A 72,089-nucleotide genomic window follows, 5' to 3' on the forward strand; every position below is an offset into this window, starting at 1 on the left:
CGCATTCCCCATGTACTATACTCCAACATGCCAATGGATCTGTAAGTTCATTGGCTAGAATGGGTACCCTTTCATGATAGCATGTTGCAACACATCTATTCCTGCCCATCCAGGGCACCTCTTGTCCATGTCCTCCCTAATCTTTATTACAGGAAAGTCTAACTCAGTCAGGGTAGATGGAGAATAGCCAGCATTTGTGTGGTTCTGCAAAGTTTGCAAAGGATTTTACTTTCCATTTGATTCCCTACAATAACCTTGTGCAATATATATTTCAATTATCCTTATCCTCATTTTACAGATGAAGAAACAGCCACAGCGATTTTAAGTGACTTGCCCATAACCGCAAAGCTAATTAGTGGCACAGTTTGGAAAATGAATTGAGGCCTCTCATGACTACAAGTCACTCTACTTTTTCTACTACCCCACATTTAGCAATCACTGGCCCCCTCAGTGAATGCTAACAATGAAGATATTATACAAAAGAGATGCAACAAGACACATGCAGAAGCCAGGTGACAGCTGAACAGAGGCTGCTATTTGCCTCTTGTTTCAAAAGGAAAATGCCTTCTTACAGCTCATCCTCATGTGGCCCTGGAGTCCAATGCCACCTCTTTCTCAACACAGGTTGTATCCCATGCTGGCACAATCAGTTTTTTCATAAATCTCTGCTCAAAATAGAAGCTATTACCCAGGTGAAATAACAAAGACAGACTCTGTTTTTGTGATTATCATTATTATTATTTTTACAACCTGCTGAGGGTGTACTGAACGCCAAAGGACAGATGTAAATTGTCCTTTAAAAATATTGGCAAATGCTGACCTCAGAAGAAGAAAACCTGGCAGAGTTTGTACATTGCTCGTAAAACCAAACAGAACACCTAATTTATTGGTTTGAATATATTTAAATATGTTTAGTAGATTAAACAGAATTTATAAGTTTACGCACAGTCGGCACTTTGAATTAGATTGAACTGAACTGCCCTGTCATAGAATATAACAAGTCATTCATTCCGCTGTTTGTAGCTTTAATCATTTGACATTACAGACATATTCAAACACAGAATTAAGCTGCTGAAATCTATGAGCCCATTTGGCTCTTCGGAATTTCCCCTGCCGGTTCCCACAGGGTCAGGTTGCCTCCACCCAGCAGGCCAAATTCCCATGACACAAGGCCACTGGGCGGAGTTTCCAGGAACACAAATTCTAGAGGTGGGACTTGTAAAGGTTAGTGATGTCCCTGTGTGATATCACCCAAGGGTCAGGAAAACTCAGTTCCGCTATTCCCCATGGTCAAATAGTTGGCCACACTAACTGCCCTCTGGGGTAACTCGGCCTTGGCTCCCTCTCACTCTCTGATAAGCCAAGTGTAGGCTATTACAAACTCTACCAGGAACAGGTTCAAATGACTGAATTTCAAACCCTGGGCCTTCCAATGGCTTGCCATGTCATCATTCTTTCAGTTTTGGTTTTCTTAACTCTCCCTTACCACTGTCACAAGGATGAGGATATAGATCGTGGCCCAGGAAATGGTGGTAGAAATTCTACTCATCTGGCACTCCCATAGTGTGTGACCTCTGGGATGGGGCTTTTCCACAGGTAGTTTTGTAGGAATGTATTTTAATTTTATTCAAGCCCCTTTTGTATCTTGTTTGGTACTGATAGCCAGAGCAAAAGAAATTGAGAGACATTCTGAGTTAGAGCTGAAGAGATGGATCTCAAGGGCCATGGAAAGTAGACTTTTGAGTTTGGCAAGAGACATCATCCATCCTGCACTGATAAAGCTCTAAGGAATTAAAGTTACACTGAAGGACTTGGGTGGAATCTTTCTCCTTTTTCTCCTCCTCCTCCTCCTCCTTCTTCTCCAAACCTATGATTTCTCCAGTACGGGAAAATTCCCTCTATCAATGCAAGTCAGCAACTGTTCTGCATCTTATAATATTGAAGAATTGAGGAGATTGAAAGATTATGTGATTTACCCAAGGTCATAATGACTTAGAGTCAAGACTTGAGTTACAGAAGTCTTTCTAACTCCAAGATTAGGTATGCCATGTTGTCTACTTCACAAAATGTTTTATTTCCATTTTAAATTAAATGACACGATAGTGTACTGTATAGGGCATGCACTAGGCCTTAGTAGCTCTTTTGGTTGATCAGAAATGAGGCACCAGAGTTGCATCATTGTAAGGATGTGCTGGCGCAATACTGGGCCTAGAGTCAGGAAGTCCTGGATTCAAATTCAACCTCAGAAACTTACTGGTTGTATGATCTCAGGCAAGTTATTAACCTCTGTCTGCCTCAATTGTAAAATGGGGCTAGTTCCTAACCTACTACCTCCCAGGGTTGTTGTGAGAAATAAATAATATATTTGTAAAGCACATGGTGCCTTACATAGTGACTGGCATATAGTAGATGCTTAATACATGCCTCTTTCCTTCCTTTCTTCCTTTTCTCTAACAATTGATTGGTACATCTCTAAGACCTGCTGTCTGTGAATAAATTGATTCTGGAAGAAAATACAACAAAGTTCTATGGTTGTTAAAAGTAGGAATATAGATTTAGGATCTTGGATGAGAACTTCAAAGTCATAGGATCATATATTTAGACCTGGAAGGGACTTTAGAGATAATTAAATCCAGTCTGCTTATTTTTTTTTAGAAGAGGAAACTGAGACTTAGAAAATAAGATCACATATGTAATAAATGAATAGAATTGCTAGGACTTTGCCCTCTGTCTCTAAATCCAGTTTTTCACACTGCCTTGCCCTTCTCATTGATAAAAAAAAAATAAAATGATGGGCCAAATAAACAAAATGCCATTTTAAACAAATTTGTACTGTCCACTGTTGATGAATAATCTGTGTTCTGAGTGAGGGATTTCCATTAATAGCTACTTATAAGCACCTGCCATATGCCCAGCACTGTGCTAATCACTGCCTAAGATACTAGAATCATAGAATTTCTATCTGGCAACCTCCTTATTTTATAGGAAAAGAAACCAGGATGAAGAGAAGTGAGTTACCCAGGGTCACATAGAAGGGATACTCTTCTTAAAGGAAAAAAAAAACCCTTGCTTTTATCTGAGGGAAAGTGAGACAATGGCCTATTGAAATGCTGGAAAGAAGGAAAGAAGAAAGGAAGGAAGGAAGAAAAGAAGGAAGGAAAGAAAGAAGGAGGGAGAGAAAAAGAGGAGGGAAGAAAGAAAAGAAGAAAGGAGGGAAAGAAAAGAAGAAAGGAAGGAAGCAAGGAAGGAAGAAGCCCAGCATTGTCATCTAAGCACAGGGCCATTCATACTTCTGATAAAACCATGTGAATTATGAAGACTCCCAGTGTACTTCATGGGTATGGGAGACAGAGTACCACATCTGTGCAGCAACTCACTGAAGCCAATGTTCTTTGACTCTGAATATATTTGAGAGAAAATTATTTTTTACTCTTGACAAAGTTATAAAATTTACTTTTGCTCAAGACTGTAAAGCTCATCTTCTGGAAAAATGTATTCTATTTAATACCTTTTTTTTTTTCCCCTCCTGTCATTCTGTCAGCACCAAGACAACCAGGAAGGACTTTGGCCTGCACCTTACCTTTCTGCCTAGACAGCAGTGTTATTTGCTAAGTTTCCATTTGCAGGCTAATTTTATGAAAGAGCCCAGACTGGCCTGCAGATCCCTAACAGAGATTGGAACCCTGGAGTAACTGAGAAACTTTGACTTTCAAGTCACTTCATTATGACAGGAAAATCACTTTTATGGTAGGAAAGTTATATTTCTAAGCACAACTGCATACTAGCCTGGAATTCTAATTCTAGACATTAAGAGGGATGGGGGAGGAGCAAGGAATCTCTGCCAGAATGAGAATTTGCCAGGTTCTAGGGCCCTGGCTGACTACTGGCATCATTAATCATTTCTAAATTAGGTACTGCTCACATCAGCTATATTTGTGTGGAGCTGGGTTGGTATTCCAATAGTCCTTTAGCTATGATGAGTGATTTGTGAAAATTGGACCTGCAGACCTCAATTGCTATTTCTCTTTCCTCTTCTTGGCAGGACAAAAAACAACCACCCCAACAACACAAAGATCTACCACCAGCATCAACAATAGAAAGTCTAATGAATTTTGTGGTATAGTAGGTAAAGGGCTGGCCTTGGAAACAGAAAGACCTGAATTCGAATACTGGCTCCTACTCATATTGGCTTTGTGACCCAGAGTAACTTTACCTCTCAGGGTCCTAAGCAACTATCTAAAACCATAGACTGCATAACAGTTAATGATCTATACTGGTAAAGGGAGTTTCCTCACTGGAATCTTCTCATCTCAATGAGTATGCATACAATTGAATATGTATTACTTTTAGGAGTTAGGTGAAATTAACATCACGAATTAAGGCAACCTGGTAGTCTCTTGATAATCCAGGTCTAGTTCTGAGACGAAAATCAAATGAACACTGCTATTCCCACTAAAGATTTGTCAGACAACTTTCCCAAGACTCTAATCATCATTCACTCTGTTGGTCAGTCATTTTTCAGCTGTGACTGACTCTTCATTACCCCATTTGGGGTTTTCTTGGCAGAGATTCTGGAATGATTCGCCATTTCCTTCTCCAATTCATTTACAGATGAGAAAACTGTGGTAAACAGGGTTAAATGACTTGCCCAAGGTCCCCAGACTAATAAGTTTCTGAAGCCAGATTTGAACTCATGAAGATGAGTGCTGTTGATTCCAAGCTCAATGTTCTATATACACTGTGCCATCCAGCTGCCCCTGACCATTCACTTTGACTTCTCACTGAAAAACTGTCTTCCTGGTCACCAGTCCTCTATTTGTGTAGTCTTTCCCAGTCCCTCTTTGAGGGCAGAGATCCCCTTGTTTGCTTGTATTTTTGTTTCCAGCACCTAGCACCACACCTAGCACCTTATAAGCACTTAATTTTTCTTTTCATTTATATATTCATACATTCATTAGCTAACATGGAAGGCTAATCCTAAGAACTTTCATGTGCTAATCTAAGAATCCTTTCTTTCTCTAAGAGGAGTTCATTCGGTGCCTCATTTCAGCCATAGCTGAAAGTTATAGCAAAAGAACAAAACAAGGATTAATTAAGAAAAACCAAGATACCTCCAATAGAAAAGACCTCTCAGAGCAATCGCCTGAAAATCTGTTATTCTTTGTGATGCAAACATTACAAGTAACACCTTTGCCATTTTGTGAAGGATTGGAGATCTGCGTAAAATATGACAATTATATAATGGGGTGGCCCCAAAAGATGTGCACTAAAGTCTATTGTAATACCCATAGAAGTAAAGGGGCATCTAGGTGGCTTAGGAGATAGTGTGCCACGCCTTGTGTCAGGAAGACTCATCTTCATGGGTTCAAATCTGGCCTCAGACACATACTAGCTGTGTGACCCTGGGCAAGTCCCTTAACCCTGTTTATCTCAGTTTCTTCATCTGTAAAATGAGCTGGAGAGGGAAATGGCAGAGCATTCCAGTACCTCTGCCAAGAAAACCCCAAATGGAGTCATAAAGAGTGGGACATAACTGAAAATGACTGAAGAACCATGAGGGTGTAGAATCTCTCAAAAAGATCACCATCATATTTAGGTTCCAGCTCTCTTGTTTTCAAAGAAAGCTGTTCTCTCGCTCTGCTGTAATGAGTGGTTGAGGGGATCTGATTATCAGGGACTGGTAGCCCAAAGTGAGTAGGGGACCATATTTGTGTATAAAACTTAAATCACAGTGAGATTGTTAGGACCCATCTCCTAGGGGTATGATTTTTAAAAATAAGGTAACATAAGAGACAACATAACAGAATGGAGAAAAAAATGACATCAGAGTGGGGAAGATTTGGAGTAAAATACTGCCTCTAACATCTATCTACTGGCTCTGTGACCCTGGGTAAAGGACTTAACCTCTCAATGCCTGGGACACCTCTGTAAGACTACAAGTTAAAAAGCTTTGGTAGAAGGTGTTTTTCCATATGCACTATACCAGGTGGAGAACCTGTGGTCTCGAAGCCACAGAAATAGAATCCAATCCCTTGAATTCAGTCAGAAGGTCACACTTGAGGACCTAGAGCTCTAAACCAAGTCTCCTTGCTGGGGACAACAGCAGGATTGACTTCTTTGTATAAGAAGTCGACTGTATTAGACAGACACCACTTCAGGCACTGTCTTAGATCAATTAAATCAGAGATCTGGTTCCCCTCCTTGCTCTGAATTTATGAAACATAGCTTTATAGCAAGTCAAATTATAAAAGGAACACTATTTACTGGTCTTCCTTGATTTGAACCTTCTATCTCAGTTTCCCAACTTAAATGTAATTCAAATCTATCATGACAGGAGTTAACCTTTACCTATTGGTAAAAGAATGGGACAAAGCATAGCTCAAACTGTATATTTAGTATTTACCTATGGGTATAGTGGGCACTTAATAAATGCTTGCTGAATGAATAATTGAATGAGAAGTAAAATTCCTTCGCAGTGCAAAGTTTCTTATACTATCCTTGATTCAGCCATACTGAAGGTGGAATCATGTTCTCATTTGTTGTGGTTTAGTCATATCTAACTCTTCATGACCCTGTGGACCATAGCACACCAGTACCATCCATGTGGTTTTCTTGGAGTGATTTGCCATTTCCTTCTCCAGTGGATTAAGGACAAACAGAAGTTAGGTGACTTACCCAGGGTCACACAGTAAGTTGGTTGGATTTGAATTCAGCTCTGATTCCAGACCAAGTGCTCTATCCACTGAGCCACCTAGCTGCCTCATGTCCTCACCAGAAGCCATGGACCTTCAGTTGTATCTCAGCAACTTCTTATAATAGCATAAAAGCCACATGACAGGGGCGTTTTGCTTTTCCCACTCCTCCCAGCACCATTATAGCAAGGCTCTATTATACTAGGAGATCATTTCTCCAAAAGTGCTTTTAAAATCATGCAGCTATGGGGATCACAATATACATTTCCTGAGATATAGTCATTGGCCAATGGACCCATAGGAACCTTCACACATGTGTAAGATCCCTACATAATAAATCTGAAAGCAAGAAATTAAGAACAAACACGTCAAGTTACAGTTATCAACAGGTTGGTAAGTTAGAAATGAAGTACCTGGCTTGAGTCTAAGGTTACCAATGGAAACAATGCTTGTAAAGTAGGTCACGAAGCTATTGAGATTTTCTCTGTGCAAAAGTGTAAGGGAGCAAAGGTCAGCAGAACTGAGGAAAACAGCCTTTGAGCCTCTGTCCTTGTTCTAACTCATTTTCATACTCTTTCCTCACTAGCAGTTTGTGAAAGCAGATGGAAATTCCCAATGATCAGAAAGTTGGGAATAATTATAACAATAATAACTAATATTTAAGTAGCACTTACTATGTGTCACTCTGGAGGCAGCTAGTTCAATCAGTGGATTGAACCTAGGCCCTGACTTCAGGAGCAGCGCTCTAACCACTGCACCACCCAGCCACCCCCCCAGCAAGAATATTTACTATTACTAATCATATCTCTTTTCTAAGGGTTTAAGTAATTTTACCAATGCTACCTCCAAGCAAAGGCTTTTCTAAAGTGAAGAAAGAGATTGAAAACTGAATTCATCGGGGCCTAGTATCATGAATCAATTGCACAGTTAGAGATGCATATCTCTTGCAGCCCCGTCAGATGCTCAATACTCAAGTCATTGCTACTTCTCTTACCACAATACAAACCTCCCTGTGATAATGCAGCCTTTCATAGCTGGTGAACAAATCCAGCACTGTCAGACTCAGGACTGAGAATGTTTTTGCTTTCATTTTCCAGGCTGACTTTTATCTTCTTAAATGAAAGATATACTATCCACCCACTAGCTTTTCACAGTTCTTCTCTTGGGAAATTCAGCTACTTTTCTGAAGAGATGTCTGTCTAATACAGCCTGACTGCTTATACAGAGAAGCCAGCGCTGCTATTGTCCCCAGCAAGAAGGCCTTGGTTCAGAGCTTAACACCATGACTTTCTCTTCTGTTGGACAGCTTAGGAGTTGTTGGTGGTGTTATTTTTAAGGAAAGTTACTCTTTTACAGCATTAATAACAGTGGTGGTGGTGATAATGGAAAGGAGTTGAAATGATCTTCACAGCCAATTTACAATAGAGATGTCCAAGGTGACTCATGCTGCTGACCACAATCTAAGGGTCTGAACAACTCAGTGAATGCTGTCAGTCTTCCGCCTTCTAGGACACCTGCTATGTCCTATGTGAATGAGAAGTAAAGGAAGACAGGGGAGAAGAAACTCATTGAATCCTGAGAGTGCTGCCAAAACACCACCACCATCACACACACACACACATACACACACACACACACACACACACACACACACACCTCTCTGTTTGGGGAGGGACTACATTTTCTTGAGAAAGGTTATCTCTCTGCCATAGGTACAGTCCCTTCCCTTATTGATCTGTATCCTTTCCTCTCCTATTTCTGGAATCTTCTCTGCCTAAAACATTCTATGCTAAAACATCTCCCCTCACTGGACCTTCTCCCTGACTGTTCTCAGAGATAGCCAACTGCTCAAATGCACTTCACTAAGTACCCCTCTCCTATATACATACATGTGCAACACACACAGTTGCACACACTCACTTCTCCTCATAAGAACCCATGTCTTTGTCAGGGCTATTGAACTGCCCTGTTGTATGGGCATGATGTTTTGCCGTAATAGTGTCAAGACTCGATTGCAACCTGATTAGGAGGTGCTTTTTTGAAAAATCATATAAATAATCTTTTTGTTTCTGCCATAATCTGAACATCATCTCCCCTGAGGCTTAGGGATGCCTCTGGGCTGGTTGTATCATAAACATTATATGTTCCCAATAAGCTAGAAAGAACTGGGCCAAAGACAATGACAACTTTGATGAACTTCCTACCAGAAGGAAGCCTTCCTTCCTCAGTTCTTTGGCTCTTCTTCTCACTAAGTTTCTGCTCAATACAGCTCTGATAGAACAAAAACATTCATAAGATATCAATAGTAACAACCGGCATTCACATAGAGCCTTAAGGTTTGCAAAGTTCTTTACCTGCATTACTTCATTTGATTCTCACAACAACCTAGTAAATGAGGGGCTATATTATGCCCAGTTTAAAAAAGAGGAAACTAAAGTTGAGAAAGTTAAAGTAACTTGCTTAGAGTCAAAAAGTTGCTAGGTGTCTGTGGCAAGATTCAAAAATCAGTTTTCCTGGCACTTTTAGCCAATAGCTGCTTCTGGGTAACTTTGGCTTATGATTCTTTATTGTGATAGTAAGAGGTATGCAGTATCATTTCAGAATACATGATTTTGGAAGGAAGAGACAATTCAATTTAATTCAACAAGCTCTTATTAAGCACTTACTATGGGTAAGGAACTGAGAATACAAAGACAAAAACTTCAAGAAACTTCCTTTCTACAGAGGATATATGTACATGGCCAAGTAAATACAAGGTATATATGCAAAATATTACAAAATTATTTCAAAAGAGAAATTTCAAGAGAGAAAATTATTTCAAGAGGAAGTAGCAGAAAAGTCCTCTACATGTTATTGTCCAGCTGTTTCCGTTGTGTCTGACTCTTTGTGACTCCGTTGGGGTTTTCTTGGCAAAGATAGTGGAGTGGGTTTGCCATGGCCTTCTACAGCTTGTTTTACAGATGGGGAAACTGAAGCAGCCAGGGTTAAGTGATTTGCCCAGCATCGCACAGCTAGTAAATGCCTGAGACCAGATTTGAACTCAGGAAGATGAATTTTCCTGATTTCAGGGCTGCCATTCTATCCATTGCACCACCAAAAAATATGGAAAGTCTCATGAATTTGCACATCATCCTTATGTGGGAGACATGCTAATCTCTGTATCATTCCAATTTCAGTATATTTGTTGCCAAAGCACATATAATAGGCTGTGCCTAAGCAAGCAGTATTTTGAAGGAAATTAGGGATCTTACAAGGCAGAGGCACTTTGAAAGGAGTACATTCCAGATAGGAGGGACCACTTATGCAAAGAGACAGAGGGGAAAGACGGATTGTCATGTGTGGTGAAACACTAGGAAGCCAATTCAATCATAACAGAGGTTATGTCCAGGCTAGTAATATGAAATAAAATTAGAAAGCCTAGTGGGTCCACATTATGAAGGGGTTTAAATACCAGCCTGAAAATTTTATATTTTATCCTAAAGAGTACTGGGAGCAGGAGCCATTAATGGTTTTTAAAAAATATACAGTAGAACCTCAGTTTACAAGTAGCTTGGTCTATGTGTTTCACTAGATGAGGAAAAGTTTTTCTCAGAATTTGTCTTGCAGGACAAACAAAAATTCGCAGTATGAACATCAAAATTTTGTTAAAAAACATCATCCAAACAAGGCTGTAGCAATGAGAGCCATGAATATTTCTAACGATAATGCAATATCACATTTCCGTGACATTCTGAAAAAACATCAAAACAAATGTCATTGGACAGATTCCTAGTCAGAAGAGAACATAAAGAAAAAAAAGTCAGTGAGTCAAAACATGAAAGTGATTCTAAAAAATGAAAAATAAGTGAAGGCAGTAGTGCTCATCTTGCTTTTAGAGAAAGTAGCATAAGAGAGTACACTCCCAATGTTGAAATCCCTGTTCTCATAGAAGGAGATTCTCCTTCCAGGCAATAACTCTTCCTCCTTCTCCTCCTCCCTCTTATTTCCCTTATGCCAACCCCAACTCTTCTCAAAGGTAAAGTGCAGGTTAATTTATTTTATTTTCTGTTTATATTGTGTACTAATCATTGCTACTGTATTTCAGGCACATTTGGGACAAAAAAACTTAAAATTATAAACAATCAGTTTTATACTAATATATCTGGGGATGTGGTACTGATCATCCAACTTTACATTATTTCCTATAGGAAAATTCTCCTTGTAATATGAACAATCACATGACAAACAGAATCTTGGAATAAATTAAATTCATAAACCAAGGTTCTACTGTATGTGGGAAGACGTATGTCTTGGGCATATCACTTTGGCAATTCTGTGGAAGATGGCTTACAAAGGACAGAGAGAGAAAGAAATGGAACCATTTGGGAGGAAACTGCAAATGTTGTGGCATGATATGATGGGGCCGTAGACTAGGTTAGAGATTAGTGTTGTGTGCAGTTGTACATACTGATTCACGTTTTTTAAGACTGAATCTGTGATTTCATAGTTATAAGGTATTTTCAGCAAGGAGACTCTACAATAAAGATTCACACCTGCATTTCTACTTAGAGTCTTAGAGCACTGACAGGGACTCTAACAGGGTCCCATCACCAGTGGTATTAGGGATAGGACCTAAACCCATATCTTCCTGACTCTAAAGCTAGCTCTCTATCCACCATACTCAATATGTAATTATCGTCACTATTAACATTAATAAACATGAAACAGCCCCTCTCTTCTTTTGTGACTATTTTGTGAATTTCATTATGATACCTTTGCTATTGTTGTAGTCAGAAAAGCTTATGTGAAGACATGGAGATGCCCTCAAGGGAACTACTGAACAGAACTGTCAACCATTTTAGACTCATTTGCTGAACTCTGGAAGTTTAGGGTCAATGTCCAGATTAGCCCAGGCCATGTAAGATATGTCTTCACCTTTCCTCATCATCATCACCAACCATAAAAGTCTGATGTTGTGTTCCTCTCTCTTATACTTTAGAGAAATCAGTGAGCTTCAGTGGAGATTACATGGTGCCCATAACACTCAAACCTTTACCATGTTGTGTCTACGACACTCTCAGGAAAAGTTTGAGGCAAGGTAAGTCCCATCCAAAGGGGAGCACATGCCGGCCAAGTAATTAGGGCAAAAATCAAACATTGAACACTTTCGTGTTTCATGTAATCTCAACTCACACCATCCACACCTGGAACATGGCCAAAGTACAAAGGGCAATGAGTCACAATCTGTAAAATGGTTAGTGAATGTCTCCAGACATTTTATTTTTAATCCTACATAGATTTTATAAGGAATTTTCCTAACTAAGTGCCCCAGGGACAGCACACATAGTTTTACCTTAACCCATGAATGAAAGATTGACACTCATGTAAATAATTAACAGTAGTTGTGGGTGAAAATAGGATAGTTGTCCCCAGGGTAAAGGTGTTGCTTCAGCAGTGATATCACCTTATACTATTCCAAGTAACCCCTTTAGCCCTTATACCAACTGTTGGGGCAGAAACCAGCATGTCTGTGCCCAGTACCTGGGGGTGTCACACGGAGTCTCTGGCAAAGTGAACAACTTCCTCATGAGCTAACATCAGAATCATATAGTGCCCTGGCATGTCCTTCAATTGCCTCTCTTGGGAAATGGGTGAATTCAGGACTCATTTTTTTCTTTTCTTTTTTTTAAATTGTGGTTTAGACATAGATACTTCATGAGGGAGAGAAAAAAGTCTGCCACTCTTGGGAACGAACCTGAATCTAATCAGTTTCCTGGCATAGGTGCAGAGCCCTTGACCATGCTGAAAGTGGACAACTCAATGAAAGTTTCCCATCTGGCTGCTTGTTTTCGTTACAATACTGGTCATAATAATAGCTCATATTTCTAAAGCACATTACGATTCCAAAGTGTTTTCTAGCAACAGACAGTGGTGGATATATTTGTTCCCTCCCCTTCTCTTACCTGTACACTTTTTCCAGATAAGAAAACTGAGGATCAGATAAAAACTGAGTTACCGATGATCATCACAGCACTAATTAGTAATCAAACTGTGACTTCAACCCAGGACTCTCGACTCCAAGTCCAGAATTCTTCTCACTATATCATACAATAGCAACTAGCATTTAGCATTTTCTCAAGATAACTGTTTAAATTTAGACGTAAATTTAAATAAAGACATAAAAAGATACTGTTTAAATTTAAAGACATATATTTAAATAGTAATAGCAGATCTAAGTAACTAGATCTTTTGAGGTTTTAGCTATATGTCAGGAACCAATAAAATCTTTCATTTTTCTCTCCTCTGTCTCTACCTTGTTCTCTCTTTTTAGCTCTGTCTTTCTCTTTCTCTCCAGAGGCAAAAACTTCTACAGCAAATGAATACAGATACCTGTACTTAGGACAAGTGCTATAAATAATTCATACCTCTGGAGTTTTCTGTTTCTACCACATGTTTTCAGACATGCAGCACAGATGGAAGTCTATTACATCTGGGATCAAATATAAAAGCCTCAGTTTGACTTTAAAGCTCTTCATAAACTCTCCCCTTCCTTCCTTTCCAGTCTTTTACACTTACTGCTTTCCATGTTCTGTATGACCCAATAACACTGTCCTTCTTTTGTTTCTACAGACCCTACACTACCCTTTTCTGACCCTGTGCCTTTTTCATGGGCTATCCTCCATTTCTGCAACATCCTCCTTCCTCACCACCACAATCTATCTTCTCTGGTTTCCTTCAAGCCCCAGCTCAAATCCTACCTTCTGTAAAAAGTCTCTCTTCCTTCCTACTCCTAGTTCAGGGAGCCACAAATGATCCCTCCTGGTCAAATTTAGCATTCAGCCTATTTTTGCAGAATGTTGTTGCTAACATTCTTTTATGTATTGTCTATGGCTGCTTACGAGCAACAACTGCAGCCTTGAGAAGTTACTACAAAAGGGATGTGGTACAGGCACCCCCTGGCTTTGTGCTAGAAATCACAGTGACCCAGTTATAACTCAACAGCATTTCAAGGACCATATAGATCATTGAACTGGAGGAAACCTCCTGTCACTTCATCTAACACATACCTAAACAAGAATTCCCTCTACGGTATGTCCAATAAGGGACCATCTAGCCTTTGCTTGAAAGCTAGAAGTCTTCCCAGTGAAAGGGGTCAAAATGTTAGTGTCAAAGGTAGGATTTGATCTTCCTGAGTACAAAGCCCAGTTCTCTACTGACTAGATCAAGCTACCTCTTCCCCTATATGCCAAAACAAATGCATTTTGTTTGTCCTCAGAATATGGCAGATTTTACTCATTCTAAGCTTGTCTTCCCTAATTTTTTTTTTATTGAATTATGCCACACTTTGTATTCATTCTCCATTACCTATCTTTGCTTGTATCTTCTGTACATGTCTTCATTTCAACTTAAGTTGCCAGTGAGTTACCTCTACATACACATCAGCCTTTTAGATAACTTCTCATTGGAATGCTTTCTCTTTGTGTCTTCTGAGTATCGTTTCTTAAGAGCTTCCTATACCTCTTGGGAAGTAATCCTCCACAGAATGTTAGGCCTCCTAATCCTTTATCTGAATACTTTGAAATTTGTTCTTGCCCAAATATGGATTTCATATCTGTGGCTGCTCTTCCTTTTCTCCTGCAGTGAGTCTAAAATTCTAAAGCCATCAGAGTCTAAATTCTAAACTAGAATAACCATTTTCTTCAAGGCTCTTATATTTTCTATTCCACCATCCTTGTTGAAAGACTCACCTTCTGTCCTTCTAGACATTCAGAGTGCATTAACTAGAACTTTGAACAGTACTGCTAAAAATATACCACTTACCATTAAAATGACTAAGTCAGTTTACTGCTTAGAGTACAGTTCTGTCATAATTCAACCCATTGATACACTTGAAATGAGCCCTGTTGCATAAACTCTGGCTTCTTCTTTACGGTTTTTCCTGCTCTCACCCCATATACACTGAATATACAGAATACCTGAAAAATTAGAAGCTATTTATGAAGATTTATAACATACTTTAACAGAAATAATAATTATATACAAGTGGGAAACTGACCATTATTGAACCTAAAAGCCAATGTCAAATATCTGTAACTTGAAGTAGGTCAAGGCCTTCTACTATGTCCTAACCTAGCAGAAAAAACTCTGATCCAAGTTAGAACTAGCTAATTTCTAATGCCCAATCCAATAATAAAATTCTGTAAAGTATTTGTCCCTCCAGGCCAGTGCCTTGAGTTCTATGTAGGCCTTGTCGAGGTCCTGGATCGATCCACGGCAATGCTGAGATGACAGAGCAAACACTCGGGATGGCTAGCACCCTGTCACAATACAAGAGCATAATTTTGAGCCAGAAAATGGCTTACAACAAACTTTCATTTCCCTGACACTCACTGCTCCATTCCATGATATGTTATCTTGGATTCTAAGGTAACTTGCCCGCCTTTAAGCCTCTGCTTCAGATTCTCTTCCCATTTTCCTAGGTACTTTTTGAATTTACAAGGAACTTTGATATACTTGGTATATACTTTGATATACTTCTGATTTCCTTGATTGGGTCTTTAACCTTGCTCCCACTTTCCCCCGCAAAGATTCTACCCTTAGGTTCTACTGATTGTACTTAAGCACCACTGAGGTGAGCCCCATCTCTATCAAGTCAGAGACTGGATGAGTGAAATTGTCATGGCCTTAGGAGCACCAGTGGTACCCAGAAGTATGCACAAGCTTTCTTTAGTCCCACAGGTGAGGGTAAAGATGCCAATGTAGCTACTGTGATCAGGAGCCTACAGAGTTGACTCTAGGATCTTGGTTAGCATAGGGCCTGTGGTCATGGGTCATAGAATCAGGTTAAATGGCAGACATGAGGAATGATGAGTAGATGAATAAATGACAAGGCATTTATTAAGGGCTTAATTTGGGGAACATACTATGTTAAACACTGAGTATATAATTAGAAAAGTGAAACAATCATTAATCTCAAAGAGCTCATGTTTAAACCAGGGGAAGCAACATAGGAGAATTCATAGGCAGGAAAGACAGTAAAACCCAGTAGTACTTACAGAAGCATTAGAACTGTCTAATCAGACATAACTTGGTAGGTATTCTGAATAAGCTTATGCCATTTATCTATCCTTTCCATTTATCTGTCTACACATAAAAGCTTGAGTTTTGGTTAAAGAGACAGGGGGTAAATCCTTAGCAATGGGATCAGGGATAGGGCAGGTAGGTGTTGCAATGGCTAGAGCTCTGGGTCTGAAGTTGGAAAGACTTATCTTCCTGACTTCAAGTCTGGCTTCAGAATCTGATTAGCTGTGGGACTCTGGGTAAGTCACTTAACTCTCTTTGCCTCAGTTTCCTCACCTGTAAAATGGACTGGAGAAAGAAATGGCAAATCATCCAAATATTTTTGCCAAGAAAACCCAAAATGAGGTCATGAAGAGTTGGACACAACTGAAAACAACAAAAATATAGGAAATTAGGGTGAATCATGACAGAGTCCTTTACCCTGAATCATTCTCCATCTCCACACCAAGTCATTCTATTCCTTTATGATCCTAAATTTTCCTTTCCAAATGTCAATCTTCACAATTTCATAATCCTCCAGATCACCTTTAGAACCCATTCTTTCATCTAACCTTCTCCTGTCTAGTCCAAACAACAGTCATTATTGTACCAAAAACAATGCCTTGGCCTATGAGTGTGGCAACACCCATGTCCCTATAGCTTTTCCTCATCACAGTACAAAGATAAGAAGGCCATCTTGCATAGTCAAGTATATAATGACCCAGAAACAGAGTACAAGGTACACAGGGTTCACCAGAAAAGTTTTCTTGTTTTGTAGAAAGCCTTAAAAGATACTGACTCCTATGATGTAAAATAAGTTACTCAATAACCAAGGAAATTTAAAGATCAACATTACTATGAAATGGACCTGAAGAGACTCAAACAATTGGCAAGGAACAGATAAGATATCCTGCCTAGGATGTGGATTGATTGCTCAGTCCTTTAGCACCTCTGTGATCCCATTTGAGGTTTTCTTGGCAAAGCTACCGGAGAGGTTTATCCTTTCCTTCTCCAGTTCATTTTACAAATGAGGAAACTGAGGCAAACAGGGTTAAGTGACTTGCCCGAAGTCACACAGGTAGTAAGTGTCTGAGGCCAGATTTGAACTCAGATCTTCCGGACTCCAGGCTCTGGCACTTTATTCACTGTGCCACCAATGTGGTTTGTGTTGGTTACTAAAACACAGAGTGCTGCTCATCATAATATTGCAAGTAGAAAGGCAAAAAATCAGAGCCTTAATAGTCTCTTTCTTTTTACAGAATATTTTCTCTATTTTATATTTTAATACTCTTAACTCTCAGAAAAGTAGAGTAATCCTTACATGTGTATCATGCCACAGCATCTTACATGTGGATTTGTGAGTTCATCCATGGGGATATATCTTCCATTAGTATGAGCCACAACTTTGGGGCATCTTCACACCCTTATTCTTCCACAAATCATTCCCAGAAGATTCACCCAACCAACAATCTAGAAATCTTCCTCTGGTTCATCTAATATTTTAAGGATACCATTGCAGTGTTCAGGCTACAACAACAATAACTTACACAGAAACACATGTACATGACTTTAAAATTGGAAAATACAAATACTCTGTAAACTTTAAAGTGATGTATGTGAGCATTTCTGTATAAGTTATTATTGTTGTAGAAATACTTCATCTTAGGTGACCACATAGCTATGGAATCCTACCATTACTTTCCTAGGTTCAATATGTTTGCTATGGCTGGCATCCATATCCATACAAATTAAAGCCCCCATCAATGACTGTGTCAGCCCATGGCAGATGATTCATGGAATCAAAAGACATTTAATTAAAACAAAATGCAAGATAAATAACAAGAAACTGAACTGGGCAATAAACAATCCCCATTTAATTTCTCTATGTCCTCAGCACAGCTAGAGAAGGACAATCAGGACATTCTTAGTAGGGAGTTAGAGACTGGCATCTCAAGGTGTCTCAGTTGAATCCTTCTCTTTTAGTGTCAGCATAACACCTAGAATTAATCTATTAGAAATTGGAGTTTTAAAATGTCTGAGGTAGATTTATGCAATCTAACAGTGGCATGCTGATAAATGTTTAACAAGCAGCTCTTCAAGAAAAAAAATGTGTGCTCAGAATACTTTTAGGTTTAATCTGCATTATTAACATTTTTCCATCACTTTCTTAAGCCTAAATAATCAACAAAACAACAAATCAAGTTGTAAAATTTGTAACATTTGTCAAATAGGGAGGCATTTATACCACTGATACTGAAAATTTAATAATTAGCTCTCCCAAGTCTGAAAGAGTTTGGTACTATATCCTCTACCTGCATCTCTTCACACTTCTGCCATTACAGCCTATCCCAGCTAAGCCTAGTCAGCTTGATATAGACAGGGATGCCATTTATTTCCATCTCTTTTGTCCCCTTCCCTTCAACTGTGCTTCTTGACTATTATCACTGAAACCATGTTTCTGCAAACTCTCTTAGCTTCCTTGGAATTGTCCATTCTGGTAATATGCCTATATAATCAGAGTGCATACCAGGCAATGTCACCAGTTATAGGCTAACACATAGTTTTTTGAGAAGTACATCAGAGAATTAACCCTAGCAAAGCAAAGTGATGGCTTTGGCCCCAAACATTGTAAGGACATCGACATTTTTTTCACAAATATATCCCTTTCTTCTTCTTCTTCTTCTTCTTCTTCTTCTTCTTCTTCTACTACTACTACTACTACTACTACTACTACTACTACTACTACTACTACTACTACTACTACTACTACAACTACTGTTACTAAGCTAATCATGATACAAGTGAAAATGAGATAAATGTCCAAGGAAACTGCCATGAGAAAATTGAAAAGGGAGATATCCTTGGCACCTAGTAGTGGGAGGCATTCAGGGAAGATTCATGACACCTGAAGGGGACCTTCAAGAAAAGAAGTTACTTAAGCAAACTGAGTTGAAAGTGAGGGTTCATTTCAAGAGACAAGTCATCTAGTTCACTAGAATGCATATGTAAAAGAAAATCGTAAGAAAAAGTCTGGAAAAGCAGGTTGGTGTCAGATCAGAGACTAGTATCAAGGATTTTATACTTCAATAGGCACTTAAGGTTTTTGTTTATGGGAATCGCATGGTCAGAGTTGCATTATTACTTGGGCAGCTACTGAGTGAAAAAGAAATTGGAGAGATAATGATTTTGAGGCAGAAAGATCATTTATGTGGCTGTTATAATAATTTAGATGTGAAGAGATGTATATCTAAACTATGTGATGGTTGTAGGAGCAGAACAGGATTAGATTCAAGAGATATTGCTAGGGGTAGATTTGCCAAAATGAAGATCTGGATGTGTAAGGTAGGGTAGAGGAAAAAATCAAAGATTTCAAAATAATGCATTTGAATCACTGGGAGGATGGTGTTGGGAAGAAGAAGAAGAAGAAGAAGAAGAAGAAGAAGAAGAAGAAGAAGAAGAAGAAGAAGAAGAAGAAGAAAAGGAGGAGGAGGAGGAGGAGGAGGAGGAAATGAAGATGATGAAGATGAAAATGATAATTTCACCCAAGTTCTTCAGTATGATTTAATTCTTTAGATATTCAGCAATAAAGAATGGATCATGTCTCATCCCAAACTCAAAAGTCTAAGTGAATAAAGAGTTATTTTCCATGGCCCTTGAGATCCATCTCTTTTAATTCCAGCTATATTTGATACCTTAAGTAATATGCATTTTTATCCACTTTTCCATTCACTGGGAAAAGTTTTTGTAGAGCCCTGACATTTGAAGCACTTGATACAATGTACTCTATGACTGATAGCATTTCAAAAACTTTACTAACATCAAGAAATTGATCTCTTTGGAACTGTATGGGATATCTTAATGATAACAGCAAACTTCTTAGATGAATACTTTTTTTTCACATATATATATATGTACATGGATTTATGTATGCATGTACACACATATAGGTTTGGAAAGGACTTTTCTCGCAACAGTTTCCATGAGACTGATAGTATACCATCACTTCCATTTTACAGATTAGTAAATTGACTTAAAAAGCTAAAAAAAAAATGTGTATAGTCAACTGAGTACTAAGTGTTAGACATTTACTGGAACCCAAATCTTCTGAGTTTTTTATCATTGTTGTCTCATGACTTGAAAGCAAAGACACCTCAATTCCTTCATGAGCCAAGAATCTTGCATACATATTTTTTATCTGTATGCCAGTGAAGAAGAACTAGAAGTCAGTCCTCTATTTAATGGTGCCCAATTATATAATGAATTGTTCATTTTACCTGAGCTGATCACTTCATGTGTGGATTAGCTAGGAAAGTAGTTTGTACTCTGGCTTCTCCATCCTACACCCACCTTTGGAACCTCCCAGCTCATAAGGCTCTCTAGTGAAAAGTCTTCAGGTGAAACCAATGGACTAGAAAATCAAACCACACAGATAATAAGAGTGAGAATGAAGAATCAAGCCCAGGTCAGTGGAATGCCTGTGCTTCTTACAATTTAACTTCTTGAAACAAAAAGAAGACACTATTTTAGACTGCCTTTAAAACTTTTAATAGAAACTTGGGCTATCCAGATTTTAGCCTTTCTAAAATTTAAAATGAAAAACAAAATTAAATTGGAATCTCCAACTGTCTCAATAGCTGAAACAGTGAGAAGAATCTAATAATATGAAATTGAATAAGAATAAATGGAAATCCTGTATTGGGATTCAGTAAATCAAATGTATAAGAGTATAGGAGAAAATTGGATAGACAAAAGAATAGATGAAAAAGGCATTTGAATTTTAGTGGCTGCAATTCATATGAATCATCTTTTTGATGTGGAGATCAAAAAAGTTAACGAAATCTTAGTTTGCATTATTAAAAGTATAGTATCCAGAGATCTAAAGTAATGTGTTTTGTTCTGGACACCATATTTTATTAAGAACATTGACAAACTAGAGTATATCCTGAGAAAAGTGACCAGAATATAAAGGATCTTTGATACCTCTGCCAAAGGACAATTGATTAGAAAACCTGAGAATATCTAGACTGGAGAATAAGAGTTAAAAGGAATTTGAGTCCTGTCTTCAAATTCAGCTGAATCCAATTCAACAACCATTTTTTTTAATAATAACCATCTTTAGAAGAGCGATTACACTTGTTTTTTACAAGGCATCGGAGGAAAGGACTAAGACAACCAAGGAAAAGATGGATGTTAGAGAGAGATTTTAGCTTGATATTAGGAAAAAATATCCTGGTGATTAAATCTGTACTCAAAGAGAACAAATGAGCTCCTGAGGGAGGTAATGAACTAGCCATCTTTATCAACATCCATTTTAAGTGTATAGATACACACACACACACACACACACACACACACACACACACACACACACACACACACATATATATGATATGTCAGTTTCCCTCCAGCCCTAACATTCTTCCATTCTGTTAGGTCAGGGTAAACTGGAGGGTGAATTCTGAAAAGTGAGAGAATCCCTGGGAAAAGGTCCTCAAGCTGCTAAGCCCAGGTAGCACAGGCCACCTTGGAGACCTCCTCATTGAGCACAACTTTCTCTAGCTACTGGGCATATTTTATTCCCTTGTCAATTTCTGGGGAAAACATAAATTATTCAAAAGTAGGAAACAGAGTTTATCATAGGTAGCACTCCTTAAACCACTGTGGTGAAAATGTAAGCTGGAACTTAGATTGATATAGGCAGTAAATGACATAGGAGAAATACTTTATGAACTTTAAATGGCTAAATAAATGCCAGCTGTCATTATTGTTGCCACAGTTATTTCATTCTAATAATTTTCTATGGAATTTAGACAGTTCTTGTCCTACAATTATTCATTTATTTTTAATATTCTATGGACTATTGTACAAGTGGATAAAATTAATGATTTTGTAATTGAGTACAATTTGGAAGTATAAGCTCATCTTTCGATTCATTGAATGGCTCATCTTCTTAGGTTCCTTGGAACAGGCCACTGATAAGGATAAGGCTGATAAGGTAGACAGGATATAACAGATATAACAGGTACCTCTTCCTATAACCACATAATGTTGATTTCTCTTTCTGGGTCTTTATATTTTGAAAGCTCTTCATTCCATATTACTTGGAGATTGTTAGTGTCCAATATGGTGACATCTATTAAAATGTTTTTCTTAAAATTTTTATGGGTCAAATGTTGTGTTTGTATAATTATGGAAGATAGCTTTATGAGCTATGATGAATTATTTTGGTGCAGGGTTACAGATTGGATTTGTGATTTCATTAGCGTGGTGAATTCTATTACTTTCTCTTCAATTTACGTTAGCTGCTTAAAGTAGTAAGAGGTTAAGTGACTTGTCCAGGGACACACAACCAGTATATGTCAGAACTGGGTCTTATACTTAGATGCTCCTGACTTTGAGGCCATCTCTATTATACCATACTTATTAATATCTTATTATATTATATTGTTATTTGTAGAAAGCTAGTTGATATAGTGAAAATAGTTTTGGAACTGAAGTCAGGAATACCTAAGTTCAAATCCAGCCTCAGATACTTATTTTTGTGTGGCCCTGGGTAAGTCATTTAACTGCTATCTGCCTCAGTTTCTTCATCTGTAAAATAGGGATAATAACAGTGGCTACCTCTCAGGGTTCTTGTTTAAAGTGAGATAACCCTTGTAAAGCATTTTTCCAACTTAAAAGAGCATATAAAATTTTATTATAAATAATTATTATTATATAAAATGATGATGACTACCTCTTAAGGTAACACATTTCACTTTTGTATTGCTTCAACTATCAGACTTTTTTTCCTATAACAATTATGTTTGCCTCCAACTTCCACCCATTTCTTCTAGTTCTGTCCTTTAGGGTCAGTCTCCATAACAATAATTATAACTGGCATTATAGTACCTTAGAGGTTTGTGAACATGGTCCTCCTTTGAGCTTTGATTGGCCTATGTACTTCAGATATTATCATCCCTGTTTTACAGATGGGCAATTTGAGGCTCAGAGAATTGACATGACTCACTTATGTTCACACACTAGCATGGTACAAAGTCTGACTTCAGAATCAAGTCTCTGCTGACCTTTCACACAGCATTCTTTTCACCATACCAGGCTGTAAGGCCAAAGGTAACTCGGACAAGAAAACAACCCTATTTCTAACTTATGAGTATTTACAGCATCTTCCTGAGTTGAAGAGGAGCTGTGCCTTCTGTCTAGTTAAGAAACTCTGAAAAACCCCTCCTAGAACTTTTAAGACACAGACAATTTTCCAGTTCATACTGATAGTTTTTCAGAACATTGGTGCTGAAAAGGACCATAAAAATCACCAGTCCCAGTCAGTCAGTCCGTCAGTCAACAAGGATTGATTAAGTACTTCCCCCATGTTGGTCATACAAAGAAAGGCAAAACAACTTTCCTTCTCTAAAGGAGCTCACAATGTAAGGACGGAACAACTGCTAGAAAAAGCTATGTGGATTTAAGATACATAATCTCTTAACTCCCCAAATGTCTACGAGTCAGGTCCATCCACAAGGTTACACCTGGAAAATTTTCTGCTCCCTAAACTATACCTTTTTCTTACTTATCTTAATCTCTTTTGTCCTTTGTTTTTTCTCTTTTTTTTCTCTTTATGGTTCCTTCTCTCACATTCCCTCTACAATTCCCCAGGCCCAGCTCCCTTAAGAATACTTCCAGATAGGACTAAGGATCAGGCACCTGATAAAAACCGGTAGAGAAGTGTCAGGCACTATGCTGGAGGTAATGTGGCCATCCTTGCTTCAGTCTTGTGAGCGAGGCAATGCAAATATTAATTCCCCATTTTATACATGGGGAAGCTGAGGGTCAGACACATTGAGTGACTTTGTAGTGCTTGCACAGACAGCAAAGTTTGAAGCCAGGGCCAGATGCAGTTCATCCCCAAAGATGAGCTCCACAGACACCAGTTAAGTCCCTGCTGCTGAGAAGACTGCACAGAACGGTAATAATACTTTTACATCAAGTATTTAAAGCTTCATTCTGCCACCTACTCTGCTTAGTTAAGTGTATAAATCTGGGAGCTAGCTACTGTGACCTGATTTGGCTCTAAAAACAAAAAGCTTATTTGAGTACTCAGTTGCTGGAACTACATGCAAAGGGGCTCAGAGGAGAAAGACAGAGACAGAGAGACAGATTAAACAGACAGATTGAGGGACAGAGGCAGAGAAAGAGAGGAGGAGGGGAGATGGAGGGAGAGAATAAGAGGGGGGAGGAAAGAGGGAGACAAATAGGGAGAGGAAGAGAGAGAGAAAGAGAGAGAGAGAGAGTTTAATGGATCTTTGGGTCAAAGGGTAGACTTCTATTACAACAGATCTGCTTAGTCAGAGTAAGGGATAAAGGTTCAAGATTCATATTACTTAACAATATGCTCTCTGAAGGCCAAGACAGTAGATAATTTGCTTCACTTACAAAGCAGTGCTCTGTTCTTGGCACAGACAGACAGAGAACATTGCTTATGCAAGAAATCTTAACCATCTCAGAGAAGAATGTTGCACTTGAAAACCCCCACTACTGTCCATGCTCTGCTGAGTAGCCTGTCCTTATTTTAACTGTAGATGGCTAAAGACTACAGAATTGTGATGGACTTCAGCACTGCTCTCCTGATGTGGTCAGTCCTGCTGACCCTACGTTTTCTGCTGGGGATGGAAACTCAATTCCAGGTGGACAGTCTCGGGTGGGTAAAGGTGGGAACTTCTAAATCTTAGAGTTCTCACGAGGCCCCCCCAGGAAACGACTGGGAATCGAGGTGAACCGAGCTATCTCGTGTATTTCCGCCTCTTCCCGTGAGAAACGTGATGGGAGAGAGCTCTCCCCGCCCTCGAGATTGTCCCGGATCTGGGCACACTATTGTTATCTAACAGCACGGTATTCAGATGCAAACTATGCTGCTGGAGAGTTTAAGTAGGATCAGAAAAGCCTGAAAGTTCTCTTGGGCGGAGGGGCGGACAGGACAACAAGGCTCCGCTTTTCCTCTCTCTTCTCTCCCCTCCCCCTCTCTCCCCACTTACACTTCTACTTCCAATCTCTTATCTCTTATCTTTGCCTCCTTGGGAGATTCTTCGCTCCCTCCTAAGGAAGAATTCCCCTGCACTTGTAACTAGACCCTGAAATAAAGCTCAACCCTTGTTTGACTCTGGAACGTCCTTTCTCTCATACGAGCATCCGGTTTGGCCAACCGAAGACCTCGGGAGGTGAGGTAAGAAGACTCGGGTAGCCCTCAGGCCTCTAGGCCTGGCAGTTTTCCATCTCAATCCTGTTTTATCATTCTCCTTTCATCATGCTTTGGCCCAAAGCCAGAGATATAAACACTTCATTGAAGATGTGGTCAGTCTTATGCAAATTGGAAGAGAGGTTAGCCCCACCACCTTTGAGGTCACTCAAGGGAGGAGCTGATTGAGAAGAAAGTAGCTTTACCAACTGCTACCCCAGACTAGAACTTCAAACACTTTAGGTGTTGTGTTGGTAGCAGGATGGAGTACTAGAGTCACAGACATGATCAGAGGATCATAGATTTAAAACTAGAAGATGCCTTAGAGATCACCTAGTCCTGTCCTTTTATTTTTTCAAATAAGGAAATATTATTATTCCCATTTTATAGATGACAAAGCTAGGACAGAGAGAAATTGAGTGACCTGGTCAGAATCAAACAGAAAATTTTGAAGCTAGCATCCCACAAAGCCCCAAAAGTTGAGTGATTGACCAAGGACACAAAGGTAATAAGTAATAGAACTAGAATTTGAATCCAGATTGTTTGGCTCCAAATCTGGTGTTCTTTCCATTTCACACCCTTACTTTCTGCTGTCCCCCCCCAAAAAAACCTCAAACCCCTCATTTATCTGTTCTGTGACTTCTTTTCCTTTTCAAGTCTGTTTTGACTTTTTCTTTTTATCTAGTATCACTTACGTAAAGCTTTGGGGGGAGGAAAAGTGAAAGGAAGGGGAACACAAGATGATTCTTCCCAATCTCCATATTCAAGTCTGTACTAACTTTATACTCCTTATCTCTAAGAATGGATCTGGAAGTTACTGATGACCAGGCAGCTGATGAAGACAGGCATAAGGGCTTTATATACCATGTTGGCAACAATGTGGCAAACCCTACAATAGTCCCATGAAGTAAATAACGTATGTATTACTATACCCACTTTATAGAGGAAGGAGCTGAGGCTGAGAGGTTGAGAGACTTCCCTGGAGTTACACAAACAATGACTTTGGAAGCCAAGGCTTAAACCTAGAAGTGCTGTTCAGTCATTTTTCAGTCATGTCCAACTCTTCATGACTCCATTTGGGGTTTTCTTGGCAGAGATACTAGAGTGGTTTACTTTTTTTCTTCTCCAGCTCACTTGACAGATGAGGGAACTGAGGCAACCAGGGTTAAGTGACTTGCCCAGGATCACAGAGCTAGTAAGTATCTGAGGCTGGGTTTGCACTCAGGAAGATGAGTCTTCCTGATTCCAAGACCAGCACTTTGTCCACTGTGCCACCTAGCTGCCCCAAACCTAGAAGTACTTGCTTCAAATATGCCTCTGTGTAATTATTTCACTTCAATAAGGAGCCATTCATTTTCTTCAATCAAATGTTTATTAGATTCCTATTATATACTAGATATTGGGGTGTTCAAAGATAAAACTCAGTCACTGCATGTGCACAGATGTAATCAGAGGCTTTTCCTGTACAAGGAATGAATTTATATTGAACCATCCACTCTCCCTTACGTAGTCAGTCCCTCTGCCTCTAAGGATTTGAATTTGCAAGATACCTGATGGCAGCCCGTGACTGTGAGATGGAGAAAAGGTAGCTTACAAGCAAGAATATCTAACCCTGCAGTGTTAGCCCACATATATGACACAGCACCACACACACACACACACACACACACCACAGAGGGAGGGAGCAAAGCGGGAGGTAAGGAAGGAGGAAGGGAGGCAGGGAGAGAGACAGAGAGAAGCAGAGACAAAGAGACAGAGACAGAGAGATGGAGAAAGACAGAGAGAGAGAGAGAGAGAGAGAGAGAGAGAGAGAGAGAGAGAGAGAGAGAGAGAACCCCATGGCTTTGAAGTTTTAAGCAGTGCACTCCAAACCATTGAAATCACAAGTTTCAGATTCCACCCTGAATCTGAACAGATTATAGCCCTTGGATACATATTTTCCTTTCCATGATCACCACATTCAATCTAATCATTATATTTTTTAAAACTTCATTTTTACCCATTGTGGCAGCTTACAAATTTCTCTATTTTTATGAAATAAATCTCTTGTATAACTATTATCAGATTCTCTGATCTGAACAAAATCTTTCTCCATACATCGCATGCCATATGTCAAATAGAGTCTTTAATATGCTATGCCAAAGCAAAAATTGCCTTGGCATTTTATCATGGATTGAATTGAAAAATCATAAGATTATAGATTCAGATTTGGGAAGGGACCATAGTTATCTTTCAAACTTCTTTCTTTTACAGATGAGGTAAATGAGGTTCCGAGGGGTCAGGTGACTGCCAAACATTATAAGTAGTAAGTGCTAAAGCTTGAATTTGAACCCAGGCTTTCCAACTCCAATTCAGGAGCTTTTTCCATTGTGTCCACTGCTACCATGCAACATCTGATCTTTGCATTTAGGTGGAAGTATCTCATTTCTACACATGGACCACATCCTGCTTCCTTTAAGCAAAATTCAAAATTTCATTCTTTATTTTAGTAAGATCACGTCCCTTTTTAGTCAGAGAACAATATAGTAGGGCTACAACTGGAGACAAGGGAGTTCCTAAAGAAGTTGTGGAAAACTGGACAAAGAAAAGGGAAATAAAACATCAGATGTCAGCCATGACCTTCAGTCTGACTCCAGCACTCTTTTCTCTCTCATTTCAAGGACTGTCAGGTAATAAAAACCAGGATACTATAACTCACTGGAGAGAAATTAATTTTCAATTGGTGTGACACAGTCCTAGGCACATGGTCCTTGAAATTTTATTTAATGTAACCTAGCTGAGGAATCTTCTTGAGAGAGGGAGAAATGGCCAATGTTGAACATTGCTTCTGACTGTGCTTTAAAAATGCAACTGAGGCACCTCTGCCCCTTACTCCCTAATTCAAGGGGCTAGTCTTACTGTTAGTCTTAACCTGGATTGAGAAGCTTACTGTATTTGCCGCTGCAACAAATGCTAGCACCTCCTTCTCATTGCTATCAAGGGTGCCTAGTGAAAGCAATTACAGGGACTGCTCAGAATAGACTGCATTTTCACCAGAATGTGTTATTCTTGGTCCCCAAGAATCTCAAAACCTTTGAGCATATGTTCATTTTACAATGTGACCATGTGTTAGAGGTATGGTCTATAAACCTTCATAGCAATATTTTATAAGCATATGTCCATGTTGTCAGCATACAAAGTCTTCCTATTTTTATACATTAGCTGTTATCAGGAGCAAGGTCCTACTAAGCTATTTGGAACAAGGACGCCTCTCTCTAGGATAAAAAAAATCTTTTCTTGTTACTGTGCTTGAGGATATCACCATCTCTAACAAGGACTAAGATTTCTTCCAGATGAACAAGGTCTTGCAAACTTAAGAACTCTTTGTATGTCATACCCAAACCTATTTCATTCAGCAAGAGTTATGTGACCCCCATGAGCACTAACCAAAGAATCTGGGGGGCTGTTATGACCACACTCTGGTAGATAGAAATACTTGATTGTTATAAAATTTCCTAGTTTTACCCTTTGGGTTTTTTGGTAGGGAAATTTATCTACATTTTTCCTTTAAATAGTACCAGCAAAGAATCAGCCTTAGATATACTATGGATTGGAACAGGGTGTTGTATTCAATGCTAGTGCCTGCGCAATAGGCCCCTTCTATATGCAGAAGTCATATGGTGTTCTACAAATGTATCCTTTGTGTTAATTTCTCCAAAAGTAAATGAAACCTGGTTGGGAAGCAACAATCATTTTAACAACCGATAAGTGTTATGTAGACATAATACAACCACTCTTGAACTGCCTCAAAAGCATCATACCCAATTCCAGGCCTGGCACGGAAAGGCCTCCAATTAGACAGGGAGTTTTGCCTATATAAGGCTGTCATGATCTGTCCCTTAATTTACAGGAAGTTGTTAGTCCATACAAATGCTATTTTTAAGTCTAGTGATATTTTAATCATACCCTAATCTTTATTTTTCATATTTCCAGGCTCTGTGTCCACAAACATTAACCAAAGGGCAATAGAAACAATTCCGGTTGCAGGAAGTCAAGAGCCCACCCACAGACACCTGCTGCAACTTAACTTGCAAGACAATGCATGGATGTAGTTTGAGACCAACAGCAAAGCTAGCTTTTTCTTTTTCTTTTCTTTTCTACCAAAGCAATGGCCATGAAAAATTCCACACTCAGTATTGGCTCATTCATGCTAACATATGTACTGCCATGGAAGGTGACTGTGATCCCGCTAGTGGTGCCCAGCTGTGCCTTAGGTAGCTTCGAAGAATAATTAGCATGACATTCTGACACACAGCTGAGACCAACTTGGATTTATTTTTTTTTTCTTTCCAGGGTTTTTGGAAGAAAAACAATTTTTGGAAGTTTTGTATCAACTGTACTTTAGTATAGAATGTAGATGACTGTTTTTTTCCTTGAAATCCCCCAAACTCAAGTATTAACATGGGAGCAGGCTCAAGGAATAGTTTTTTGTTCTTTCTCAGACAAGGTTCTATATAAGGTTTTCATGTCACAAGTAATTGAACTCAAGGAAGTTTTCGGCCTAGTGTCTTGGCCAATTTAGTTCAAACTAAAGAGTGAATGTAGAATTGTCTATTCACTATATAGTTGTTCAGATGCTGTAAAAAAACAAATTTTCTTTCTCCCACCATTAGTGGTCACATAACGGAGATTAGTCCCTGGCACCAACTGGGCCATAGAGTTCTTATAGTCTACTCTGAAATGAATGTTACACATGACAGTCTTTAATGAACCTAGCACTGCATACCATAATGTACTTCAATGCACTTGGAAAATGAGAAGGTGTACTTTTAGATTGCAGAAGAAAGGAGACTTTCAGAATGTATTAATATAACACATTTGGGTCCAAAAGACATTACAAAGTGGTTGGTCACAAACTGTATACTTAAGAATATACTATCTTTGTATCTTTAGTATTTCATATGGAGCCAGGCACATAGTAGGCATTTAATCAATACTAGTTGACTTGGTTTGACTCAGATCACTGAGAACATACAATCTTATTTGTACCGTTTATGCTATGATTAGTAGTGCTTTGTTCTGACTGGGGTGGGGTGGGGACTGAAGGGAGGAGGTATTTCTTACCACAAGGATGACTTCTATTGATTTGGAATTATGCACCAAAAAGTTACTCAAGTATGCATAACAGTTAATACCACTACTAGGTCTATACAAAGAGATTAAGGCAAGAGGAAAAAGACCTATATTTTTATTAGATTATAAGCTCCTTGAGGGCAGGGTCTTGTCTCTTTTTGTATCTCCATCATTTAGTACAGTACCTGACATACAGTAGGTGCTTAATGTGGTTAATAAATGTTTATTGATTGATGTACAAAAATATTCATAGCAACTGTTTTTGTAGCAACCCCAAACTGGAAATTAGGGAGCACCCTCCTATTGGAGAATGGCTAAATGAATTCTGGCAAAGGGATGGAACAGAATATTATTGTGCCCTGAGAAATTGTAAGATAGATAGTTTCTGAGGAAACTGAGATTTATGAACTGATGCAGAGTGAAGTAAGGAGAACTAGGAGAATACTTTATACAAGGATAACAATATTAAAAAAAATCAGAAAGATTCTAGTACTCTAATCAATACAGTGTTTCCAGAGGTATGGAAATGTCACCTCCTGCCAGAGAGGCAATGAATTTAAAATATAGAATGACATTTGACTGTTTGGACAGGGCCAATGTGGGGATTTGTTTTTCTGGATTGTCAATATTTCTATGAGGGTTTTCTTTTTTCTTTTTTTTAAGTGTTCAATTGAAGTAAGGCAGTGAAAGAGAATGACAATGAATAGTTGTTTAAAAAATTGAATTAACCTTCTTTGAAACTCTTTGTCACATCAGGTTGGTTTTATTTTTGGCGCTGCAAAAGCAATTGATTTTGCCTTTGAGAACTCCTTCTGGCTAGCCTAGCCTCCATGTTATCATACATCTACCTGGCATTCAGTTTCTTTCTTCCCATTTCATGGTATCTTGTTTCATTATGTTGGCTATTATTGATCACTTCTGTATGTTGTACATCTATCTAAGATTGCATCCTTGTTGACACAAGAATAGGTCTAACCATGTCACTCTCCTTCTCGAGAAGTCTCAATGGCTCACTCTTGCCTCAAGAATAAAATACAAACCTATATTTAATTGCTTGCCTTCTCAATGAGGATGGGTGGGAAGGGAGGAAGAGAGAAAATGCAGAACTCAAAGTTTTAAAAAAAATGTTAAAAATTGTTTTTACATGCAACTGGAAAATAAGATATACAGGCAATGGGGTACAGAAATCCATCTTGCTCTACAGGAAAATAGAAGGGAAGGGGCTGAGAGAAGGAGGGAGGATGATAGAAGGGAGCATAGATTGGGGGAAGGGGTAATCAGAATGCACACCGTCTGGGGCTGGGGAGAGGGGAGAAATGGGGAGAAAATTTGGAACTCAAAATCTTGTGGAAGCAAATGTTGAAAACGAAAAGTAAATTAATTAAAAGACTAAAAAAAATTAATTAACAGTAGTAAGGACGCACACTGAAAGAATAAAATACAAATTACTCCATTTGGCTCCAACCTATCCAGGCTGATTACACAATATTCCTTCTTTCTATCTCTATGATTCAGCCAAAATGTAGTGACATTTTACATTGTCTTTCTGCCCTTGCACATGCTTGAAAAGTTTTCCCTCCATACCTCTGTGTCTTGGCAGCTCTAATTACCTTCAAGGATTATCTCCAGTTAAAGTTCTTCCAAGAGGACTTTTCTTATTCCCCCCCAAATTGTTAGTACTCACCTCAGTTACTTTGAATCTACTTACTTTGTATGTATTTATGTATTTAATTATCTGTGTATATGTAGTGATCACTCCCAGTAAGCTCTTTATGATCAGAGACTATTTAAATTTTGTCACTGTGTCCTCAGTAATTGGCACACTGCCTGACACAGTAGGTATTTGTTTAATTCAAATGAGCATCTTTTTGATAATCAATTTGTATGCTTTCCAGCATACATATATACATATGTATATACGCATACGTATACACATGTCTATATACATATATGTGTATGTATAATCATGCACACATTCATTGATGATATAAATGGCCCCAGGAGTTCACTGTACTTTATATCCTACTACACTAAAGGTTAAGTATCCTTTCCACAGCCTCCTCCCAGAGATTCTATTTGCAGTTGGGGAGAAAAGGACTAACTGAGAATTTGGAGGCAACATTATCCCTGTTAACTTCTCCACTCCCACAAGTCTGAGCTTGGAAACAACATTGGTCAAAAGATCAATTACTGACATCTGATGTCTGAAACACACGGACATTTAATTTTCACATTCATTCATTTGTTTATTCAACATTAAGAACCTACTTTGAGTAGAACACTGCAGAAGGTAGAAAGTTTGGATGAGATAGGGTCTTTGCCCTCATGAGGTTTGTAGTCCAATGACGTTTGGTTGTTCCCAGTTGTGTCTGACTTTTGTGACCCTATCTGGAGTTTTCTTGGCAGAGATACTAGAATGGTTTGCCATTTCCTTCTCCAGTTCATTTACAGATGAGGAAACTGAGGCAAACAGAGTTAAGCAACTTGCCCAGGGTCACACAGCTAGTAAGTATCTGAGGCCAGATTTGAACTCAGGAAGATGAGTCTTCCTGACTCCAGGCCCAGCACTCTATCTACTGTGCCACTTAACCACCCATTAGCTGGGTGACCCTGGGCAAGTCATTTAGCTTATGTCTGCCTCAGTTTCCTAATTATAAAATGGATAATAATATTGTTATTAGTAAGTAATAGGAATAATAATAACTAATAGGGATAATATTATAATTTACCTCCCAGGGTTATAATGAGGATCAAATGAGATGATATCTGTAAAGCACTTATCATAGTGACTGGCACGTAGTAGGCACTTAATAAATGCTTTTTCCTTTCCCTTTCCCCTAGCATTTATAAAATGTGTTAAGGGTCAAAAAATGCTAGTCCAGTGAAAAGAGCTCTGGCTCTGGAGACAGGATGAGGGTTCAGATACTGCCTCCAAAGCTTACCATTTGTATGATCTTTGACTTAACCAAGTTGTACTCCTAATCTGTATAATGAGGAGGTTGGCCACCTACAGACACTGACTACCTAGGCAGTCACTTATCTCATCCTTTGTTTCCTCATCTGTAAAATAGGAATACCTACTTCATAAGGTTGTTATAAGGAACACATGAGATAATGTATGGAAAGTGCCTGGTCAACCTCGAAGCGCTATATAAAATGTTAGCTGTCATCAAACCTTTGTGTTGTTGTTGTGTTTGTCCTTCATTGCCAAAGAAGACCATGCCATCAGAGAAATAATGACATGACTTGTACTTGACTTTGTTTTGAGTGAGGGAGGGCTGTGCAGGTCACCAGCCTCACTTCTCCTCCAGAGCCATCTGAATCCAGTGACCAGATATTCAGCAGGATGACTAAAGATGGCCCAGGATGCAATGGGAGACCTTGGCCCCCTTTAAGCCAAGGTCTTTTCAGATATTCACTTAGGGTGCAGTAACACCCATTCATTTAAAATCCTAAAGAAAGGTGAGGTTGTTTCATATTGTAGGAGTTGAAAGGAGAGACACATAACCGACAAGCATCCTGTTTCCTCTCCCCATGGAAAGTCTCAACATTCTCTTCATTTAGACCCACTCTTGGCAGAATGCTTCCCAGGAACAAGAGTTACTCAGAGATACTCCAGGAACCTCACACAAGCAATGAGAACATTTGGCCTCTGTTCCATGAATAAAAATGAATCTCATCTAAATGAAATTGAGTCCAGAGAGTTTGCTATAAGACCTGAACAGAGGTCTCTACACAGAGATGGATATGGCTATCTCTCAAGATGATTAACAGTCAGTTGCATGAAAATCTCCAAATGAAACTTCAGAACTTTAATTGGGCAGCTTTCACTGAAATTGATCTTTCCCTCTTTTTTTTCTTTCCCTCCACCCACATTTTCTAAAATAAGAGTTCCTTTGACAATAATTTTGGTGAATTAGTTCTACCAATCACTCTCAAGTGTACAGGAGTAACCTGCTCCTTAACCCTCTGCCTACTATAATAGCACAGAGTCTAATCAGGAGTCTTTCTGCAGGAAACAGCCCTTCCTACAACAGGAAACAGAGGAAAGACTCCTGGAGACAACAGTCCGGGAGTGCTTTATTTGCCAGAAAGGACAAAATGGCTGTTCTGGTAACTCCCCTCTCAGGAAATCACTGAATTAAGTACTCAATCTGGAGAGCAATTTAGCATGTCATCTGCTTCCTGGCAACAGATTTTTGGAAGCAGTTCATATTTTAATTCATCTATCTCATCACCAGGGTTAGAGCACTGCGTCCTCCTTCTCCCCACTGGGCTCAAGGTCAGAGCTTTTCCTGTGTTTGAGAGAGAGCAAATACTGTACTTGTAGTCATCTTTCCTTTCTTTGCAGGTCCTGGAAGTCTAGGTCCTGCTTTGATTTGGGTCTAGGTCAAGCAAACCCTTACTGTCAAAATTAAATCTAAGTGTGCAGGGCAGGGGCGGAGGGTTCAGCAATGACTTCCTTCAAAGATGGAAACGTATATGTATATATATACATATATATATATATATATACATACATATCTGATTGAACAGAAGAATGAAGAAGGGATTGCATGCCAACAAATGTTCTTGCTAGGGGAGATGGTATTTGCCAAGAAGTCATAAGAGACTCAGATTTCCCCTTTCTAAAATCATAGATATTTGGTCTGATGCTAAGCAAAATAATTTCCCTCTTGTTTTCCTAAATTTCTCTATCTTAAAATTTAAATTATTGATAAAATTGAGGCTACTGAGAGGGAAGTTGGTATAGTAGATAAAAATATGACCTTGGGGTCAAGTAGACCTAGATTCAACCTCTGGCCCATGTTGTACGAACATGAGTAAGTTATTTAAGGGACAGACAGTGGCACAATGTCAGATCTGAAGTCAAGAAGACTCATCTTCCTGAGTTCAAATGTGGCCTCAGACACTTATTAGCTATGTGACCCTGGGTAAGTCACTCAACCCTGCTTACCTCAGTTTCCTCACCGGTAAAATGAGCTGTAGAAGAACATGACAAACCACTCCAGTACCTTTGCCAAGAAAACCCCAGATGGGGTCACGAAGAGTCAGACATGACTGAAAAAAGCGACTGAACAACAAGATGCTTACCCACCAAATTCCCTAAGACAAGACTTTGCATGTGAGTTGTTGGTCTGCATCAGGAAGTTCTCATATTAGTTGAAATAACAATAAGAAAATAAAGATAAATCACATCAGTCACCTGCCTGATTTATAGAAATTTGGTTTGGATAATTAAACAATTTAACAAGAATAAACAAAGGGAAACCTCAGCGGGGGCTAACTTTGGAATCTGTTTTTTAAAAATTATGAAATTATCAGTTTAGTGCCTAAAAGGACCACAGAGGTGGAATCCTACCTTTTTGTTTTACAAATGAGGAAACTGAGGCACAGAAAGTTTTAGTGATTTGCCCAGGGTCACCCAGCTAGTAAGTGTGTGAAGCTGGATTTGAACTCAGATTTCCAGGGCTCTATCCAACATATCATGATGCCCTCATGTAGTTTCTAATCCCTCTGTGGCCTAGTTGTTATGACCATGGGTAAATTAAAATAACTCCCAGTATCGTAGCCAGGTCTCTAAGATGAATGGGCAACGTTGATGATATCATAAATTGGGACCAAAAAAAAAGGAAAAGAAAAGAAAACTATTAGCACATACTGCTTCCAAGAAGGCTGTAAATAAACACAAAGCCCACATATATGGTAGAGGTGCATGCTTACAGGTTATGCATAGATGCTAAAGGAGAATGCCTGATATTAAATATAGTACCCATCATTAGAACAGAAAAGGACCTAACACCAGAGAGTGGAAAGATCTTTAAGTGTGTGCTGCTAAACACCTTTATGTTTAGTACTCTAATTTATGGGCATTAGCTTGGGAAAGTTTAAAGTGAACACTACTTTCAGGTTTCTGTCTATTTCAGGGACCATTTTACTCCATCAATGGTAGTGTCATCTCCAAAATGTGGGAAACTAGTAGACTATAGATTACAGATGGCAGTGGGGTGCACCAGGTGTGGCATTGAACGGCTTGGGTACTTGCTACTGTTACTGAACTACCTAGGAAGTCATTTAACTTCCCTACTCTTCATTCTCCTAATCTATAAAATGATAGGCTGGATTAAATGACCTCTAATGTATATTCTTATTCTAAATCTATATTCCTTAAGAACAGGGACTTTACCTGATGAAGCTTTGTATCCTCCCTTCGTACACACACACATACACACACACACACACACACACACACACACACACACACACACACACACACACACACACACTCAGGGTCCTCTGCCCATAGAATTGAATCATTATGATCATAGGATTGTAAGCTTACAAAGTAAAAGCATCTTAGGAGTTAGTGAATTCAATTCCAAATTAGGAAAATTAAGAAGTTAGGAAACAAGGCATTGACAAGTCAAGTGAGTTACCTAAAGTCACATAGGTAGTAAGTGACAGAGGGAAGATTTGAACCCATAACTTCTGACTTCAAGTTCAATGTGCTTTCCTCCATGTAATACTGCAGATCAGGGTTCTAGAGGTCTTCTTTGGTTTATCATTTAAAGCAGGGATGAGGAACCTCTGGCCTTGAGGTCACAAATGGCCTTCTAGGTCCTTGGATAAAGCCCTTTGACTGAGTCCAAGTTTGATAGGAGAAATCCTTTTATTAAAGGGATTTGTTCTGTGAAGTGTAGATTTAGTCGAAGGGCTGCACTTGAGGATCTAGAGGGCCACACATAACCTTGAGGTCACAGGTTCCCCACCCTTGAATTCTAAAGCATGTCCTATAAAAAGGAATCACATGACCCTTCTGGCTCACAGGCAGTGATTCAATGAAACAAACTATAATTTACTTCCTTCCTCTAGTCCTTAACCTTCCAATGAACATAAAATTTGTATACAGGGCCTGGCCATGGGTACTATTTGGTAACTGAACCAAAGCATCATTTTGCAACTCATTAATTTTCATGAATTCACATATTTTAACACCACCATCCCTTAGGGAAAGACTGTTATAGGCATCCTCCCTCCAGCTTCATTCTGATCAGTTGGGTACCTCTAGGTAAGGACTTCATAGATTCATAGGGTTGAGAGTTGGAAGGAAGGGGGATGACATCCAAAAAGAGCATATTTGAATATCTAGTCTTCATAAGTGTTCAGAAGGGAGCTTCCATGTGGGTTGGTATGGTATGGTATGTGGTATGGCTTCAGATTCAAGAGCAGAAGCCAATAGAGAGATATGGGAGTGGAAGACGCTAAAGCTGCTGCCCTTAGTTTCCTTTTCACCTACTGTAGTCTGGAAAAGCAAAGTCTATAACCCGACTTGCCCTTCTAGTCAGGAAACACAAATGAAAGAAAATTCATTTTCACATATTTGTTCAATTCAAAGAAAAGAACCAAAGAGCCATATGTAAGTAATACACAATTCAAATTAAGGTTCATTCTTCTGGAAGACTCTACTCAGTCCCTCCTCCCTCCTAAGACCTAAATTCCAAAGCTTAGCTGCTGGAAGCTACATGATGTTAATTAATTTTTAAAGAGCACAATGGAAAATTATATTGATTCCACATTTGTAGAATTTACTCTCTCTCTTCCTTCCCTGCCCCGCTCTCTCTGTCCATATACCAGCTGATTCTCTCCTGAAAGAGAATGAAAATAATTTGTTTATTGTTTGTTCTATGGAAATTTATGGATGGTAAAAAGCCAAAGGTTAAGCTAGAAGTTTGTAATTATGCTTATATCTGGAGATGTAGATTGTAAAAAAAAAAAAACTTTGCTTATGTAAATCTACTTCTTCAGAGAATAGAGCAGCTTCTCACAGGAATAAGGACTTTCATGGTTCCGATAATGTGTTACTTTTTTGCCTTAAAATACCTCTCCTGGAGCAGCTAGGTGACACAGTGAACAGAGCACCGTCTCTGGAGTCAGGAGGGACCTGAGTTCAAATGCAACCTCAGACACTAACTAGATGTGTGACCATGGACAAGTAGCTTAATCCTGATTGTCTCAAAAAAAAACCTTCTCTGTAATACTGGGTTAGGTTTTTTTAAATGAACAAATAAGATAGGATCTTCAGTGAGAGGTTCTTGATGGAGTGAGAGAAACAAGCCAGGTAGACATCTGTAAGTGATGAACCCTTGACAATCAAGAGGCTATATGTATTCTCCACTCTCTCTCTCACCCTCTCTTCACAATACTGCCCTTCCTTTACCATGTATGTATACAGAAAAGGATAGAATGCTACTTTGACGCTACTTTAACAGGATGAGATGCGGCTAGAGTATTAGACTGGAGTCCCAAGGCTTGAGTTCTTGTCTTGTCATTCAGTTACCATTTTAGCAGCCCTCTCACTATGTCCATCTCTTCCTTGCTACATGTAGCAGTGGGATAAGGAGGGAAAGAGGAAGTGGTCATAGGAAGTGGTATGATTCACAACAGAAGGATGCCATGGTCAAGGTCAGAAAGAGATGCTGGGGCAACATGGGAGAGGCAAACTTCTTCTTGTTTGGATTGACTGATAGGTCCACTCATTCCACACTCTAAGCAGTAAGCTAGCTCTGCATAGACAGGTTTAGGAGAAGTCACTGATAAGATAATCAAGACCCAGAAAAACTCCAGCCATGAGAGCTTTCTTCTTCTGAGTCCATCTCCCATGTCTTGAATTCTAGGTGCAAAGTCATTCCAGAGTTTCTTCATCTCCATCTGATGATCATCTCTGTTAGAAGGGTTCAAGTTCTGAATTGTTGTGTTGTCTAAATATTCCTTTGCCCGCTCCAGGCAGGGGGAGTGGGGACCATGTAAACAGGCAATAAGTCAGTCAATAAGCATTTATTAAGAGCTTAGTGCAAGACACTGGACTAAGTTCTGACAACACAAAGGCAAAGAGACTCAAATGAAATGTGAAAGATAATGTAAAAACAATTATATATAAAGAAGATAAATACAGGAAGAAATTAGAGCTAATCAATAGAAGGAAGGGACTCCCATTAAGGAGAATCAGAAAGACTTCTTTGAGAAAACAGGATTTTAGCTGGAAATTGAGGGAAGCCAAACCATGTATTTCCTAGAATGCCTGTCTTCCAGTTGACCTAGTACACTGACTGGGGAGTCGTGGGGGTCTATGGCTAAGCAGCCTACACCATACGTGTTCTGTTATGTATTGTTCATTGCTTCTGTTGTTTCCACACTAAGCGTAAATATCACATGCTGTATCCAAGCGTGCCTACCTGTTCTTCGGACTGTCAATTATTCCCTCATACCAAGTTACTATGGCTCACCAAAATGTATCCAGTTGACAGCTGAGGTAGAGTTTGCCAATAGATGGTAAACATCTGTTGTGATTGTGGATCTAGCCAATAATCCACATACACCCTTGCCTCCACATGAGTCAGCCTGGCTTCAGAGAGAGAAATGGAGCTAAGGAATTAACCATTGTCTCCTCTCTGAGAACCACATAGAACATGGGGCATCTTTGGTGCTTCTGCCCAGAGGGGTGGGTATTTGAGCATAGGCATCAGGGTGAGCATGGAACCAGGACAGCACCACATCCTTTGTGCTGAATGTGAGTGGTTGCCAAAGCCACCTGATGATTAAACCTCCATGGTTAATAGAGGAAATGCTCCATCTGCCTTCCTTATCACCTATACCCCTACCAATCAGAAGTGAATTGCCCTGGTGATCCAGGATGGGCTATAGCTTCAAAGCTTCCTCCCCAACCCCATACTACACACACAAATATATAAATAAAGCCTAGGGTTATTTGAATAATCCCACCAAGTTTCCCTATTGAGGTGTGTGTGTGTGTGTGTGTGTGTGTGTGTGTGTGTATGATTTAAAAGAGCACTAGAGAGAATTGAGGTTGTTTTTTTGTTTATTTTGTCAGCTCTACAAATTTCAAAGGACTGTGTGTACAAACAACAACAAAAAAGAGACAAGGGGAGAATAAGAAATAAATTATAGATAATCCATGTGCTTCACTGCAATCTTCCTGACATCAGGAGAAAGCAAGGAAGGCTACAGCATACTGTATGGGCCTCTTGTAGCAAATTTATGGGAAGTCCTGAACAGGACTCACACAGGTTTGTATGGATGGTAATGTGTACTGTTCAAGAAATGTTTAAATCTATGATATTTCAGAACATACCTTAAACGTTGTTGCAAAGATCAAATGAAATGACATATGTCAAAATCTTGGTTGAGAGACTAAAACTACTGAATCTCTGAAAGCGAAAGGATGAGGAAATTTGTAGTCACCATATAGTAACATCCTTGGGGGCAGAGAGTTTATCATTCCTGTCCTGAGCCAAGCCTGGGTAAGGTCAGAAGACAGTAACAGTAGTCTCAAAGGGAAATCGGATCATTGAGAGGAAGTCTCGAATCTGACATTGTATCCCTAGATCTCTGACCAAAGAACATTGTTTTATATCTGACCAGAAACTCTGAAGATCTTTTTCACTGCAGTAAAAAAGGGAAGGTGTCCCCAAAAAGAAATATCTGTTCAACTCAATAAGAGTTCATTGGAATGCCTAGAAAGGCAAGAGACAGTCTCTTCTCTCCCGGTCTGATTGTGGAGACAACATGCAAAAAGCTCTGTACAAATATGCTATGAGCAAGAAAAATTGGAGATAATCAACCCATGGAAACCAACACTAATGTTAAGGGCGATCAGGAAAGACTTTTTCAATTCCAACAGAAGACTGACTTGTGCGTGATGCCTCATGTCACCATCTGAGATTTGCTGAGGACATAGAGGAGTCATCACATAGGCCTTTTGGTGGTGAGAGCCTCCTCAAGTGTGCTAACAAATGTTTAGCAACCTATTCTCTAAAAGAAAAATGGGTACTCACATGGTTTTAAGTCTAATCAGCATTTTTAGCATTTTCTCCATCTTTTATTAAGTCTAGTCAATCAACAAGACAATAAATCAAACCCTGATTTGTAGGGTTAGCTGATTTCTTCTCATATTGAAATAATGGTTGGCTGTCTGAAGTCATCAGAGTTGACCCCAGCACACTCCTGAATAACTCTCATTAGCTATGGGACTTTGGTCAAGTCTTCATCCCCTTCTCTATCCTTCAGTTTCTCTCTCTGTTAAAAAAGGGGGGAAGAATAAGAATGCTTATCTTAATAACAATATGATAACATACATTTAACTTGACAATTATAAAGAGCTTTACATCCATTATTTCTTTGTTCTCAATACCAGTGGGGTAGGTATTAGAAATAGTAGTATCCCAGTTTACAGAATGAAAAACCTATAGATTAAGTGATTGGACCAAATTATAGTTGGGAAATGACAGATCCATGGTTTTAACTCCAATTTTCTGACTCCAGGTTCATTGTTCTTGGTAAGACAACATCCACCTCCCCTCCTGACACAGTCCTCATTATCCCTGCAGGGGTGGGGAACCTGTGGTCTCAAAGCCACTTGTGGCCCTCTAGGTCCTCAAGTGTGGTCCTCTGAATCCAAACAGTCTTGAGGCTGCAGGTTCCCCATCCCTGAAGCACTAATTATTTTCAATTTTTCACTTTATTCATTGTGTTTTCTAATCATTACCTCTGTGTGTGGTTCCCCCCAACAAGAGTATAACCTTCAGAGAAAAGAACACATTTCTTTGGTCGTTTTTACAGTACCTAGTACAGCACTAGACAAATAGGAGATGTTCAAATAATATTTATTGACTAAGACTTGCAATTTGAACTCTTGGGAAGTTAGAGCATTTATTCAAAACTCTGGTTTTTGTTTTTTTAAGCCCTGATTTCATCACTATAAACTTTTATTTCCTTAAGGCAAATTTATAAAATCTTTTGTTTCCAATTAGCAACCCATCATTGACTTTCCATTGCTAAAATGCTTGCCACCTGTTGCAGAAGGGATGAACCCTGACATGGTGGAATGCTGCTGTTATTGTAGCTTAAGTGGAGCTGATTGTGCATTCTTTCTACTAGAAGGGGAATTCAGGACACAATCTTTTTATAAAACTTTTTTTGCTTTTCATTTACGCACCAGAGTCAGATCCATCAATGTTATCATAACACAGTTTAATTTCCGTTATCGCTAAAGAGCTGCTTAGGGCTTCTTCCAGAACAATGGGACCTTTACCGGAGGCCAGCTGGGTACTGAGCACTGTGCTCAATAACTTAGGAGAAAGAGGCCCTAGAAACACCCCTGAAATCATACACCTAATGTGTGTCAGTTTTGCAACGTGAGGGACCCTGGCCCATAGGGTCAAGCAGTGCTAGTCTTGGTCATGTTAATTTCATAAAGTCTCCAGAAGATGAAGAGATTAGTTACTACCAAGGATGTCAAAGGGCATCAGCAATCCTATCAGTCTTCTATAGGGTAGGAAATTACTTTTTATATCAGAGACCTAAATAGTATTCGCATTGTATAAAACTCTTTCACAATTTTCACCAAGTCTAATCAGCTGGGCAGAGTGAAAAGAGAGCTAGACATGGAGTCAGGAAGGCACAGATGCAAATCCTGCCCCTGGCATTTACTAGTTGTGTGACCATGGATAAGTCAGTAACTCAATCACTCCAAACCTCAGTTTGTCATCTGAAAAATGGGAATCATAATTGCTGCAGCACCTATTGGGGATGTGAACGAATACAATAGACTAAAAATAAATATCCCCCTGAAGGCTGTGTAGGAGCACATGATGAGTATGAGCAGGATATAAGAAATGAAGAACTCCACAAAAAAGTACAACAATAGCACAACCAAAGAGTGACATCAGGGAAATGTATCCACAGAAAAAGATGATGCATAGAGCGACATGAAGTGAGAGTCAGGGGTAAACAGTGGCCCTCTCGTGATTTATCAGGACATCGGGAGAAAGAAAGCAAAGAAGGCTACTAGAATATTGAACAGACTCCTCACGTCAAATTTATGGGACATCCTCAGCAAAAGATGCACAGAATGAACAGGCTTGTGTGGGTCATGATCTCCCTCATTCAGAGAACACCCAAACGAATGATATTGGAGAACATGCCTCACTAGGCTGTGGGAAGGATCAGATGGGATGATGTGGACAAAGTGTTTTTAAGTGCTATAGAAATGTTAGCCATGCTTACAGATTCTTATTGTGTATTTCACTGAGCCACTGGAAAAGGGTTATTTGCCTGGATTCCTCCAATGTAAAAAAACCAAACCAAAACAAAACACACTTCCAGTAAGATTACTCATCTGAGAGAGACTTTGTTCTTTACGCCTTCCTTTTCCTACAATTCTTCAATCCTTTCTGAAGAGCCGACAGCCAAAATGCCAGGATTTTACACCAACAGCTTCATGAACTGGGAAATTCAGGGACCCTGTAAGATATCTCTCCTAGAAACCTTTATAAACCACTTTTGACCTTTTTTTTCCCCTCTCTTGGGGGGGGGGGGGCATGAAAGTAATGATACTTCAATAGCCTTGTGTAGTGGAAAGAGCATGTTAACCTTGCAGACAGAAGGACGTGGGTTCGGGTTCCATATTTACACATTCCACATTTACAGGTATGTGATCTTGGACAAGTAATTTGGCCTTTCTAGGCTTGATTTCTTCATATGTAAAATCTGTTCAGTTCTTGGCCATGCTCAAAGAAGACCAAAAAGATCACTATGTCCAAATCAAGGCCTTCTTTGACGTGGGCATGTCATGCCTGGCAGTCTTGTACCAGTGTCTCTCATGTCACTCAGTTGATTCCAAAGTTCTTCAGAGAGACGTTGAGAGTGTCCTTGTAACACTTCTTCTGAACCCTGTTTGAGTTCTCTGTAAAATAATCTTTTAGGCAAACATATGTTTGGCATTAGAACAACATGACCAGCCCATCAGAGCTGCATTCTCTGGCAGCAGAGTTTGGATGCTTGGCAATTCAGCTTGAGAAAGGACCTCTGTGACCAGCACCTTATCCTGCCAGGTGATCTTCAGAATCTTCCTAAGACAATTCGAATGGAAGCAATTCATTTTCCTTGCAAGGTACTGGTATATTGTCTAGGTTTCACAGGCATACAGCAATGGGGTCAGCACAATGGCTCTGTAGACCTTCAGTTTGCTAGGTAATTGAATAGCTTGTTTCTCCCACACTTTCCTGCGGAGCCTCCCAAACACTCCCAAACTCTGGCAATGTGTCCATCAACCTCATCATCTGTGTGTACATCACTGGAAAGTACACTGCCAAGCCAAGTGAACTTATTCATAGCATTAAAAATTTTTCCATTTGCTGTAACCAATGATTCCAAATATGGATGTTGTGGTGCTGGCTAGTGGTGAACCTCTGCTTTCTTGGTGTTAATTATCAGGCTAAAATTAGCACAAGTGGCAGAGAATTTTGATCCATACTCTGTTGCATCTCAGTCTCAGAGGCTATATTAAGTGCATGGTTGTTTACAAATAAAAAGTAGCAGGCTAATTCTCCCTTCCCTTTAGTCTGCGCTGACCTTGATGTCATTCTTGCCCTCATTGAAGGTGTCTAACAAATAGCTGAAAACATCTTGCAGAAAAGCATGGGAACAAGCACACAGCCCCGCTTTACTTTATGGTGATTGGAAAAGTAAGAGAGTATGGTCCATTATCCAGAACCTGTGCAAATATGCCATCATGGAACTCAAAATCTGTGCAAGCATGCTGTCATAGAACCATCTATAAAATTGGGATGATAATAATAGCACCTACCTCCTACCAAAGAAGACGGCACGTTTTATAAAATTTAAAGCATCTTATTAGCATCAAACATCATCATTATTCCCAAGAACTTGATAGGTAATTATTCAAATCCAACTTTGAACCAATTTTCTTACTATACAAAATCTATATTGAAGAATCCACCAATAAATATCAAACTTGAAGCTCACTTCACCTGTGAGTGCTTTGATAAGTTGACATCGAATTTTTGTAAAACAAATACAATACTTTTTGGAACAAAACATTGTTATAACCATTTAGTTATATACGTGTGGAGCTGGAGAGTTTCCTTTCCTAACTTTTAAAAAGATTTAAGGTTCTGTGAGCCAACGTTTCAATCAAATTCTCTTTTATGGCGTAAATATTAATCAATTAACCAATTAATATTTATTAAGAGCCTAAAGTGGTGAGGAAATACACAATGTTTTATGAACTAAGAAATCATTCATTTACTTTGTTTAACCTCTAATTACAAGTATTAGACAAATACTCACATTTACATATATGTAAACATATGTGCATATACATACAAATGCACATACACACACATATATACCTATCTGTGTATATGCATATACACATACATACATATTTTATATGTGTATATATAAATATGCATACATACATGATATATATATACATATATGTATATATATAAATATATATGTATTTGTGTATGTGTGTCTAGATCTGTGATTTCATTGGTGCAGTGTTAAATGAATATATATGCAATTAGAGTGATTCCAAAATAATTGAAAACATTTTCAAAAATGTATTACTCAGCAACTAGGTCATATATTAACAAGTACTGTGCCCCAAATCGTAGTTACCCTTACATTTCTCATCTTTTCCCAAATAACTCCTTTACAAATTGATTTTGACATGTTCATACATAACTTAGTGAGTAATACATTTTTAAACACATTCACTTCTTTTTAAGAGTGAGAGTGAGACCAAGAATGTGAGCATGAGGATAATACATATTTCAAAAGGCACCAGGGTCTAGTAGAGCACTGGCCTTAAAGCCAAGAAGTCCTGGCTGACCCTGGGCAAGTCACTTAATGTCTCTGTACTCCTGGCAACTTTCTAGGACTGTAACTTCCAGAGAAGTCATTGACCTTAGTAGAAGAGATTTCCTCATCCAGGAGTTCCCTATGCCAATTAACTCATGGGTCTAGTTCCTATTACACACACATGCACACGCACATACACACACACTATTATTATATAGTATAATGGTATAGTGGACATAGAATTAGAGTTAGGACAATGATGTTTGAGCTAGCCTTTGACAACTACTGGCTGTGTAACCCTGGTCAAGTCCTTAAATCAGAGTTCTTCTGGAAATTCTCTAAGAATTTCAGTGGCAGAGATGCTGCTGTACTTTTGTAGAGGGAGGTTCCTTACCAGAAGGTCTTTATAACAATAAAAAATCTTAAGTTTGATAAAAAATTATGTATATTATACATACATACATACGTACATATATATTAATAGCCAAGCCTTCAAGTTGAACAGACCATTAAATTATGCTAGAGATTCAATATTTCATTTATATATGGAACTAACATTTCATGTATATAGCATATCTAAAAACTCCTATCTTTTTTTATCATCAATAGCTCATGACCAAATGTTGAAAAGGGACCAGCTATTTATATCCATTCAAATGCGGCAGTCACTTCAATGAATATGGGGTTTCCCTTTTAGCTGTTTTAAATCCAGCTTCCTCCTAAGGTTTTGTTTATGTGTCTGCCTGTCAGCCAGCGCCAGTCTCTGTCTCCCTCTATTTTATGACCACTGTTTTTACAGCCCTCTGTTTTACCCTCATCCTGTTTATAGGTCAATGAGGATGACCAAGGCTGAAACATCACTGAATGTAGACCTCTGTCTCACTCACTGGAAGTCGAGAGGATTTTTGAGTGAGTTGCTTTGTTTCAAGCCAGTGATTTAATCTTCAGTCCAGCCTCTTTACCCAATGTTGTTGTTCCAAGTGTCAGTCAAATGCAATGACTTGATTACAACAAAAAGCCTGCTGGCCCATGAAGAAAGTTTTATCGGGTCCTGGTTATCCATAGCAAGAGGCTTGCTTGGCATTTGACTACATGATGTGCTCTGTGGATAATTCAGCATAAGAAATTGTTTTTCTTTTTGTAATAGTCATTAGTTATTTAAAAAGTAAATTTTACATCTGAGTGGGTGGCTGAAAGTTTCTAGGTAGTTCCTGTTCATACAAAATGGAAATATGGATACCTTGATCATGTTTTAAGCCCAAGTTGTAGATAGAGTTCACTTACATTCATAATTCAAAGGATTTCTACTGTTAAATTTACTCAGCTTGTCCCTGAGGTTAGAACTTGGAGCAAAAGGTGAAAAAGTACAGAGAGATGGGTTTAAGTTAAGTGTGCAGGTCCTGGAGTTAGGAAGACCCATTTTCCTCAGTTCAAATCCAGCCTCAGACATTTACTAACTATGTGACCCTGGGCAAGTCACTTAACCCTGTTTGCCTCCATTTCCTTATCTGTGAAATGATCTGGAGAAGGCAATGGCAAATCACTCCAATATCTTTGCCAAGAAAACCCCAAATGGGGTCAAGAAGAATACAACATGACAGAAAAATGACTGAAGGAAAGGCTTCCTGATAATACTTGGAGCTGTTCCAAAAGTGGAATGACCTGCCTTAGGAAGTCTTGAATTTCCCATCACTGGAAGTCTCAATCAGAATCTTGAAAACTTGGAAACTGATGAACTGAGTGATATGGGGAAAGTTAGCAGTTTATCAGGGATGTTGTCAAAGTGACTCTTGTTCAGGTACAAGGATGGGCTGGGTAGCCTCTGAGGTCCCTTCCAACTCAGAGATTCTGTGGAGACAGAGGAAAACAACAGGTAGTGAAGATGTTCAATGTTCTCTCTGTGGCAACTCATGATCAATGGGCCTAATGGTTTCTTCTCTCCAGGTCACCAAATATGTTTCCCTGTGGGCCTATTATAGACACAGGATGGAAGTCCAATTGAGCAAAGAAAGATACCTAGTATGCTTTTCCCCTGTATTTTCACATTATTGCTGTGCTTTGAGGGGAGATTCATTGTCTAGTCTGTTATTTACCTGCATTCTGGGAACATAGCACTGAAGCAAAACAGCACCTGAGTTCCAATATCATCCTCTGCTTCTTCACAAGAGCCTGGCCTTAAAACAAGACAAAAACATACACCAGAATCACCCCCACCCTCACCCCTGGAAAGGAAAGGTCAACATTGACATCATAGGGATTGAATGAATATGGGAAGGTTGAAGGCTGATCATCAGGTTGAGCAGGTAAGATGGTAATTGAAATCAAGCTTGAGAAACAATCTTACCACTGTATTGGTAGCAATAAGAATGTTTTATTCTCCTTTATCTCTGTCATCCAAACTAAAGATTGACTGATTTCAAACTCTGGGTGTACAATGCCACCTTGTGCTTTTAAAGTCACACTATTTGAAGAATTTAGGTGTTCAATTACAACCAACACTGCATCATGACTCTAGGTCAGGGGTTCTTAACCTTTTTTGTGTCATGACACCTTTGGCAATCTAAAGCTTATGGACCCCTTCATTGAATTATGATTTAAAAGCATAAAATAAAATACATCAGAGTACAAAGGAAATCTACAATATTGAAATACAGTTATAAATTTTTATTCTGACAAATTCATAGACCCAAGATTAAGAACCTTTGCTCTAGATGAATACCTTGCCCTGGAATTCAACTTGCTCTAATGGCAGAGTCTTTAGAATTAATGAACAGAGAGAGAACGAGGTCTGTAAGAGTTCCCTAACTATATGCAAGTAATAACGCATCATAGAAATTAGGTCATGCATGCAGCTCCATTGGGAGAAGTGTTGAATGAAGAAAACAAGACTTATGAGAAACATCAGACATTATGCAAAATGGTGTCATCATGAGATTAGTATTATTTTGTGATTGTGTCTACAGGGATTGAAAGCATATGTCATTGCAAATCTAGGACCACCTGTGAACAAAAAGTTATTCACTTTCAAAATCTCTTCGAAGAACTTTAGTGTCAGTTGTGAGACATGGTGAACCCTGACACAGGACTGCCCAGCATGGCAAGCCCACATCAAAGAAGCTACTGTAACTGATGAGCAAAACAGAATTGCATTAGCATAAAGGAAAATTGAGCTGCACAAAGTCAGAGACATCTCCATCCCAAATGTTGTAATGGGCTACTTGTGCCCAACCTGGAGTGAAGCCTTCTGAACTCATATTGGACTGATTAGCCACAGCCAAACTCTCTACCCTGGCTCCAATAGCATGATGTCATTTTGGTCCTGTTTGAAAAGGAAGCATGAACAGCAAGAAAGACCTCCTATAAACGTATTTATTCAAATGTTATCCCCACCAAATTGCTCAGCTTCCTATCCAAGTGAAAGTAGGTGGGAGTTGCATGGAACAATCAACCCACTCTCCTTTCCCCCTATTTTCCCTTGGTTGTTTTCTAATTGTTTCATTTGGATATGTCTTCTCTCCTCACTATATGGTAAACACATTGTTTAACAAACTTCTTCCTATGGAAATTAAAACAAGCAAATATTCCAGCTGGAGATAATTTTATGCCACTAATCAATTAAGTTTATTGAAATGGAAAAAATCATTTTGTGGAAGTTTAGCTCCATATGAGACCCATTGCCTTTCTAAAAGAACACAGTGGAATCCAGCATCAACCAGTCAACCTTGGCAATTCTAGAGCTGACTTCTGACAGGAAGCAAGCACCTAAAGACAATAGAAATACTCCCTTAATTCTCACATTCCACCCTTTTTTCTTAAAGGTAATTTTTTTCCTGAGAAAAGCAGCGTGGTAATAGCAACATCAGGTTAACCAAGGCTCTGGTATCAAACAGTTGCTGCTTTCTCTGCTATTCACATTTAACAGCATTGTGTATAAAATGGCAGAATTGTTCAGCCGTTTCAGACCTGTCCAACCCATCTGAGATTTTCTTGGCAGAGATACTGGAGTGGTTTGCCATGAAACTGATTTAAGTGATTTGTCCAGGGTTGCACAGCTAGTAAACATCTGAGGATGAATTTGAACTCATGACTTCAGGTCCAGCACTCTATCCAGTGTGCCACCTAGAGTTTGAATCCTGCTTCGATTATTTATTAATTTTGTGACCTTGGGTACAAAGTCACTTAACTTCTGCCTTCCTCAGTTTCCTCATCTGTAAAATTGGAGTAATAATGGCACTTGCTTCAAAAATTTGTTGTAAATAGTAATGTATGACTGTAAGAGTTGGACTATAAGGAAAGCAAAGTTCCAAAATTGATGATTTCAAATTGTGTATGGGAGAAGAGTTTTGAGAGTCCCTCAGACAACAAAGAGATCAAATCAGTCACTACTTAAATTAATTCAGACTATTTATTGAAAGGATAAATACTGAAGCTGAAGCTTAAATACTTTGGCCACATAATGAGAAGACAGGACTCATTGGAAAAGACCTTGATGATGGGAAAGATTGAAGACAAAAGGAAAAAGGGACAGCAGAGAATGAGATGGATAGATAGCTTCATGGAAGCAACAAACATGAGCTTGGACAGACTGGGAGACAGTGGAAGGTAGAAGAGCCTGGGGTGCTATGGTCCATGGGCTCACAAAGAGTCGGACATGAACAATTACATTGAACAGTGACAAAAATACTAAATGTGATAAGATATGTAAAGCATTTTGCAAATCATCATGTGATATATTATTGTTAGCATTTTGCATATATTATCTTATTTGAATTTTGAAACAACCTTATGAGGTAGATACTATAGATATTATTATTCTCATTTTTAAGGTGAAAATGAGGCTCAAAAAATTAACTTGTCCATGGTCACTCCAATGAGGATTAAGATTTGAACCCAGGATTTCATGACCTCAAGATCTGGGCTTTGAAAGATGTGGAATTAGCGAGCCAAATCTTTGATTGGTGACCAAGCTCTCATGAGAACAGGACTGAGACAACCTCATTTCCTGTGGTGTGGGTCCCTGTGGTATACTTTGGAAGCATAATCCAAAAAGTCTGGGCTCTTTCGTGAGTTCAGATGTCTATGCATTTTCACTTTCTTGACTATTTTTCTGTTGGTGCCTTTAATATGTTATGGAGTCCTTGTATTTGTCAGTCAACAAGTATTTATTAAACACCTACTATGTGCCAGACAGTGTACTAAATAAAGTACTAGGGACATAAAAAAGGCAAAAATCAGTCCCTGATCTCAAGGAGATACCCCAATGGTCTTAAAACTTAATTTATCTGTCTCCCACTCTTTCAACTGGAAGCTAGATGACACAATGGATGGAGCATAGGATCTGGAGTCAGGAAAATATGAGTTCAAATCTGGCCTCAGATACTTACCAGCTGTGTGACCCCAGGCAAGTCACTTACCCTGTTAGTCTCAGTTTCTCCTCTGTAGAATGAGCTGGAAAAGAAAATGGCAAACTATTCCAGTATTTTGCCAAGAAAATTTCAAATGTGCTCATGAAGAATCAGACACAATTGAACAACAAAACTCTTCCCATTTCTTATTATTGTTTCCTATCTTCATATCTAGCCCCAGTTAGTACAGTAAAATAGGAAGAGAGGCAGAGGGACTCCCATCTGGACACTGCTCCACTGACCCAATCATGTTACACATCAGTTACACATGAACAATGGAATTAGATAGATTTTACAAGATAAATGTAAAATCTTACATGTAGGTTCAAAAGATCAACTTTTCAAGTACAATATGGAAAAGTATCATTAGAAAACCAATAATCTAAAAAGATCTAAAGATTTTAATGGATTACAAGCTGACTATTTATTAAGAGTGTTTTCTGGATGGCAAGAAAGTTAATGTGACCTTAATCTTCATTAAGAAAGGACTAAGAAGTAGCTCTATACTTTGCCCTGACTGGACTTTGTCATCATTCCTGGTGGCTTCTTTATAGGCAGGATATTGAGAAGTTGGAGAGAATCCAGAATAGAACAGGTGAAGGGTTGGGCCACTGGGAGCAGGGTACAAGGACAAAGGACCTTGAAATCAGGAAGGAACGAAGGAAGGAATAGGACTTTACTAAGTGCTTACTATCTACCAAGCCTTGTGCTAAGCACTGGAGATACAAATACAAAACAAAGACAGTTCCTCGCTCTTACATTCTAACAGGAAAAAATAGCATACAGAGGCTACTGGTAGCCAGTGAGAGACACTTGTACAGGGATGGTGAATAGAGGCATAAAGGATTACTTGACGATCAGTTGAAGGAACTGGGAAAAGTCAGCTTACAGAAGAGAAGAGCCATCATGTAGAAAACTTGTTATTTGACTTACTATTTGATTGCAGGGGACAAAACTCATAGTAGCAAAGGGGTGGAAATGGCAAAAAAAACAAATTTAGACCCCAAAGTAGAATTGGCTGTCTTGAGTTTCACTTAATGGGATGTCTTCAAACAAAGGCATCTTATGTATTTATCTGTGTGTTTAGAGGGATTCTTTTTTACACGTAGGTTTGAAAAGACAGTACTTGATGTCTCATACCTCTGAAATCTGTGATTTTGTGATTCTATGAATTTTTTGCTAAGTAACAAAGGGGGTGAATGACAGCATATAACTAACCTAATTCTCTCCTTACCAGGTTCCAAGCTTTAAAATTTAAAAAATCCAAAGAAATTCAATTGTTAATGTTTCATGCTGTGGGTGAGCTGTAAAAATAATAATGACTTACATTTATACCCTACTTTGCATTAAAAACAATCTTTCACATTTATTTCTTTATTTAATAGTTCTGCCTGAGTCATGGTTATACAAAAGTCCAATAGAAAATGAAAGTCTATTGACCTGAAATGACAGTATGCTATGGGACCAAAGACTTTTGATATCCACATTTTCTGATAATTCACTGTAGTAAGAAATCAAGATGATTTTCATTTCTAGGTTTTCCAGTAAAACCCTAAATTGACAGAGCAGCAAACAATAGAAGGGTTCACTGAAGGACTTCAATAAAGAGTCAACAAAAGAGGCACAGTCTCAGATCAAATTCAAGTCAATGTGTTTATTAATCATTTACTATATGGAAGTCCTTGGGTAAGTCATTGTTCAAGGGGATTTGGAATCATAGATCTAGAGCTGAAAGATAGCTTCAGGGGCCCTGCTTTCCAGCCCCTTTACTCTACAAATAGGGACCAAGAAATGTTAAGAGACTTGTCCAAAGTCAGACAGGTAATAAATATCAATTTGATCTTCTTTTATACAAGAGATCATATAAGACACTACAAATGGAAACCACACCTAAGTAATTATAAAGGCTTTAAAAAAAATAAATAGCTTTTTTGGGCTAAATCTCTCAAATGACTTTCTGCCAGATCTAGAGTTCAGCTAGAAATGGAGATGAGACCCACAAAAGAGTTTTCTGACCCTGAAAATAAATGAGCACCAGTCAATTCTTTTGGAAGAAGTCTCAGGGTATGACTAACTTTGAATTCTGCACATTCTGAGTTTTTGTGACCATTCCTCACTGTTGGATTAATTGACAGAGCAACTGAGTTCTTGATTGTTGGCCAAAAAGGAGGTTTGGTTGGTGAAATTGAAACAACAGCAAGCACATAGGAAGCATATTTTAAAGTATCATCTTAGGTGTTGGGGAAACTGAGAGAAATGATTATAAATAACCAATGATTTGGGGAGATTCAGATTTCCCCCTATTTTTAATTCTCATTTCAAGAATTTAGTCTCTGAAGGTTGAACTAACCTTCTCCTCTATCTAGATCCCACTCAGGTGGGGCAGCTATTATGTTCTGCTCAGCCTTGGCTGGGGCATAAATTCTTTGAATAGATTGCCCAAGGCTGGGGGGACCTTAGAAGTGGATCACATAATCAAAGTTCAGGTCCAGTCCCTCATTGTAATATTCATTCTCTCATTAATTATTAACCAGTTGGAGTTGATTGTCATCCTTTTGCACACTCCTATTGCAAAAGAACACATAAGCTATGAGCCCGTCACCATGACTGCCTTTGGTCTAAGAGAGAGAGGATCAAAAGACCATCATTTTATTAAAATACTGATAATATTAATAAAATGATTAAACTTACTCAGAAATAATGTCTCTTCAACCTTTTAAAAATGCCACAAAATAAAAAGTTCAGTCACAATGAGAATTGTACAAAAAAGTTAAGAGCCACTCCAGAAATGATGATAATGATGGAAACACTAGGAGAAGTCTGATATGGAATAAAGCCATGGTGATGAAATATTTGTTAAAATTTAGAGCAAAGATAAATTAGATTTCATGGGGTGATCATCTAAAATGGAAACCAGCCCAGGGAAGATGATAGTCTCTTGAGAAATGCAATAGAAAACAAATCTAATGAGAAAGAATAAAAGGGAGGTTAATATGGTTACAGAGAGTGCTGGATTTTTCAGTAGAGAGAGTTAGGTTTGAACCCTTCAATATTTACGAACTGTGCAAGTATAGGCAAATCATTTAACCTCTCTGCATCTCAATTTATTCATCTATGTAATGGGGATAATATCTTAGTAGTTATTTCACAAAGTTCTAATCAGGTTCAAGTAAAATAATGTATTCAAGGGGCTTTGTAAAGTTTAAAGTACTATATGGCAAGAGTAGGGGTAGAGACAAGATGGTAGAGTAGAAGGAAGGACCTGCTCAGCTCTCCCTCCATAGCTCATAAAGTACCTGTAAAAAATGACGCTAAACAAATTCTAGAGCAGCAGAAGCCACAAAATAACATAGTAAAAGACATTTCCAGTTCAACACAGCCTGGAAGGACAACAGGAAAGGCCTATCACACTGGGCTCAGAATGGAGCACTGCTAGCCTTGGCCATGTGGACAGGACTAGAGCAGGCTTCAGGGTGCAGAAGAATGGGTAGCAGCTAAAGTTCCCAGATTTCTCAACTGAAAAATGCCAAAGACAATTTCAAAGGTCAGTGAGAAAGTTCATTCACCTGGGTGAGAGGGGAACACCATCTGGCCCCAGTCCCAAGGTGGCAGCAGCCACTGCCACAGCAGCATCCACTTTTAGAGTCCTGGCCTAAAGACTCTGGGGGAATCAAGCTGCCAATCTGGGTCTCAGTCCTGAGTGGCAATCCTGGGGTGAGGAAGAGCACTGGCTGATGGAGCTGGAGGCAGCTGTGGAAAGGGAACCCTGCTCGCAGATCCTGGGAAGAAAAGAGTGCTTGTTGCCCCCACCCCAGAATGCAGGTCAGAAGAGTAGTAAACTCTTCTCCCTTGATTGTGCCACCTTGGAGGAACTGAGAGCTTACAGGACCCTAGAGTATACCCTCCACTTCACAAAGGACTCAAAAGCCAAGTATCTGGCTAGGATAATGCCCCAAAAAGGGGGGGTGGGGGGAAAGACTGTAGAAGGTTATTTTCTTGGTGAAAGATGTTTTCTTTCATTCTTTCAGATGAGGAAGAACAAAATATACCATCAGAGGCAGACATAAAGGTCAAGGTTTCCATATCCAAAACCTCCAAAAAAATATGCAATGGTCTCAGCCCATGGAAGAGCTCAAAAAGGATTTTGAAAATCAAGTGAGAGAGATGGAGGAAAAATTGGGAAGAGAAATGAGAGCGATGCAAGAAAATCATGAAAAGTGAGTCAATAGTTTGTTAAAGGAGTCCCAAAAAGATACTGAAGAAAATAACACCTTTAAAAACAGACTAACCTAAATGGCAAAAGAGGTCCAAAAAGTCAATGAGGAGAAGAATGCTTTAAAAAGCAGAATTAGCCAAATGGAAAAGGAGGTTCAAAAGCTCACTGAAGAAAATAGTTCTTTAAAAATTAGAATGGAGACTTAGTACTTCATTGCAATGCAAGGACTTTAAAAATTCCCAATGGATTCTTGAGGTAAAATGCTTTCCATGTCCAGAGAAAGAACTATGGAATTCGATTGCAGAATGAAGCAGAACATTTTATTTTGTGTTATGTTTTGTTTTGTTTTATGATTTCTCCTGTTCATTTTAATTCTTCTATGCAACATGACTAAGGTGAAAATGTATTTAATAGGAATGTATGTGTAAAATTGTATGCCATCTCAGGGAGGGAGGAAGGAGGGGGGTGGAGGGGAAAAAACCTAAGACATGTGGAAGTGATTATAGAATACTGAAAACAAATAAAATAATTTAATTTAAAAAATTAGAATGGAGCAAATGGAAGCTAATGACTTCATGAGAAACTAAGAAATTATAAAACAAAACCAAAAGAATGGAAAAATAGAAAACAATGTGAAATATATCATTGGAAAAACAACTGACCTGGAAAATACATCCAGGAGAGATCATTTAAAAATTATTGGTCTACCTGAAAACCATGACCGAAAAAAGAGCCTAAACATCATCTCAAGAAATTGTCAAGGAAAACTGCCCTGATATTCTAGAACTAGAGGGTAAAATAGAAATGGAAAGAATTCACCGATCACCTCCTGAAAGAGATCCCCAAAGGAAAACTCCTAGGAATATTGTAGCCAAATTCCAGAGTTCCCAGGTCAAGGAGAAAATATTATAAGCAGCCAGAAATAAAAAGTTCAAGTATTATGGAAATACAATCAGGATAACACAGGATTTAGCAGCTTCTACACTAAGGGATTGAAGGGTTTGGAATATGATATTCCAGAGATCAAAGAAGCTAGGATTAAAACCAAGAATCACCTACCCAGCAAAACTGAGTATAATACTTCAGGGAGGGAAATGGAATTTCAGTGCAATAGAGGACTTCTGAGCATTCTTGTTGAAAAGACCAGAGCTGAATAGAAAATTTGACTTTCAAATATAAGAATCAAGAGAAACATGAAAGGTAAACAGGAAAGAGAAGCCTTAATGAACTCATTAAAGTTGAACTGTTTACATTCCTACATGGAAAGATGTTATTTGTAACTCATGAGATTTTTTTTCAGTATTAGGTTAGTTGAAGAGAATATGTGTGTGTATACATATATACATACATACATACATACATATATACATATATATATGTAGAGAGAGAGAGAGAGAGAGAGAGAGGACACAGGGTGAGCTGAATATGAAGGGGAGAATACATTAAAAAAAATTTACTGTTGAATGGAATGTGCTACGAGTAACAGAAAGGGAGAGGGAGAATGTAGCAAATTATCTCACATAAAAGAGAGAAGAAAGCTTTTACAATGGAAGAGAAGAGGGGGGAGATGAAAGGAAATAATTGAGCCTTACTCTTATGGGATTTGTCTTAAGGATAACCCACATTCAGTTGGATATGGAAATCTATGTTACCCTGCAGGAAAGCAAGGGGGAAGGGGATAGGAGAGGGAAGATAATAGAAGGGACAACCAGTTGGGGAAAGAGATAATCAGAAGCAGACACTATTCTGGGAGGATAGGTCAAGGGAGAGAATGGAATAAATGAAGGGCAGGATAGGACAGAGGGAAATGTGGTTAGTCTTTTATGACATAACTATTATGGAAGAGCTTTGCATTGTTACACATGTATGACCTATATGGAATTTGCTTGTTTTCTCAATGATGGTAGATGGGGAGGTAGGGAGAGAATATGGAACTCAAAGCTTTAAGAATGAATGTTAAAAATTTTTTGAGTATGCAGCTGGAAATTAAGCTATACAGGCAATGGAGTATAGAAATCTATTTTTCCCTACAGAAAAATAGAGGGGAAGGGGAATGGAAGAAGGGTGGGTAATAGAAGGGAGGATAGACTGGAGGAAGGGGTAGATGGGGTGCGTGTTGTCCTGGGATGGGGGGTGGAGAGAAAATTTAGAACTCAAATTTTTGTGAAAGTGAATGTTAAGAACTGAAAAATAAATAAATTTTTTAAAAAGATTTTTAAAAAGTTCTATAGCAATATCAATTTCTATTTTATAAGGACAGTTCAAAACATATCTTGGTGCACACATGCACAACACCCAAGATGAACACAAAGGTGTGACACAGACCTATGAAACTGATGAAGGTGGGATTGATGACTGTTATTTACACAGCACTTTAAGGTTTTCAAAGCATTTTACACACATTTCTCATTTGCTTCTCTCTGTAATACTACGAAATAAATCTATTAATATTATCTCCTTTTTTTTCAGATGAGAAAACTGAGACTGAGGCTGAGGCTAGATTATGTTAAAGGATTTACCCAGAATCTACAGCTAGGAAGTATTAGAGGCAAGTTGTAAGACTAGTATCAGGAAGGCTTAAGCTCAGTAGGAGCCTTGGCATGTGGAAAGCGTCAAGGACATTTTTAAAAAGACTTTTCAAGTTACATTGATGGTTTTATGAAAACAGTCAATTAATCAATAAGAATGTATTAAGCATTTCCAGGCACTGTGCTATGCACTGGAGTTGAAAAGAGGAAAACTAATTCTGTCCTCAAGGAGCTTATATCTGAATATGTAAAATAATTTGCATATACAAATACACATACCTACTTACATATATTTGCATATATATTAATAATAGCTATAAAATGGCTACAAAATAACCTTAGAAGAAAAAGCTTGAGTGGTTAGGGGAACCCTAAGCTCCAAGTATTGGGGTACAACAATTGCAGCAACAAATCCCTGCTTTCTAGGAGTGTACATTCTAATGGGGGAGACAACTTGTAAATCAGTAGGTATGTATAAGACATAGACAGAGTACATTCCCAGACTGAAGGTCTATAAGTAGCTGAGGAATGAGCAGGGAACAGGGAAGGGACAGAGGGGAGGGAGAAAGAGGAAGTAGGGAAGTGTACACCTAAAATAATGTCTTACAAAGATTGACGTTGAATTGAATCTTTAAGAAAGCTAGGAAAACTAAGAGGCAGAGTGTTCCAGATATGGGGGCAGCCAGTGCAAAGGGACAGAGATAGGGATTGAAACAGCATGTCTGAAAAACCACAAGTAGGTCATTGTAGCTGGATTGTAGAATGTGTGGAGAGAAGTAAAATATAAGATGACTGAGAGGTAGGTTGTGAAGAGTTTTCAACATCAAATAAATGTCTTTCTGTTTTATCCTGGAGGGGATGAGGAACTACTGAGGAACTACTGAGAGGATACCTACGCTTTTGAAAAATCACCTTAACAGTGGAGTGGATGATGGACTGAAGTGAGAAGAGACTTGAGAACATTTAGAAGACTATATTGTACTATTTCTGGTGAGAGTGATGAAGTTCTAGACTAGCACTGTGACTGTACGAGTAGGGAGATGCACAAGAAATTCTAAGAGAGAGAGAAGAAAAAGAAGAAGAAGAAAAGAAGAGAGGGAAAGTGAGATGAGAGAGGACACAGAAAGTTAAAGAGAGAAGAGGGGAGAGAAAGAAAGAAAGGAGAAGAGAAGGAAAGCAAGAAGAGGAGGAGAAGAGAGAAAGAGAGGAGAGGAGACAAAGAAAGGAGAAAAGAAGAGAGAAAAAAGAGAGGAAAGAGAGAGAGGAGAGAGAAGAAAGAAGAGGGGGAGAGAGAGAGAGAGAGAGAGAGAGAGAGAGAGAGAGAGAGAGAGAGAGAGAGAGAGAGAGAGAGAGAGAGAGGAAAATCCAGCAGAGTCCACAACTAATGGGCATGAATTGAATACACTGAATTGAGTAAAGAAGAATGAGAAGGAATGATTAGACAAGTGAAAGAGAAATCAATGGAGAAGAAGTCAAGAAAAACCCCAAAAGAAACACAAAGACTATTCATTCCCTGGGCTGCTCTTTAGATGACTGATCCCAAACACCACTACCGTGTTTTCTTTTCTCTCCCCACAAATACAGAGGTTAATGTGTAAGGCATATTATGTGTTTCCTTACGCATAATATTCTGATTAATTTTTTAAGATTCTAAGAGTTAAGACTCAACCTACCTAAGATGGAGCAATTGCACTGATTTAATAAATGAAGAAAGCAATCATGTTCAAGGTCTATATTCCAAATTTACTCTGGAGCCCCGTTTGCTGAAATTAATGTATTTGTGAGTGTCCCCTTAGAAGCCACATACTTAGAAGTCAATTAATATATCAAGTGAATCTTCAAAATTGGTCTTGAGTGTATAAGCAAATGTTTTAACAGCACTTTCCTGGAAGTGGACCAATTTTTGTTCCAATGTGGCAGCAGAAACTTTTCTGCCATTGTCTGAGGGTAAATCAGTTGGGAAATGACGCTAATTGTAGCAAACTGCCAATTGATTCCTTCATTTATTTGCTTATTGGCAGCTTTGCTCAATCTCTTTATTGCAGCAGAGTCCACTTTGCTCTGTGACAACCAAAGGAAAATCACCAACTCACCCCACAAAGTTCCAGAGGGAAACCACCAGTTTCTACAGCTCCTCAACAGCGCCTCCAATAGAAAGGAGGATGGAAGCACAGTTCACTACCAGATTGGGCGAATTCAGTATCATCAACACTGACTAATAACTTCAGACATGCAGGCATTTATGCAGTATGATTATTAGGTGAATGAAAAAGTGAAAACAGAGAAATTTCTCTTTTGGTAAAGCTCAGTAAAATTTACTTCTGGGATAATAAACAGATTAATTTTTAATTGTAACATTCTAACATGTACAGTATATTTCTACTTTAAAAAATTTTTTAAATGTGATGGGAAAAAAAAGCTCAGAAGAGGAACACAAATTAAGAGGTCAATTTTATTATTACCTGATTAATTTGTATGCACACCTTTTACAGGAAAGTTTACATTTAAAATGCATTCTTCTTTTTGGTTCTTTGTTTACTGAAGTGTTTTTAATTCTTGAGGATTGATTGTTGAGTTAATAATAAAATAAATAATATTACTGATTTACTAAACTTATTCCTCCGATGCCTCATCCTGACATGAAGTTGACCCAGGGTTCTAGAAGGCTCTGCCAGCAGAGAACAAGGTGTGGAAGATATTTATCTAGTTTCTCCCCATATATACTCCAGACTTTCTCTACCACACTCCAGGAGGGTACTTTCATCTTCCTCCCCCTTCCTTTTCCCCTCTCTTTTATGAGTCATCTTTTTCCATTAGAATATAAGGTCTCCGAGGGACCTGCTTGTATTTGTATTTCTGTTTGTATTTGTATTTTTAGCACTTGGGAGGGTACATGGTACATAATAAGCACTTACCAAGCTATATTTGTCATTCAAGGACTAGCCCACTTAATTCAGAGAGGGTCCTCACCAAGTAGGCCTCAAGGTTATTCATTTCTTGACCACGGTAATTACTGAAGACTCTTTATCAAATTGAAAGAGGAATGCTGCAGCATCTCGCGGCTCGGGAGCCCAACTGGCTGTGGATGCAGGTGGGTCCAGCAGAGATGTCCCAGTTTGGGATGGACGTGGTAGCCTCCAAGAAGCTGCTCATTTTACAGATGAAGAAACCGAGGTGAACAGGGTGAAGTAACCAGCCCAGAATCACAACCTCCACATGAATAAGGATGCCTTAAGAAAAGAACCATGGATAAGTACTGTAAATTCCAGAAGATTGGGAAAGGAAGGACCCTTTGGAAAAGCCATCCTTGTTAAGTATAGGAAAGACTGTAAACAATATGTTATCAAGAAAATTAACATCTCAGGGATGTCCAGTAAAGGAAAAGAAGAATCCAGGAGAGAAGTTGGCAAACACGAAACATCCAAATATTGTCCTATATAGGGAATCATTTGAAGGTCAGATAAAATTTGCAAAAGAGTATGCAAAAACAATTAAATGATGGTCTCTGTGTCATTTAGCTGTGACTTTAGCTTCATTTCTCTGAGGGAAGAATGTACGTCGTTGCAATGCCAGTATTACATGGAGCCTGGTGGTCAGGCTGATTCTTTGATATCATCCATATCCCCACTTAGTTCCATACTGGTGGAGGACTATGTTGGTAGTCTATGGAAGGAACCTATCATGCTAATGAAAATAAAGTATTCACTTACATTGTTCTTATCCCTCTAAGTCCTGTTAAGCATCACCTCTGAGAGAAATCTCTGAGTCTCTGAAAATAAGTTGATAGACCCATTCACTCATTGGTATCTTTATATTTGAAATACATTTAAGTTACATTAAATACAATTTAATTTGTACTTAATTGTATGTAATATACAAAAAATTTGAAGTACATTTAATTACACTTAAATTCATTTAAGTGTCTTCTTGATGAGGTTTAAAATGCTGTAGAGATAGTATTAGAAAAAATTTAGGCCAGAGATTAAGGAATCTCCTCTCTGCATATATTAAATAAAAGGCTATATAACCTAGTATTAATAATAGATTTTTAAAAACTCCAGGACAGACAATATCACACAGAACAGAAAAAACAAGTAAGCAGAAAAAGCAGCTGATGTCAAAAGAATATTAAAGAGCCAGGGATGTCCAACAAACAAACCCAGAAGAAGAGAATGATTCCATGTTGTCCATAATCAAAGACTTCTGAGCCTAACCCTTCCCCCCTACACACATACACACACACACACACACACACACACACACACACACACACACACACACACACACACACACACACACACTGGACATTAGTCTGTACACAGCAGAACACAAAAGAGGACTGCGTATGAAAGCACTGATTTCATTCCACAGTTTGCTTTTTTAAAAACAGAATAAATTGAATGTTATTTTCAAAATTATAACTGCCTGTCTATGATTCCTTCTGAATTTTTTTCTGTTGACTTCTGTTTGTTTAAGAAATAATTTCAATATCCATCTTTATTGTTTCTTTCTTTGCACTACTATTGATACCTGCAGCTAATCCCGACCTAACAAACCAATAGCAGTCATCATCAAGCAAAGTTGTTGTTCAGTCTTTTTTTGGTCATGTCCTATTGTACATGACCCTGTTCGGGGTTTGCTTTACAGAGATACTGGAGTGATTTGCCTTTTCATTCTTTAGCTCATTTTACAGATGAGACAGACAGAGTCAAGTGACTTGCCCACAGTAACACAGTAAGTGTCTGACACTGGATTTGAACTCAGGAAGATGAGTCTTCTTGACTCCAGGCCTAACCCTCTATTCACTGCACCACCTAGCTATCCTATTTAAGCAAAACAAATCCACAGAGTGCCTCTTTCTAAAAATGTATATCTCTTCTGTGTCTTGAGTCTATGCCTTCTATGACAGGAGATGAATAATGTGCTCCATTGTTAGTACACTGAGATGGGGTTGAACATTGCCTTGATGAGAGTTCTTAAGTTGTTTTTGTTTTTACAGTGCTGTTGGCATATAAATTGTTCTGGTTCTCTTAACTCTGCATCAGTTTGTACAATTTTCTCTGGGTTTTCTGGATGTCTCGTAATTTATTTTCTAATAATATTCTTTTTCATTCCTAAAAAAAGAAAGAGGGATATCATCTCTGTCTGTGGAAGTAGCTTCTCACCAATAGCAGCACAGACCCTCAAAGAATCAGTCAGTAAACAACTTAAGTGCCTACTTTGTCAGACACTGCTAAAATTAATAGGCAAGTCTCCACAAAGCTTACCTTCCATCAAGGGATGAAACATGCATAAGTATATACAACATGAATATAAGGTCCCTTGGAGGGGAGAAAGAGACACTAAGCTGTTGGGGTAGGAGGTGGAGCACAAGAAAAGACTCAGTAGGAGGTGGCCCTTGATCCACATTTTAAAGGACCTAGGGATTCTGAGAGATTAAGATTAGAAAAGACAACATAACAGGAATGGGTCACAGCCTGTGCAAAGGTGTGGAGTCAGAAGGTGTCCAGGTGTGAGCAGCATAGTGTTAAATAAATGGTTGTGGTTGACTTAAACAACAAGTCAATAAAGATTAAGAATGCTCTCACTTATTAACATTCAAGTAAAAAGAATTCTAAAGAGATATATTATCCAATTACAGTAATCACAGAAAGCCTATCCTTTTGTACATCAAATTTATTTCAACCCCTCAAGGATCAGGATCTCATTGGAGTGGGCACTCCTTCTACCAACATTGATGGAGAACAGTCTAGGGGAAGGGATATTATGAGCAAAACGTCCTAGAGGCAGCAACGCCTGTAGTGTATAGTCAGAGAATAATAATAAAATATCTTTGATGAAAACTAAGGATTAATATAGGAGGAGAGTGGGAGATATGGTTGGAAAGTTAAATGGAGAGAGCCCTGAATTGCAGGCTTAGAAATTTGAGTTTTATCCAGCAGACCATGAGTATCTACCAAAAGCTGACTTATGAATGTATGTATATAACTACACATACACACACACACACATACATATACACACATATATTTTGCAAAGCTTAAAATACTATATAAATGCTACTTATTAGTATTATTGTTGTGTTCTTGTCTATATCAACAGCATCATATAAATGTGTGTATACATTTTTCCATCCCTATATAAGTATAATTTTATATAATGTATAATTAAATCATTTTATATACTTACATTTTATAATATATGATTAGATCATTTTATGTTATATATATTCTTTTTCTTTAGAACTTCTTTTATTTTGTTTTTCCTATATTGTCAGGATTTCTGTTGTGAGACCAAAATAGGCTATACCCCGTTGGCATGTAGATGGCACTTTTTGAACATTTTTGGAGGGCATTTATCTGGTGGTAATATGGTTCTATTTGAAGCTATGAATCCTTAATTATTTCATTTATATAACACATTATATATGTATATTCTCATATATGTATATGTGTCTATATGTATATGTATTCTCATATATGTATATGTGTAGATATAAACATACCACAGAAAAGGAAAGATGAAATGGAAGAGAACATTATCTTTTTATCTTCAGTGATCACAGTGACTGACATGCCAAGAATGTCGGAGATGTAAAGTTGCATTATATTTCACATTACCAATCACGTACATTCTGCCATAGAACCAATGTTTATCTTACCTGACCAATCAAAAATACTGAGCCTCTAAAACTATGTGAGAAACGTGACAAGCACCCAGCATGTCACTGAATGTTTAATGGAGTGCTTTCCCTTTGAAATTAGAGAAAACTGATACTTAATCATTTATGCTTTGAAGCCTGAATAAAATGCCTAAGTTTCATAAAACTGATATAATCTGAATCTTTTTAGTTTAATGACCTAGAGAAATATAGGATCCTTGAAAGATGGAAATTTTTTACCAGAGGAATTTCTACTCTCTTTCTTTTACTCTTCCCCTGTTTTTGTTTTGGTTCTCCTATCTTGTTAGAGTCAGTGTTTCTGTCAGAAGACCACAATAGGACATGTAGATGGCACTTTTTGAACATTTTTTGGACCTCATTTATCTGGTGGGAACATGGTCATACTTGAAGGTATGGGGCCTTAATTATAACCATAGAATTTCAAGTTGGACTTGAATACATGTTCTACACTTAACTAAGTCACTTAGTGTATCTGGTTCTCAGAAAAGATGAATTCTAAAGTTCCTTTCAGCTCTAAATCTCTGATAATTTTGGGGAGGGAGTGCATGGGATGATGAAGGAAGCTGTGACTCCATCAGTATAAGAATTTCCCCAGTTAGAAAACTGTGTCTACTAATGTATATTGAAAACTATTCTATACATCTGAATTTAGAGAGTTGACTGGGGCTCTCAGGGGTTAAGCTGATTTGCTTAGTCACAAAGACAGTATCATAGGTGGGACTTGAACCCCCATTTTCTATATCCTGAGGGATTGTACTACAATGCTTCTCTCTATGATCCCAGTGATATTTGAATTACTCGGGACAAGCGATGCTTTTGATATGTTTTTTATTTTGTGATCACAATGGTATACATGTGCTTGTATTAACACTTAGACTAACCCAGATCTTGAAACAGATGAAACTGAATCTATCTGGTGTCCCCACCTTTAGTTAGTTTTCCTACAATAGAATGTTGAAACGTGTGCTGACCTAAACTTCACCTGAAAATGGTTTTTGTACAACCTTGAATGAAAAAGCGACTTTCATTAGTAAAAATTACCTTTTCCCAAGCTTCAGTGTTGCTGTTCAGTTTTTTTCTGTTATATCTGATTCTTCATGATGCCACTTGAGGTTTTCTTGGCAAAGATACTGGAGTAGTTTGCCATTTCCTATTCCAGCTCATTTTACAGATGAGAAAACTAAGGCAAATAGGTTTAAGTGACTTGCCTAGGGTCACACAGCTAGTAAGTGTCTGAGGCCAGATTTTGAGGCCAGGGAGGCAATTTTTCCTGACTCCTGGACTGACAGTCTATCCACTGTGTCACCTAACCTGCCCCAGTCTTCAGTATTCCTGTCTTTGCTTTGGGTTGCCCTTGATCAACATGCTTTCTTGATAACAACAGTTAGCCATATTTTTACTGTTCTTCTATCCTATACCATGTAACAGAGGACTCAGTGATATCCCTACCAGTTGCCAGATCCCTCTGCAGTATTTGGCTTGTTTTCTGAGAAGTCATTGGAGCGCTTTCCGAGAAGAGTTTATCAGTCATTGACACTTTTTCGTTTTTGAGTATACTTTGCTCTTTGGCATGGCTGAGCCTGTTTCATTTTGGACTTGAAAGATACTTGAAATGCTTGACTTCCTCACACTCATAACCCCTGTGATATCTCTAACCGTCGTTGTAGAATGCCTTGGAAGGGGCATAACTTTTACACCTTTCCTTGGAGTAACATCTGTTTTTAAAAACTATAGAATTAAAAAGTTCAGCAGAAGAGAAAAGTGAAATATACATATATATATATATATATATATATATATATATATATATATATATATATATATATATATATATATATATGCATATGTACGTATAAATGCCAGTGATAAAAGTGTGGTTTCTTTTTTAAAAAAATAATCTGTCCTTCCCATTATATATCCCTTTTCCGCTCCCTCCAATGAATTGAGCACATAAAAAACAAAACAAAAATTATAACATGTAGCCACATAATCTGGCAATGAAAATGCTCACATTAACTATATCCAAAAAAGTGTCTCTCCCTCCCTTCCTCCCTCCCTCCCCCTCTCTCTCCCTCCCTTCCTCCCTCCCTCCCCCTCTCCCTCCCTCCCTCCCTTCCTCCCTCCCTCCCTTCCTCCCTCCCTCCCCCTCTCTCTCCCTCGCTTTCTCCCTCCCTCCCCCTCTCTCTCCCTCCCTCCCCCTCTCCCTCCCTCCCTCCCCCTCTCTCTCCCTCCCTCCCCCTCTCTCTCCTCTCTCTCTCTCTCTCTCTCTCTCTCAGTTCATCACTTCTCTATCAGGAGTTGAGTGACACATTTCATCTTCATTTCTTGGGACTTGTGGTTTATTATTGCATTAATCTGAATTCTAAGGGCTTTCAAATATAGTTTTTCTACATAATGTATAAGTTGATTTCCTAGTTCAGCTCACTTTACTCTGCCTCAGGTCATAAATATTTTCCCTGTTTTCCTCTGAAACTGTCCTTTTCATCATTTCCTATGGCACACTAACACTCCATTACATTCACATGCCATATTTTTTTTAGCCATTCATTACCTAATAGTGTGTATGACATCCCTTACTTTCTAGTCTGTGGCTATTATAAAAAGATGCTGTGAACATTTTTATACATCATTTTCTGTCTTTACACCTTTGCACAAGAGGTCTCTCATGTCTAGAACATACTCCCACTTTACCTCTACCACTTAGAATCCCTAACCTTATTTAAAGCACAGTTCTATTGCTGCCCCTCACAAGAAACCTTTCTGGATACGTTCACCTCCACCTCCAACTGACCTGTCTCTTGGCAATACTTCATATTGACAATACTTTACAAATACATTGTACTTATTTCCTTGTGCTATATTATCATACTCCCTATAGTAGTGTATAAATGCCCACACAGAGAGTGTTTTTTTTGGTTTGGTTTGGTTTGCACAGCCTTAATGTCTAGCACGGTACTTTTTATTTTTAGTTTTCTATTTATTTATTTTTAGTTTTCAACATTCACTTCCATAAGTTTTGAATTTTCTCCTCCCTCCTCCCTCCCTCCCCAAGAAGACATGCAGTCTGATACGGGTTCTACACATACATTCCTATTAAATATATTTTCACATTAGTCATGTTGCATAGAAGAATTATAATGAATGGGAGAAAACATGAGAAAGAAAAACAAACAAACCGAAAAAAGAAAATAGTCTGCTTCACTCTGCATTCCAACTCCATAGTTCTTTCTCTGGATGTGGATGGCATTTTCCATCATGAGTCCTTTGAAATTGTTTTAGGTCCTTGCATTGCTGAGAAGTCTATCCAAATCAGTCACTGCACACTATGGCTGTTTCTGTGAACAACGTTCTTCTGGTTCTGCTCACTTCACTCAGCATCAGTTCATATAAGTTTTTCCAGGATTTTCTGAAGACTGCCTGTTCATCATTTCTTATAGCACAATACTATTGCATTACATTCCCATGCCACAATTTGCTCAACCATTCCCCAATTGATGGGCATTTCCTCAATTTCCAGTTCTTGGCCACCACAAAAAAGAGCTGCTTTACATATTTTTGTACTAGCATGGTACTTTTTATACAATAGATTTAATATATGGTTGTTGAATTTAATAGAACCCATATCCCCTCAACAACATCTCAAATATGATCATCTCAAACATATCATCCCTCCTCTGCATGAAGACCTCCAAAGTTGGGAAACATGACCTCTGAAGCAGTCAATTCCATATTTAGATAGCTCTAATTAGTTTTATAAAAAAAAAAAATTCCTTATATGTAACCTATAATTCACAGCTTATCTGCATGGGACTCACTATTCGTAAAGATTGACTGTTGACAATGTTCTGTGCCTGTGTGAGGGTCTAAATTGGTGAGAGTTTGGGAAAAGACAGATCCTGGTCTTCTAGTTTCCAGCTTTGTGAGAGAAGATTATTTGGTATTCTTGGTTTATGTGAAGCTCTGAGTTGATGAGCATTTGGGAGAAGAGAAATTCTGATTTCCTAGCTTCTAGCTTTAAGAGAGAACGCACAAGGTTCCAGACTCTTTCCAGATCTCTGAAGGTAGAGAAAGAGTCTAGGAAGATGCCAACATGTAGAAGAGCCAGAACCTAGGTCATGTCCTTATACTCAGCTTGCTGCACTAGAAACTTCAGCAAAATTCTCCATTGTTGAAATCTGGCTGAACTAACACATCTTCACTCCAAGTAGGAGAGCTCATTCACTTTATATTGTCTGGTATATTCTAATTTGTATGCCTTCTCTGATTTCTCTTTGCTACTGGCTTGGATAAATGAGTTTATTGACCATTTTCTTTGTGTTCATTGTGAAACCAGTATTTAGTGAGAAAGGAGTCAAGCCTTGGATATGTAACTTGTGGGCTTCCTTCCATATCAAGGGATAGAGATTAGGAACTTGCCTTAAACTTAAATATTGTTTACCCTACACTAACAATGTTTAAGGAAGCAGATAGATATAATTCTAGACCAGTAACCTTTCTCTGAAAAAAGTAAAATGCCTAGCCTCTGGCCTCAAGTTCCTGCTTTCCTTCCTGGCACAAACCAAAGTCACTTTTGGAGATGGGTGGGTGAAGGAGACTCTGTCTAGAGATATCAATCATGTCTCCCTTAGATCTATGTGGACACAAATAACCTGGATAAAACATCCCACATATCCTTCATATGTATAAAATCAAAATACATATCTTTGAGATGTCATATGATATGCATAAGATTTAATTACTAAAACCTGATTATGAATGAATGAAGAAGCAGTTATTAATATCTAGTATTTAAGGTTTCCAAAGCACTGTACATATGTCATTTCAACTGATCCTCACAATAACTCTTTGAGGTAAGTCCAGTGATTATTTCCATTTTACAAATCATAAAAATGAGGTTAAGAGAGGTTATGTGACTTGCCCAGAGTCACACATCCAGCAAGTGTCTGAGGCAGAATTTAAACTCAGACTTCAAGTCCAGCATTTCTATCCACTGTGCCACCTAACTATCATTTATTAAATGTCTTTATGTACCATGCACTGTGCTAAGCATTTGGGATACAAGTAAAAAAGCCAGATGATTCCTGCCCTTGAAGAGTTCACACGATAATTGGATGAAACAGCATGTAAGAGAAAATCCAGCTACAGTGCAGATGACCCAGTTGCAGTAGTGGAAGTCTTGGTAAGGTCAAGGGGGCCTTAGGTAACCAAAGGAGTTCAGATGACAGTGCCAGAGGCTGGACAACATAGGGGCAGGTCAAATGGTAAGGCCTAGAGGGCCTTAAGAAGCAATGGCATCTCACTGGAAGAAATAGAGTGGATGAGTCCCATCTCATTCAAACTGGATGAGACACAGTTAAGTGTGTCTAGTGGCTTCTAGTCAGCCTGGGGTGGGAGAGAGGCAGAGGGAAGGTGGTGGGAGCAGGGCATGGACTCAGCTCTTCTGGAATCAGATACCAGGTACCTGATTCCATATTCTTGTATTACAAACAAGGGGACTTAACAATTCCAGTTTGATGGCACAAGTTAATATGACACTAATCAGAAAATAACTAAAAAGGATTCTGTCTGCACAGGACTTGCCCAAGGACCCAACTTAGATAGCAGGGGAGGGGGCATCATGCCGCAATTCCAGGGCCTAACCCCAGCTTGACCGAATTCCCAGGAAATAGCATTTCGATCTCACATGAGGAGGGATGTTCCTTTCGCCACCTCTTAACAACACTTTTCCCTTGGGACATCCTCTTCTTCAACAATGTACCCAGATGTAACTATGCGAATACTGGGGAAATGAGGCAGCTGGCCTTGAACACACTTGAGACGTTTCAGGCTAGCCCTGCTCCCTTGCTCCCTGCTGCCTCTAGGAGCAAATATACCTCCTGTGTTTGCTGTCTAAAGCCCTTCACCATTTGGCTCCACCCTTCCTACCCAGGCTTAAGCACGTACCTTTCAATTTAACCAAACTTGCCTTGCTGACTCTGGAAAACAGAATTACATCTCCCCTGTCTGCTGTCCCCTAAGCCCAGGATTCCGTCCCTCCTTACATCTACTTTTTAGAATAAACCAACTTCCTTCTAAGGAATACACATATACACAGGCATTCATACTTTATACACAAATACACACATACATACACACTAATAATAATAGCTACCACTTATATGACACTATGTGCCAGGTACTATACTGAGTATTTATAATTATTATCTCACTTGATTCTCACAGAAGCCTCAGGTATTATCATTCCCATTTTATGGATAAGGAAACTGAGGCAAATAGAGGTCAAGTGACTTGCCCAGGGTCACTCAGCCAGTAAATGTCTGAGGCCAGATTTAAACTCAGGACTTCCTGTCTGTTGTACTTATCCATTGTGTCACCAACTGATGCTTATGTGAATGTATATCTATATGTATGAGTATGTTTGTATATATGCATACCTGTACATGTCTGCACACATGTATTTGTGCATATATGTGTGTTTGTACATGTATGTTACACTGTGCATATATGTATGTTGTGTGCATGTGTTTATTGTATGTATGTTTATATGTGTACTGTATATTCATGTGTGTGCATAAGTATGTGTATATGCTTGTATGTACTTTTATATGTATGTGTGTTTATGCGCATGTATGTGAGCATGTTACATACACATGTAGATGATGTATTGTGTATTTTATATATACATGCACACACAGATGTGGGTTGTGCAAGCTGTTTTCTCTGCTAGAATGTAAGTTCTTCAAAGACAAGAAAATGTTTCATTTCTGTCTTTTTTATTCCAATGCCTGGTATATTGGAGATGTTTAATAAATGCTTGCTGATTGATTGATTGATTGATTTGATGATATAGCAATGACCTAGAGCTTTGGCCTCTCATGGCCACAAGGCCCCATTATAACTAGGGCTTTCCATAACTTCTGGTGAATAAGCATGTAGTTGAGTCCAATATAGATTCTCATTCTACCAATGTACATTAGGTCAGGTTTGGGATAGTGAGTCTGCTGTATGTTTCCTTTAAAGCTTTTTTTAATTCTTCCTCCTTTTGACTTTTTCCTAGGATTCTATTAGAACTTAAAAGAGATAGCATCATAAAAGTATATAGGACTGGGGCAGCTAGGTGGCATAGTGGATACTGCACAGGACCTGAGTTCAAATGTGGCCCCAGATACTTGACACCTATTAGCTCTGTGACCCTGGGCAAGTTACTTAACCTCAATTACCACATTAAAAAAAAAAAAAAAGAGCATATAGGACTCATGTGCAATGGGTTAAGTACATGAACCAATTATAAGATATTGGTCTCTTCCAGCTGCTGCATCTTGGTCCAACATTCCCGCCAAGACTAGTTTTGCAAATACCATTTCCAAGAACTGTAGCCCCTAGACTGGGGTAAAGTTTCACCACACCTAGAGTCTACTAGAATGATTCCAAGGACCTCCAATTTTTCAACAGTTTCCATCTGCCCAACTTTCTGTGAATATTTTAATGATATTTTATTC

At 38.6% G+C, this 72,089-nt stretch overlaps 1 long non-coding RNA gene and 1 other non-coding gene across 2 annotated transcripts; one reads left to right on the forward strand and one right to left on the reverse strand.

Annotated features, from left to right (window-relative positions):
* Positions 1 to 9,788: 9,788 nt before the first annotated feature.
* Positions 9,789 to 9,890, reverse strand: LOC140530542 (U6 spliceosomal RNA). The gene has a single exon (XR_011975979.1). It is a non-coding gene; the product is annotated as a U6 spliceosomal RNA (small nuclear RNA).
* A 14,349-nt stretch (positions 9,891 to 24,239) lies between these two features.
* On the forward strand, positions 24,240 to 31,117 carry LOC140523829 (uncharacterized). The gene is made up of 3 exons (XR_011973481.1): positions 24,240 to 24,948; positions 26,090 to 26,155; positions 28,933 to 31,117. It is a non-coding gene; the product is annotated as an uncharacterized lncRNA (long non-coding RNA).
* Positions 31,118 to 72,089: the final 40,972 nt, after the last annotated feature.

The sequence above is a fragment of the Notamacropus eugenii genome, chromosome 2, assembly GCF_028372415.1.
Source record: "Notamacropus eugenii isolate mMacEug1 chromosome 2, mMacEug1.pri_v2, whole genome shotgun sequence".
Classification (NCBI taxonomy): domain Eukaryota; kingdom Metazoa; phylum Chordata; class Mammalia; order Diprotodontia; family Macropodidae; genus Notamacropus; species Notamacropus eugenii.